General features: G+C 37.4%; 1 protein-coding gene and 1 long non-coding RNA gene across 14 annotated transcripts; both read left to right on the forward strand.

Moving 5' to 3' along the window:
* Positions 1 to 30,324: 30,324 nt before the first annotated feature.
* Positions 30,325 to 35,079, forward strand: LOC107819039 (uncharacterized). 13 transcript variants are annotated; one of them, XR_012695604.1, is made up of 7 exons: positions 30,326 to 30,507; positions 31,410 to 31,507; positions 31,731 to 31,808; positions 32,044 to 32,166; positions 32,801 to 32,863; positions 34,319 to 34,523; positions 34,819 to 35,079. It is a non-coding gene; the product is annotated as an uncharacterized LOC107819039 (long non-coding RNA). The 13 variants fall into 13 exon arrangements; XR_012695602.1 differs by having other exon boundaries at positions 31,410 to 31,491; XR_001655601.2 differs by having other exon boundaries at positions 30,327 to 30,507; positions 32,060 to 32,166.
* A 9,667-nt stretch (positions 35,080 to 44,746) lies between these two features.
* Positions 44,747 to 51,960, forward strand: LOC107819041 (putative protein phosphatase 2C 6). Its single transcript, XM_016645116.2, is given in 6 exon segments — positions 44,747 to 45,625; positions 46,255 to 46,632; positions 50,322 to 50,417; positions 50,419 to 50,440; positions 50,544 to 50,767; positions 50,929 to 51,960. Coding segments are annotated over 6 exon segments (1,560 nt in total). The 5' UTR covers positions 44,747 to 45,337; the 3' UTR covers positions 51,481 to 51,960.
* Positions 51,961 to 72,089: the final 20,129 nt, after the last annotated feature.

Here is a 72,089-nt window from a genome sequence, read left to right on the forward strand (position 1 = left end):
TGAATACCTGTTGAGTTTTCCTTAGGTAGCATATAGATGTTGCCTCGTTAAAAACCTTGCCGGTAAAACCCTTTTTGGGATAAAACCCGGTCGAAGGAAAAGAGTACAACATCTGCTTTGAAACCTTAAGGTCTTCGAGCTGGATTAGCATTTCGATTGTCTCAGCCAGACTCATGCATAAAGGTTAGAGTGAAGTGTAAATTAAAAGGGAGATGGTTATACCTTAGTGGCGATGGCACTTTGAGCCTCGGTAGGCCTTTAGTATTTGCTCTGAGGACACGGTACAGTCCTTTATTTGTTCATTCGGGTATAGCCGAGGATGTGTCTCATGGTTGTTATTTCACTATTTGTTTGTCCTGCGATTTCTTCGGCGTTGAAAGCATTGGTGTCGGTGCCACATCGTGCACTGTGAACATCTCCCTTGCTACATGTTGTTCCCCGTACATGGTTTTTATTCCGTCCTTTGTTGGAAACTTCATCATTTGATGAAGGGTTGATGGTACTGCTCTCATGCAGTGTATCCATGTCCTTCTGAGCAAAGCGTTGTACCTCATGTCTCCTTCAATGATGTGGAATTTGGCATTTTGGATAGTGCCGGCTACATTGACCGGAATGGTGATTTCCCATTTCCTTGTTTTGCTCGCCATGTTGAATCTGTTGCGAACTCCAGAGGCGGGCATGATTTGGTCAAGCAGTCCGAGTTGCTCTACCACTCTCGACCTAATAATGTTGGCCAAGCTACCTGGATCAACAAGTACACGTTTAATTTGAAATATATTTACAAGGAAAGAGATTACCAGTGCGTCGTTGTGAGGCTGAGACAAGGTCTCGATGTCCTCGTCGCTGAATGTGAGAGCATCCTCAGGTATGTAACCCCGAGTTCGCTTTTCTCTAGTGATGGATATTTTTGTTCTTCTGATCATGTGTTTTTGTGGGGTATCGATGCCTCCCAAGATTATGTGGATGACATGTTGTGGCTCATTTGTTTCATTCTTCTTGATCGCCTCTCTTTCCAAGAACTGATTTTTGGCCTGATCGCTGAGGAATTCTCGGAGGGGACCTTTGCTGAGTAGTCGGCTACTTCTTCCCGGAGCTGGTGGCAATCCTCGATTCTGTGGCCGTGTGTGTTATGAAATTCACACACTAAGTTATGATTTCTTTGTGAAGGATCTGATTGTATAGGCCTTGGCCATCTGGTGTCTCTAATTTTACTGATGGCGATGATGTCTAAAATATCGACATTGAAGTTGTATTCTGACAAGCGAGGTGCCTCCATCGGCCCTGTGTTCCTATCGAATCCAGCTCTGCTGACAAGTCCCCGAGGGTTCTGTCCTCGATCCATTCTTTGGTCATTGCGGGGTATGTTGTGCCTCAACGCATTTCTTCTATCTTCAGGGTATGGTTGGTATCTATCTTTATTCGGCTTCGACTCCTTCGCTAGGAGCCTACAAGGATATACCGAGCCCGGGGGGGCTTCTAGTTGGTCGTCTTCGACCCTGATCTTCGATTGGTATCAGTTGTGGACATCCGACCAAGTTACGGTGGGATACTCGACTAAGTTCTGCTTCAGCTGCTTTGAAGCTACCAAGCTTCGTTCATTCAAATCTTGAGTGAAGGCATGCACCGCCCAGTCGTTAGAGACTAGTCATAGTTCCATTCATTCCATTTGAAAGCGAGATACGAACTCTCGCAGCATCTCGTTCTCTCTTTGGTTGATTTTGAAGACGTCGGATTTCCTTGTAGCTACTTTGATGGCACCAGCATGTGCCTTTATGAAAGAATCTGCCATAATGGCAAATGAATCTATCGAGTTTGGGGTCAGGTTGTGATACCACATCATCGCCCCTTTTGAAAACGTTTCTCCAAACTTTTTCAGTAGGACGGATTCGATCTTGTCGTCCTTTAGGTCGTTGCCCTTCACTGCACAAATGTAAGCAGTGACGTGTTCGTTGGGGTCCGAGGTTCCATTGTACTTTGAAAGGTCTGGCATTCTAAACTTCTTTGGAATGGGTTTTGGAGCCGCTTCCTGCGGGAACGGCTTATGTACGAACTTCTTCGAATCCACACCTTTCAGGATCGGGGGTGCGCCCGGAATTTGGTCAACCCTGGAATTGTAGGTTTCAACTTCTTGTCGTTGGCTTCTATCCTTTTCTCGCCTGACTCGATCCTCTTTGTGAGGTCCTTGAGCATCTTTACGATGGCGGGGTCGGTTGCCGGCCCATTGTTACTTGATCTTTCTGGTGCCTGCTCGGTCCGAGGGCTGCTCTCGGGGCCGCTGTACTTGGAGTTTTTTGGTGGCTCTGCAGCTGAGCGATTGCCAGCTGTTGTACCTGCAACATCTCCAAAATAACGTGAAGGCTGACCTCCTATTCCTTCCGAGTTGGGGTTTATTGGACATCTTGTTGATCTCCTTGATGTACGCTCCTATTAGTGTGGGAACTTATATCGACGTGTTGGTCATCACGTGAGACCGCGTCCACGGGAATTGATTCTGGTGCATTCTCAGGATTTCGTGGTGGTACACCAACACTTGGAACATCCACACCATTCTTTCCATGGTCCTCAAGATTGTTGTTTACTGAGTTAGACATTTTACCTGAAATCAAAGATCTTAAACAAGAAAAAGTGTGAAAGGTAACATGTGTTATGTAGGCAAACCAACAAGAAAATAATCACTATTATTTTTAGCCCCACGGTGGGTGCCAAACTGTTTACCGTGAAAATGGTAATAACAATTAAATTTGATTTTGTGGTTCTAAAAGTATGTGATCTATTTTTATGCTAGTTGTTAGGCAATGGATGCTAAGTAAAAGATTAGAAAGTAAGATCATAGCTTAGAGGCGATGTGATAATCGAACCAAACAGCTGGAGATCGGGACCTCGAATGTCATGTATGAGGCCTCGAGGTCGAGTTGGGCGGCCGGCTTAGAGTGACAGAGGAAGGACTAACAGTTATGAGAGCTGCGATGATGGCTCTTTACGATCAATGATAAGCAATAAATGATAAACAATAAATAGAACACAATGAATATAAGCAATAAATGGAAGTAATGAGATCAAGGGAATATGTTAGAGAGCAGAGAGAATGTTCTTGTGTATTTAATATTGAGTATCTCATGTCTACAAAATGACAAGGATCCCCTTTATATATGAGGGGGAATCCCAACATAGTACAAATGCATTTATTACAAAGACATGGTGCTGGTACAACCATTTAATGCCATGATACGGGTTTGAACTAGCCTAATAGACCTTGTCAGCTCTAGTCACATGCCTTGGGAATCTCACACCGATCTACCGACGTCATTGATTTAAATGTCTCAAGGCCGACCGTTGCTTATGCTACCTCGAAGTAGATAGCTGAGAACCCTCGAGGCCAGGGCCCGAGCTAAGCTTCGATCCTTCAGGGGAGGTAGTTCCTTCGAGGCGTCTTGGTGATCGTAAAATCGAACCGCCGATTTTTGCCGTTTACGATTATCGAGAGCTAGGATTTCCATCCTTTCAGATTTTGGTCTGCTCCTATTTCCTCAATAGAGTTTCACTCAAAAACTAAGTCAATATTATAAGATAGATTAGTTCTAAGACGTGTATTTCATTTCAAGAACAACATAAAACAAAACGTATCTGAAAAAAGAAATACAAATTTTTCTAAGACAATCTTCATGCAATAACATCATAAGCATAATATAGTTTACCCGATTTGAACTTGATCCGTCAAAGATGAGATAAGAGACTCAAACGAAATGGGCCCTATGATACTTAAAGATAGGAACAGCTTGGTTGTCAAATAAAAAGAGATTTAACCCCCTCATCAAATTCAGCATAATTTGTATGTACTTTATTCGGTTGTTTGAATAGGGAGAATTAATTTACTTATTAAATTAGACATAACTTGTATTGTTAACAAAGATGTACTGTTACTAATCCCGACCTAATTTATTCTGAACGAATAAACCCCTTAAAATTATCACTGAAATGGATAAACTCCGCAGCTAAATTAGGTGTAAACGTAGCTGTCTGTTCCTCGATTGGGTATCAATCTAATTTATGAATTTGTTGGTGGATAGATTTGTGGTCGGTTAACATTGACATCAGACTGGATGTTTACTCATAAGAAAAAGAGGCACGAGGACTAGTTGTCTTAAAGTGACAATTAATTAATCCATTCCACGAATGGATTTCTGTCGAAAGAAAAATAAAAGAAACCATGGGTTAGTCACAACTTTATCATCAAGCACCACCCAAAGTTGTCGTACATTTATTTGGCACATTTTCGGTTAGTTCTATACTAGTGGAAAATAATGGGTGGGTTAGATTACCTAATTTTTGGTTTTAGTTAGTTTCTTAAATCTTCTTTTAAGAAAATTTACATGTTTACAACATACATGCTTAGAACTTATGTAAAACGTGCTACTCCTAAATCATTTATTTTATAATAAAAAATACTTTAAAGATACTTGAAAATATCACATTCAAAGGACATGTTTTCATATTATAATAATACCCTCTGCGACCTATTTTAAGCGATTCTTTGACCTTTATTTTGTTGTCCACAATATTTGATTTTTTCAAATATAAAAAAGGAATTAACTTCTTTTTACTCTTGGAGTAAAAAGTCTAGGAGTAGTTTGTTATAATTTCAGTGAGAAAATTAAGGTTAACATGGTCAATTTCGTTATTAATTAATGTTAAAAGGTGAATTCCTTAATTTATGTGAGAAGAGCCAAAAAATTCATTTAAAGTGGATCGGATGGAGTATCATTCAAGATGGCGCAGATAAATACTTAAAAAAATATGTAATTAATTTATTGTAACGATCTGACAGGTCGTTTCGAGAGTTGTAGCCTCGTTCCCCCATTTACTGCTCCTTTTGTGTTTTATAGTTGTTATATGACTTACCGGATTAGTCAGTCGGGTCCAGAGAGATTTCGAAGTGAATTGAGATACTCAGACTCCGTTTGGACATAAGAAATTTTTTCCTTTTTTTCAAAAAATTTTCACTTTTTTCCAAATCATCGTTTGTTCATAAAATTTTCATATTTTCACTTGAAGATGCATTTTGAAAAACTCCAAAGGGGACTGCAAGGTTTGAGTTGATGGTATATTTGGTTGAGGTCCCGGGGGCCTCGGGTGAGTTTTGGGTGGTTAACGAATCAAGGTTTGAAGTTGAAGAATTGTTGAAGATTTGCAACTACTAGTGTAATCACACTTGGAGAGTGGGCACCGCAGATGCGAGCTCGCAAAAGCGAGAAGGGAACCGCAGAAGTGGTCAAGAAGGATGTTAGTAGAGGTCGCAAGTGCGGTGGGATTTTCGCACCTTCGATTATGCAGATGCAATGTAAGGGTCGCAGAAGCGAGGAGCAAAAGAAGTTGAGGGGCCAGGGGTTTTCCGCAGGACTGGACGAGTAGGCACAGAAGCGGATATTTTTGCGGAGGTGCGATAGCTAGGGAGTTAAGTGACCTCTGCAGATGCGGAGATTTCACCACAAAAGCGGGACCGCATAAGCGGATTTTGGATCACAGATGTAGTTTGACTGGGAAGAACATATAAATGCAAGGGTTCATGATTTTGACTTCATTTTAATATTTTGAGCTAGGGTTTTGGAGATTTTTGAGAGGATTTTCGAGGGGATTCTTGAGGTAAGTTCCTTGTGCCCGTTTTTATTCAATAGTCTTATTTTTCCATTGTTTTCTCACCTAGATTGTATGGTTTTGAGGTAAAATTTGGGGGTTTGAGGCTAGGGATTTGAAGAGTTTGATTTGGGGATTTGGTGTCAGATTTTGATAAATTTAGTATGGTTAGACTCATGGTTGAATGGGCTTCGGTTTTTGTGAATTTTGTCAGATTTTAAGACATGGGCGTGGGGGGGGAGGGGGGCTTAAAGCAGATTTTAGATTTTTGAGTTATAACTTCCTAATTTCTTATAAAATTGATTCCTTTAGCCCGTATTGATTGTGTGTTGGAGGCAGATTTGCGAGACAAAGGTGTGTTGGAGTAGAGTTTTGCTAGGATTGAAGTAAGTAACATTTCTAAACATGGCTCTGAGGGTTCGAGACCCCAAATTATATGTTATGTGATTGGTGTTGAGGTGACACATATGCCAAGTGACGGGCGTGCAACGTGAGAATTGTGACCTGGTCGATTCTATAGCACTGTATAGTGGTTCCATCTTGTTGATATATGGGTTTCACCATGTGATAAAATAATTGAACCCTCAATCATACTAGAGATCATGTTTAGGTTGTTTGCTGGTACTATTGGGACCCATAGTGGTCGCTTCTTGCTGTTGACTTACTGATTTTATTGATATTTCGTACTCAGTCATATTCATGCATTTCATAATCTGTTGTTATATATTGATACATCATATCATCATGTTCGGGCTAGTTTCATGACATTGTGAGCCCGTGAGAGAGACTGAAGAGATTGATGACCGAGTGAGGATGAGGGCCTAATTATGAGTGACATTTATGGGATCGGGCTGCACACTGTAGCGGTTACACTGATTTATAATAGCGCTTGGGTTGAAAGAGACCCTCCGGAGTCTGCACACACACACAGCGAGCCTCGTTGATTATAGTGATTGATGGATCTTCCTTGGACATTAATTTTATTCGAAGCATTTATATACCTAGGGATGGATCTTCCCCATAGGTTGGATTGTCCCTACACAGTACTGAATGACTGATAATGTGTGGATGTATATATTTTGAGATGGATTTTCCCTGGGCCAGATTGGCCATATACAGTTGAGCATTTGAGAGTGTGAGCACATGAGGCTATCAGCATGGTGCATCACATACAGCATATACATTGGCATGTAGAGGTAGAGGAGTTATATTCTGCATATCATTCAGATTTGGTCTATCTTACTGTATTGAGTTTAACTGTTGAACTTGAAAGCATGTCTATGTTTTGCACTGTTATTCTCTATATTGAAATATGTTGGTAGAGTTCGTCACTAATTTCAGTCCAAAGGTTGGATTTGTTACTTATTGAGTTGGTTGTACTCACGCTACACCTTGCACCTTGTGTGCAGATCCAAGTGCTTCCGATCATGGCGGCTGCTGATTGTGGAGTCAGGATCTTGGGAGACTATCGAGGTAGTTGTATGGCGTTCGCAGGCCTTGACCCTCCTTCATTATCTTTACTTATAATTCAGTTCTTGTCTTTAGACATTGTAGTAGATTATCCCTGTATAGATGCTCATGTACTCGGTGACACCCTGATTTTTAGGAGAGCATTGTATTGACTTGCGAATTTTATTCTGCTTTGAAAAAGGTTTTCCTTAAATATTAATTCTTCCATATTTCTCTAAAAATTTATTGTGATGAAATGGTTGAGTAGTTGTCTTGTCTAGTTCCACGATAGGCGCAACCACGATAGTTTGGTTTGGGTCATGACAAGTTGGTATCAAAGCCTAGGTTACATAGGTCTCACGAATCATGAGCAGGTTTAATAAAGTCTTGCGAATCGGTATAGAGAGGTCTGTATTTATCTTCGAGAGGCTGTTGAACCCTTAGGAAACTTTACATTCTTGAAATCTTGTCGTGCGAATTTGTTGATTCCGGTAATTAAAATCCTGTTAATCTATTCTCTCACAGATGGTGAGGACACATACAACTAGGCAGGATGGACAACCACTAGTACCACCAGCTAGTGCTGTGAGAGGCCGAGGTCGCGGTAGAGGCCGCAATATGGTCAGAGGTGCAGCTCGTACAATAGTTAGGACAGCACCTGCAGATCCACCAATTGACCTAGTTCAGGAGTAGGTTCTAGTCAATGGGGCCAGCTCAGGCACCAACTGTGCCCATCGTGATTCCAGGCCTTCACGAGACCTTAGCTCAAATTCTGACCGTGTGCACCAGTCTTGCTCAGGCAGTCTCAGTTTCGACGGAAACAGCCAATTCTCAGGCCAGAAGGGTTACTCAGACTCCTGCCGCCCACACACCAAAGCAGGTGATGCAAGGACTCCAGACACCTAGGGCACTACCAGCCCAGCCAGTTACAGCTACTTAGGCCCACGTGTTTCCTATTATGACTGATGATGAGCAGTGGAGACTAGAAGGTTTGGGAGACTCCAGTCTCCACATTTCAGCGGGATAGAGTCAGAGGATGCCTAGTGCTTCTTGGACAAGTGTCAGCAAATTCTCTATATAGTAGGTATTTTGGAGGCCAGTGGGGTCTTGTTTACTACTTTTCAATTTTCTGGGGCTGCCTTCAAATGGTGGGAGGCTTATGAGAGGCGCAGGTCGGTCGGTGTAGCACCACTCACCTGGCAGGAGTTCTCTGTTCTCTTTTTGGAGAAGTTCGTGTTGTAGTCTGGCAGAGAGGAGTTGCACAGGTCGTTTGAGAAGTTACGTCAATATGACATGTCTATGACGTAGTATGAGATAAGGTTTTCTGAGTTGGACTGTCATGCAGTTTGTATTGTTCCCACCGATAGGGAGAGGATCAGAAGGTTCATTGATGGCCTTACATATCAGCTACGATTGCTTATGACTAGAGAGAGGGTGTCTGGTGCTACTTTCGATGAGGTTGTTGATATTGCTCGGCAGATAGAGATGGTCCACAGCCAAGAGTGTGGTGAGAGGGAGGCCAAGAGGCCTCGTGGATTGGGTGGCTTTAGTGGTGTTCCTTCTAGGGGATTGTTCTACCACGGCATGGGTCGTCCTAATAGGCATGCTTAGATAGCTCGTCCAGTTCACTGTGGTGCATCATCTGGCTAGGGTATATAGAATGCACAGTAGGGTCACTCATCTCCTAGTGGCCTTCCAGCTTAGAGTTTGTCTCATGCACTATCAGCTCAAGGTTCATCTATGTCGGGTCCTTCTAGTAGTTATCCCGATGCTCGGGGCTCCTTTCAGTCCCCACCACCATTCACATAGAAAGGTTGCTTTAAGTGTGGAGATTTGGGTCACATCAAGAGGCATTATCCCTACCTTTCGGGAGGTCCAGCTCAGCAGAAGAGTCAGCCTATGACTTTAGCACCTGTTATTCCCCACTGCCCAGCCAGCTTAGGATGGAGCTTAGTCAGTTAGGGGTCGCCCTAGAGGGGGAGGCCGATCAGGTGGCGGTCAAGCCCAATTATATGCTCTTCCTGCCAGACGGGATGGTATTGCTTTAGACTATTGTCTCAGTATGTCACCGAGATGCTTTTGTATTATTTGACCCTAGTTCTACCTATTCATGTGTATCATCGTGTTTTGCTCATTATCTAGATATGCTCTGTGAGTCCTTGGTTTCATTTGTTCATGTATCAATATGAGCGATACTATTGTTGTGGACTGTGTATACAGGTCATGTATAATGACTATTGGGGGATTAGAGACTAGAGTTGATCTCTTGTTGCTTAGTATGATCGATTTTAACGTGATTTTGGGTATGGATTGGTTGTCTCCATGTCATGCTATTTTGGATTGTCACTCTAAGACAGTGACGTTGGCAATGCATGGGTTGCCAAAGATTGAGTAGAGAGGTTCTCTAGACTATGTTCCTAGCAGGGTGATTTCGTATTTGAAGGCCCAGCGGATGGTTGGGAAGGGTTGTTTACCTTATTTGGTCTTTGTGAGGGATGTTTGTGCTGATTCCCCTACTATTGATTCTGTTCCAGTGGTGCGAGACTTTCCAGATGTGTTTCCTACAGACCAGTCGGGCATGCTGCCCGACAGGGATATTGACTTTGGTATCGACTTGGTGCAGGGCACTCAACCCATTTCTATTCCTCCGTACCATATGGCACTAACTGAGTTGAAGGAGTTAAAAGAGTAGCTTCTTCTTGATAAGGGGTTATTAGGCCTAGTATATGGCCTTGGGGTGCACTGATTCTGTTTGTGAAGAAGAATGATGGTACCATGCGCATAGGCAATTGAACAAAGTCACAATCAAGAACAAGTATCTTTTGCCGCGTATTGATGATCTTTTTGACCAGCTTTAGGGAGCGAGGGTGTTCTCAAAGATTTATTTGAGGTCTGGGTATCACCAGTTGAAGATTCGGGACTTGGATATTCTAAAGACAGCTTTCAGGACCCGTTATGGTCACTATGACTTCCTTGTGATGTCTTTTGGGCTGACCAACGCCCCAGCAGCGTTCATGCATCTGATAAACAGCTTGTTTCAGCCTTATCTCGACTCGTTTGTTATAATGTTCATTGATGATATCCTGGTGTACTCTCGTAACAAGGAGGAGCATGCCAACATTTGAGGATTGTGTTACAGCGGTTGAGGGAGGAGAAACTTTATGCCAAGTTCTCCAAGTGTGAGTTTTGGCTTAGTTCAGTGGTGTTCTTGGTGCACGTGGTGTCCAGTGAGGGTATTCCGGTGGATACGAAGAAGATAGAGGCGGTTCAGAGTTGGCCCAGACCATCTTCAACTACGAAAATTCAGAGCTTTTCTTGGTTTGGATGGTTATTATCATCACTTCGTGCAGGTTTTCTAATCTATTGCATCGCCCTTGACCAAATTGACCCAAAAGGGTACTCTTTTCAGGTGATCAAATGAGTGTGAGGAGATCTTTCAGAAGCTCAAGACTTCCTTGATCACAGCTTCAGTTCTAGTTTTGCCTTCAACTTTTGGTTCTTATACAGTGTATTGTGATACTTCTCGGATGGTATTGGGTGTGTCTTGATACAGGAGGGTAGAGTGATTGCTTATGCTTCGCGTTAGTTGAAGCCTCATGATAAGAACTACCTGTTCATGATCTAAAGTTAGCTACCATTATTCATGCATTAAAGATTTGGAGATACTACCTCTATGGCGTGTCTTGTGAGGTATTTACGGATCATCGGAGCCTCCAACACTTGTTCAAACAGAAGGCCCTAAACTTGAGGCAGCGTAGATGGTAGGAGCTACTAAAGGAGTATGGTATTACTATTTTGTATCATCTGGGGAAGGACAATGTGGTGGCCAATAGCAATAAACCCCTCCGTCCGAAGACTAGTGGTAGGTGGTCCTGCGGAGCTTTCGGAAAAGGGTAGCCTTGTGTGTAAGCACAGCAATGAACCGCGGTGAACCCTCAGACGACCTATCTAATATTAGGGGGGATCCTCATTAGTGGTGACCCTTTCACTCTTCCACGAACAGATACATGAACCAAATGCTCATACGGGAAAGTTGACTCATGGGTTTACAACCTGGGGGGTTGCTCCAAGAAATCATTTCTTTCTCATCCACTCAAGGGGTGCAGACACACCTGCACGGATTCCTTGTGTAGGAAGGCAGTTAGTATGGGTAGCCTTGCATTCATTCTTGTTGGTGAGAGACCTCTTGCAGTTGATGCTCAGGTCTTGGTCAACCAGTTCGTGAGGTTAGATGTTTCGTAGCCAAGTCGGGCTCTAGCCTGTGTGGTTTCTCGATCTTCCCTATTTGATCACATTAGAGAGCACTAGTATGATGATCATCATTTGCTTGTCCTTAAGGAAAAGGTTCAGCACGATGTGCCAGTGTCCATCATTTCAAATCAGGGCATGCAGTATACATCGCAATTTTCGAGAGACGTGCAGTGAGAGTTGGGCACCCAGGTTTAGTTGAGTATATAATTTCACTTTCAAACAAAAGCACAGTCCGAGCGTACTATTCAGATATTGGAGGATATTCTACGTGAGTGTGTCATTGATTTCGAGGGTTCATGGGATTCGTTTCTACCGCTCGTAGAGTTTTCCTACAACAATAGTTATCAGTCAAGAATTCAGATAGCTTCATATGAGGCTTTGTAAGAGAGACGGTGTCGATCTCTGGTGGGTTAGTTTGAGCCGGGTGAGGCTAGGCTATTGGGTACTGACTTGGTTCAGGATGCTTAGGACAAGGCTAAATTGATTCAGGAGCAGTTTCGTACAGCGCGGTCTAGATAGAAGAGTTATTCCTATAGGAAGGTCCATGATGTTGCATACATGGTTGGGGAGAAGGTTCTGTCGTGCCCCCTTTTTCTTGCAAAATCGGGTTTCAGCATTTCTGAGACAACTCTTTTCCTTTTTGAATGGGGTAAGGGATTTGAAGAGTCGCCACCTAACGGACTAAGGTGCGTTAGGGTACCTAGAACAGTTAACTCATATAACCAATTTATACCACCAGAGATCGGGTAAGGGCTCGAAATTACCTTGAGGAGAAGGTGTTAGGCACCCCTCGAGGTCCACAATGGTGGGTCCTGGTCGAACTTAAATTAAGCGAATTAGTCCTAAAACGGAAGAAAACAAATTGGGACAGATACAGTATTCCACTTACTTTTACACAGGATTATGGGGTGGTCCTAAGTTTTTTAGCCTATAGGATCATTCCATGCAATGCTTTGCAACTCCCTCAAGTCGGGGTTTTACTCATAGCATTAGCGCATGGGCTATCATTTCCTTTACTACCTAATTACTATCTTTTAGTTGTTACTTAAGCATTCTAGTAGCTTCTAACTCATGCTTTACACGTGTGCTACCCGTCCCTTACTTATGGTCCTGGAGGTATTTAGGATCTCTATTTAGGGTGGTTCTAGACTGACCTCTGTTGCTTAAAAAGGAGAAAAGCTAGGCGACAAACAAAATTCAAATAGGACTATCATGTAAGGAGCAAATAAGGGCTCATATTAACCTCCACAAGCAGACAACAAATGCACGCAGTTAAATCAAAAGATTTCATTAATTTAGGATCCTATAAGCAGGATATCTAGATGAGCAGAAACAGAATGCAAGACAGCAGTTTCTTAAAGCGAGCATCTGGACCTATCAATTTGCCTACTAATTTTATTAAATCTTGAATCTGGGCATTTTCAGGCAGTAAGATATCACAATTTTAGGCCCAGAATCATTATTAACCCCTACAGATTTGCCTAAGTAATAACCAAAATTAATCAAACTCAAAGCTGATTAACAAAACTTTATAGACATGATATCTACAACTGTTAATTATAGACCTATAATATGATTTCTAAGTGAATTACTGATTTTAACTCATAAAGACAGGTTTTATCCCTTTTAGATCCTATAGGCATGCTTTCTAATTAATTTAAGCTCCTATAGGCAGGATTTCTAAGTGTTGACTTGATTTAAATCTCTATAAGCATGATTTCTAAATTTACAAACTGATTTCCCCTATAGGCATGATATTTATTAGTTTAAATCCTATAGACATGATTTCTAGGTTTTGAAACTGATTTCTTTTATTCCTATAGGCATGGTATCTGATTTTTTTTATTTTCTGTAGGCATGGCATCTATTAATCATACGTGGGCAGAATTTTAAGCAAATTGCCAGAAAGGTTTGTTAATCAAACAGATAGAATCCTATATACATTATCACTAATGCACATTGAGAATGAAAATATAAGTGGATCCTATGAACATGGATTTTTAATGAAGAATTAACAAAACACATATAGGCAGTGTCTCTAGCATGCCAAAAATGTGAACAAACAGTCAGAAATATCATATAGGCAGGATCTCTACAAGTACAACCTTCACAATAAACCTATAGACAAGATTTCTACCCGAGTTTCAAACAAAGATATAGAAAAAAAAATAGCTTTTACTATAAACCCCAGATCTTGTTTATTACAGAGATTATTATAGCCCAGAATGAATAAATTACATAATAGTATCCATTACACTATAGGGTGTTTTAGCGGGCCCAATATAAACCTAGGAACCAGGCCTTCAAACATAACAACTTTGAAGCATAAAAGAGGATCCATCCATGGCACATAAGATTATGTTCCTAGTGTGTCAAAGTTCCCAAAGGCCTCAGGGACCTCGGGCAATGCTCACACCAGGTCTACACTTAAAGAAATAGTTCATAAAAGAATTGGAAGACCAGCCCCTATGCGTTAGAGTTCAGAGAAGTCTCAAGGACCCTAGGCAGTGCTCACACTGGGGGTGGTAGGAACCTAAATAACTAAGAGTAGAAGTTTGAAAACTAGTACATACAGAATAGCAACAGAACTGCACCAAGGAACGAACAAAATTCATGTTCAACATATAATTCAAAAAAGTTTGCATTTTTTATTAGGCTAAATGCTAATATTAAACAACCATGGCTTAATCACAGAAATAATTAGTAAAACAAACAGGGCACATGAATTATCCACACATTGATCACATGTTTCTAGCAAAGTTTAGAACAGGAACTGAATTAGGAAGAGTTCCATATTATTGAATGATAGCTTAGCTTAATAGCATCACTAAGTGGAACATAATCATGCTAGGAATTGAAAACAGGTTAACCAAACTATGCATAGAGAAAGGAATTACAAAGGTTAGGGCATACCAGTTGAGAAGAAAGAAAGTAAAGATGCAGTAGCAGTTAAGTTTCAAAAGAATTTAGCCTTGGCTTTCAGCCGGACAAATAATAGCCACTTAGTACAGAAATCAGAACAGGAGCAAGAGAGAGAACTTAAATTTAGTAGTGAGAATAGGAGAGTTCGAGTGTTGTTCTAAAAGGGGAAAGGGGAACAGTTTAAATAATGCTCAATAAGCTAGACAAATAAGGTAATGCATCAGTCCTACATAGATAAGGCATGAGAATAACTTTATAATCAATTAGATTCGGCTTCAATCAATTAATATGACATAATAAAATTAGGCTAGTACCACTTAATTTAGGGAAAGCATTATATGGAATCAATCAGTTGTAAAGCTCAAGAAAATTTTGCTTAGTAATTTAAGATTTTGTGGTGTCAAGGTAGGCCAAATATTTTATCTTGCGTGCAAATGAGGATTAAGGTGATTATGGATATCAATTGGATATTTTAATAAGTGTATAAGTCATAGTAGAAGTGAATTGGGGTCTAAGGAGAGGCCTAAGTCTAAGCCAAGTTGAAAATTTCATAAGAGACGAAAGTTGCAAATGAGTGCGCACAAGACCTCAATTTGGACAATCATATCTCCAGTTATATAAGGATTTGTGTGATGCACAACCTATCAAATAAACGATCTTTGAGTCTAGTTTCCAATGCTTCAAACCGTTTATCATTCGGACACTCTTACTAAAGGTTATGACCAAATTACCAAAAGCAGCGCAGAATTTTACACTACCGCGCCGCCCCATTCGCCGTCCCATGCGGCGTGGCTATGTAAATTATCAGAGCACCTCCAGTTTCGTTTCTAAACACATTTTTTATTACCACACCGCCCCATGCGGCGCTTCATGTGGTGCGACTGTGCAAAAATCGGGGTTTTTGTTATAAAACGACCTCATTTCGTCAAATAGATTCAAGGGACCATTTCTTGAGCAAAAATCAGATATTTTTAGAATGAGAGAGTACCCTAGAGTGAGAAGTATCCCTCATCAATTCTTCTACAACTCTTGCTCAAATCTTAAAGGATTAACAAGGAAAACCACACTAGGCCTTCATCTTTGAGGTTAGATTCTATACCCTAACCTTTAATTTCGAATCTAGCTAAAGATGGGTAATTATAAAGAATGTTTGTGGGTATTGGAGTTGTTATCTTGCTTGCATGTGTTGTCAAAGGTTGTAGAAACCTTGTTGAGCTAAAGATGGTAAAGTATGGGTTGTGGGTTGATGAAATCCTCTATAAAAGGATCATAAAGATTTAACGCACATATGGTGTTTGATAAAATGCTCAAATGAGCTAGAATTATGAATATCTTCCTAATTTGTGTTCAATTTTGTTATGTCTCGAAGTAGATTGACATTGCTAGAATTTTCAGAACGTTGTAGTAACTTAAGGAAAAGCTCTTTGAGGTATGTATGGCTAACTTTAACTCTTGTAGAATCCCCTTGTTGTGACGAGCATACAGTATATGTACCTTGTATGAAAATATGTGTATTGATTGTCATAGTTGATTTCCACACCACCGTGTTATATGTGACTGTGAAAAGTGATTTGATGTGCCTACCTTATTATGTTCTAAGCTTGTAAATGCTTGAGGATGACGATATGGGAGTATGTGTTAACGAATGAAAGAACGTTAATGTGTCCAAATGTGGGAATGTGTATAATGGCTAAAACCCTGTGTGGTAAGTAATGAAAGATGGTATTGTGAAATGACGTAAATGAGTTAAACGATTACGACAATACCTTGTACATGAATTACTGCTTGGTGACATCTATGGTGTCTTGGGCCCAAATGTATGAATTGTTGATATGAACTTGTGCTTCCTTGAAATGATGATTCTTGTGATTAATATGCTTTGAATGTTGTTGGTTAAGTCTCGCGATATAATGGTGTAAGTAAATGGCAACAAACCAAGTGTGTGTGTGTGAATGTGTTTATGTGGTAAGAACTGTGTAACAAATGATGGAAAGAAATCGTAATTGATGCAATTGAAACAACTGTGGTAATATCATACGTGACTTGTCGCGGGCAATTATCATTGTGACTTAAATTGTATACGGGTTGTTTCATATGATGGAAATGGTATTGATGTTATGAAAATTCTTTGTGAATTATTATTGTTGTTGTGTGAAATTTGATTGTCCGATGGGATCGGGTTGCGCGCCGCAACACGAAGTTATAAGGTGTGGGTTGTAGTGATAAGGGTAGCCGAGGTAATAAGGGTGGCTGAGGTAATAAGGGTGGAAAAGTGATCGAAATCACTATTGAAATGAAAATATGTGAAAGTTGTGAAACCATTGATGTGATGAAATAATGTTGAAAGGGTAAAAGGAGAGATTGTGGAACTTGTTTGGCTTTGGTTGTTCCTTTCATGTGCATTGGATTGTTGATTCTATTACTGTTTGTTACCTGTGTATTTCTTGATTTTACTTGGGGTAAAGTTTGTTCATACATACCAGTAAAATTCAAATGTACTAACATTCCTTTTACCGGGGGCGCTACATTTGTGTTATGATTGTAGGTGGTTCTATAGTAGGTACTCCAGTCCACCAATAGTAGCACAACTTCACTTTCCGTAAGTTGTATTGATGAGCCCCTTTTTCCTTTCGGGGCCCTGCGTGGCTCATGCCGCTTTTCCTCCCGAAAATTTTATTTTGGTATTTGCGTAAGGTATAGTCGGAGCCTTGTTACCGGCAAGTATTATAACACTCTTTTGTATCCCTAGAGGCTCCGTAGATAGGAAATGTGAGTTATGTACTTATGTATTTTGTATTTGGGCAATGTTACTTGTAAACCACGCTAAGTAACCATGTATATTATATAAATCTTGTAAGAATGTGTTTAAATCATAAATGGCTATTTCACTTGGTTATCGGATAATGAATACGCGGGGTAACACGTGGGATAGGAAAGGCACCTATGTCCACTTGATTGGGGCTACCCGGTCGAGTGCTGGTTGCGCCACTCGGTTTTGGGGCGTGACAAACTTGGTATCAGAGCCTAAGGTTTTAAAGTGTCCTAGGATGTCTCGGAGCTGTGTCTAGTAGAGTCCTTCTTATCAGTGTGTTGTCGACCACATCTATAAGTTGGAGGCTACATGGACATTTAGGAATGTTACCCTTCTTCAACACTCCAGATCGAGCGATAAAGCTTTACTATAAGATTGTCTTATAACTCGTGAGTTGAGATTCAAGGTAAGTTTAGACGCTCTTTCGTCTATTTCAAGTAATGTTGTCATACGGAATGACCAGTGGGCAAAGGCCTAAATGTTAAGGAGATGGCATATGTGTTATGTTGAACGAATGGTACAAATATATGAGGTACGTACATAGTACCAGAAGCATACTTTATTCGAGAAAGTGTTAAAAATGATTGTAACCTCCAAAGAAACATTAAATTGATAAGTGCTATATAAGCTTGAATAGCACATGTGGGTAGTGTGAGAAGTATGTAAATTATCCTAAGGTGTGAAAGAAAACTGGTTATATAAGCACGTGATATATGGGAGACATGACCAGGAGACTGATGATGAGAGTGCAAGTTTGTCCTAGGAGACAAGAAGTTATGAAATGAGAGTCAATTGAACCCATAATGAGAATACCCTTATGCTACGAATGTTATAATAACCCCATAAGTGTATGAAGTTTTGTTACACTCCTAAAGGATATTGGTATAAGGAATTGAAATCCCAAGCCCGTGTGGTTGAATACGAGCAGAGAACTTATGAGGTTAATACCATGGTGACTTAAATCTCCCTAATAGTCTAACATATATATAAGGGATAGAGATATGAGACATATGTCCCTAAAGTTGCCAAAATTCAAGACCTGTGTCAAAATCTGGGACATTCGCCCTAAGTGGGGGAGGAAGGGCCATAGTAAGGCCACTTAAATACAATGAAACAAGAGTAAGACCATGTAAATATGATGTTTGAATACTTTTGTTGAAGACATGCGTAGTCTAGAAAAGTGATAATGGATGATTTGATTATCTGAAAGTATATACTAATGATAAACCGCTAGTACCCCCAAGAAGGTGGAAGGTTAAGGAAGGTAAATTCTTCATACAGGGCAATGTGAATGATAAGGTCAATGATCCTAGAAACTAAGAGTATATTTGTAAAGGAATTTTATACTTGTTAGAAGGTCAGGAATAATGGAAACCTAAGGAAGTACTATAGGTAAAATGTGGAAGGTTGCGAGATTTTAGAATGGGTTAATCATAGATCTGTGATTTAACCGAAGTACCAAGGTGTAAAGAAAGGTAGAACGAATGGGAGAAATAAATGTTATGCTATAATAACCCAAGATGGTATTTGGGCTTGAGGGAGAGACTCTAAAGAATCTTACAAGCAAAGAAGTGTTAAGTGATACGAGGATGAACACACTTTTCCACGGATGTCGTAACAAGAGTTAAGAGGTGAGCGGGATGAAATAACTAAGGGAAAAGACCACGTAACATGTGGAAGAATGCATTTCTATTCACTAGCTAGGAAGAATGAGGTGAGAAAAAATGGGGAAAAAACCTATAAATTGAGATGGTCATGGTTATCATAAAATATCTTTTACCAGAATGGTAGACGCGCTTAGAGAATAAGTGTTAATAAAAGTTATAAAGGATTAACCTTAATGCAACCGACTTGGGTGACACCGAATATCAACTAAAGGATCTAGAGATAGTTCATGTCTACATACAATGGAAAGTGAGACTACTGGAGGTCAAGTTGTGGTATGATAAACTCACAAACCAGGCACAATGATATTACAAGTCACGGGAGGTAGACAAGTGTATGGCACAATAAGGCTATCAATTATGCACTATGAGCAAAACATAATGGGGATAAATGTTCCAATTAGAAAGAAAAGATGGTACCAGCATATTGTCCAGGCCAAAGGGCGATCAAAAAGGGAAAGACAACACAATCTACTAAAGGGAAAATGAAAGGTTCAAAATAGATTGAAAGAGGATGAACACTTGTTACAGACCATACATGTTTAACATGGTAACTCTTAAACCGCAATATCAGGGAACTCTATTGGTAGCTACAATACGGGGAATAAGGTGAATTACTCATCGAGGATAGAATCAGGTGGACTAAGTCTTACACTTAAGAGTAAAATCAAAAGTCGTTGTTGAAGAATTGAGGAGGATCTCAAGTTTCAGAGAATGCCCTTCTCGGGCCAGTGACTCTTCCAAAATTGTATACATATAAAGGGTGATGATATATGTTTTGGGAAGTGTTGAACAATAAAGAGAGATCGTGAGAATATTCACAAGGGAAGTAGAGTGGTTTCTTAAATTCTATAAGTCACGTAAGGAGGAAAGAGGTTGGTTTACCAGGAAAGGTTTGAGCACAATGTTACATTACATTTGATGCAATGTCATTCATGTTGATGATGTGAAGGTGTGTCCGAAATCTAGAAGATATGATTTCTTTGAAATAAAAGGTCCTATAAGAAAACTCATCCAGTAATGTCTTTGTTGAGAATTTGGAAGAGCAAGTTGCAAGTACTCACATAAGATTGTAACCATATCAAGAAAATTATTGAAGAACTCAAATCCTAGGAGGTCATATGTAAGAGAAATGTGATAAAGATGTTCCACTAATGATGCAACATGTTAAGGTGATAGTTTATCCCTCTAGGCAACCCAAGAATCATGGAAAGAACTATCTGGCACATGGTTTAGAACTTGCGGCGGTAGTTTTTGTATAAAAATTTGGCGACATTATATGTATGGGATCCACGTTGATGTATTTATGAACCATAAGAGCCTTCAATATATTTTTAAACAAAAGGAGTTGAATCTGAGACATAAAGGATGGCTTGGGCTACTCAAGGACTATGATATTGAGATTCTCTATCACTCGGGAAAGGCCAATGTTATGGAGTATGCTCTTAGATGGAAATCTATGGGTAGTTAGCTCACTTGGAGATATATCAAAGGCCGTTGGCCAGGGAGGTTCACCAATTGGCTAGTTTAGGAGTTCGTCTTGCGAACTCTAGTGAAGGGAGAGTAATTATGTAGAATAAGTCTGAATCGTCGCTTGTAGCGGAGGTCAAAGAAAATCAATACAACGATCCATTGTTGGTACAGTTAAAGGAGGGAATTTATAAACACAATGTCACATCTTTTCTTTTGGCATTGATGATGGTACCCTACGGTGCCAAGAGCGCCTATGTGTTCTAGATATTGATAGTCTTCGGGAAAGGATTTTGGCAAAAGCTCACACTTCTAGGTATTCCGTATACCCAGGTTCTACTAAAATGTATCATGATCTCAAAGAAGTTTATTGGTAGAATAACATAAAAAGAGATATGGCGGACTTTGTGGCAAAATGTCCGAACTGTCAACAAGTGAAGGCTGAACATCAAAGGCCTAGAGGATTGTTACAAAGCATAGAAATTCTAATGTGGAAATGGTAAATGATCAATATGGATTTTGTGGTAGGATTACCTCACACTATGCACAAGTTTGACTCAATTTGGGTGATTGTGGATAGACTCACGAAATCAGCGCACTTCTTGCCAGTCAATCCATCGATACTGCAGAGCAGTATGCTTAGTTGTACATCAAGGAAGTAGTCAGACTTCACGGCAATCCAGTTTCTATTATCTCGGATTGAGGGGCTCAGTTCATAGCAAACTTTCGGACAAAATTTCAGCAAGGTTTGGGTACTCAAGTAAATCTTAGTACGGCCTTCCATCCATAGACTGACTGTCAGGCAGAGCAGACTATTCAGGCGCATGAAGATATGTTGCAAGCTTGTGTTCTAGCTTTCAAAGGTAGTTGGGATGACCATTTGCTGCTTGTTGAGTTTGCTTACAATAACAGCTTTCACGCTAGTATTTAGATGGCCCAATTTGAGGCATTGTATGGAAGGAGGTGTAGATCTCCGATTGGGTGGTTCAAGGTTGGTAAAGCAGAACTGTTAGGGTCAAATCTTGTGTATCATGCTATGGAAAAAGTTAAAGTCATTCAAGAGAGGATGAAAACTGCTCAGAGTCGTCAGAAATCCTATGCAGACGTGCGTCGAAGAGAATTGGAATTCCAAGTAGATGATTGGGTGTTCTTGAAAGTATCTCCCATGAAGGGAGTCATACGATTCGGGAAGAAAGGGAAGTTAAGTCCAAGGTATGTCGGACTGTATAGAATCATTGAGAGGATCGGTTAGGTGGCATACAAGCTCGAGCTGCCACCCGAGATGTCGTTGGTACATCCGGTCTTCCATGTATCTATGTTGAAGAAGGTAGTGGGAGATCCGTTCGTTATTGTGCCGATTGAAGCTATTGAGGTTAATGAAGAACTATCTTATGAAGAAATTCCAGTTGCCATTCTTGATAGGCAAGTCCAGAAATTGAGAACTAAGAAAATTGCCTCTGTAAAAGTGTTATGGCGGAACCAGCAGGTTGAGGAAGCCACTTGGGAAACCGAGGAAGAAATGAGAAAGAAGTACCCACATTTGTTTGAATAGTTATATAATAGCTTTCATGCATTTGGTTCCTGTAAACTCTTATCTTTTGGATTTAATCTATGTTAAACTATTCCATTTTGACTATGTATGTTGCCTATACGGCCATGGTTGGTGTTGAAAAAGTTATGTTATGTCTATGGAACGTGTATATGCTGTTAGGATATGTATCTGGAGCCCTTTGATAGGTAGATAGTCCTAGTTACAAAGGAAACTCTAGCGAAATTTTCGGAAATTTAAGGAGTTAGCCAAATTCAGGGTTGATGATATATTTCATAATGTAAAAAGGCAGAAGTTACATAAGGATGTCCAATGAATGAAACTTGATCCTCATTCGAGGACGAATGATCTTAAGTGGGGGAGAATGTAAAGCCCCAGAAAATTTTACTTAGTAATTTAAGATTTTGTGGTGTCAAGGTAGGCCAAATATTTTATCTTGCGTGCAAATGAGTATTAAGGTGATTATGGATATCAATTGGATATTTTAATAAGTGTATAAGTCATAGTAGAAGTGAATTGGGGTCTAAGGAGAGGCCTAAGTCTAAGCCAAGTTGAAAATTTCATAAGAAACGAAAGTTGCAAATGAGTGCGCACAAGATCTCACTTTGGACAATCATATCTCCAGTTATATAAGGATTTGTGTAATGCACAACCTATCAAATAAAAGGGCTTTGAGTCTAGTTTCCAACGCTTCAAACCATTCGTCATTCGGTCACTCCTACCAAAGGTTATGACAAAATTACCAAAAGCAACACAGAATTTTACACTACCGCGCCGCCCCATGCGGCGCGGCTGTGTAAATTATCAGAGCACCTCCAGTTTCGTTTCTAAACACAATTTTCATTACCACACCGCCCCATGCAGCGCGACTGTGCAAAAATCGGGGTTTTTGTTATAAAACGACCTCATTTCGTCAAATAGATTCAAAGGACCATTTCTTGAGCAAAAATCAGATATTTTTAGAGTGAGAGAGTGCCCTAGAGTGAGAAAGTATCCCTCATCAATTCTTCTACAACTCTTGCTCAAATCTTAAAGGATTAACAAGGAAAACCACACTAGGCCTTCATCCTTGAGGTTAGATTCTATACTCTAACCTTTAATTTCGAATCTAGCTAAAGATGGGTAATTATAAAGAATGCTTGTAGGTATTGGAGTTGTTATCTTGCTTGCATGTGTTGTCAAAGGTTGTAAAAACCTTGTTGAGCTAAATATGGTAAAGTATGGATTGTGGGTTGATGAAATCCTCTATAAAAGAACCATAAAGATTTAACGCACATATGGTGTTTGATAAAATGCTCAAATGAGCTAGAATTATGAATATCTTCCTAATTTGTGTTCAATTTTGTTATGTCTCGAAGTAGATTGGCATTACTAGAATTTTCGGAACGTTGTAGTAACTTACGGAAAAGCTCTTTGAGGTATGTATGGCTAACTTTAACTCTTGTAGAATCCCCTTGTTGTGACGAGCATACGGTATGTGTGCCTTGTATGAAAATATGTGTATTGATTGTCTTAGTTGATTTCCACACCACCGTGTTATATGTGATTGTAAAAAGTGATTTGATGTGCCTACCTTATTATGTTCTAAGCTTGTAAATGCTTGAGAATGACGATATGGGAGTATGTGTTAACGAATGAAAGAACGTTAATGTATCCGAATGTGGGAATGTGTATAATGGCTAAAACCCTGCATGGTAAGTAATGAAAGATGGTATTGTGAAATGACGTAAATGAGTTGAACAATTACGATAACACCTTGTACATGAATTATTTCTTGGTGACATCTATGGTGTCTTGGGCCCAAATGTATGAATTGTTGATATGAACTTGTGCTTCCTTGAAATGATGATTCTTGTGATTAATATGCTTTGAACGTTGTTGGTTAAGTCTCACGATATAATGGTGTAAGTAAATGGCAACAAACCAAGTATGTGTGTGAATGTGTTCATGTGGTAAGAAATGTGTAACAAATGATGGAAAGAAAGCATAATTGATGCAATTGAAACAACTGTGGTAATATCATACGTGACTTGTCGCGGGCAATTATCGTTGTGACTTAAATTGTATACGGGTTGTTACATATGATGGAAATGGTATTGATGTTATGAAAATTCTTTGTGAATTATTGTTGTTGTCGTGTGAAATTTGATTGTCCGGTAGGATCGAGTTGTGCGCCGCAACATGAAGTTATAAAGTGTGGGTTATGGTGATAAGGGTGGCCGAGGTAATAAGGGTGGAAAAGTGATCGAAATCACTATTGAAATAAAAATATGTGAAAGTTGTGAAACCATTGATGTGATAAAATAATGTTGAAAGGGGAAAAGGAGAGATTGTGGAACTTGTTTGGCTTTGGTTGTTCCTTTCATGTGCATTGGATTGTTGATTCTATTACTGTTTGTTACCTGTGTATTTTTTGATTTTACTTAGGGTAAAGTTTGTTCATACATACCAGTACAATTCAAATGTACTGACGTCCCTTTTGGTGGGGGCGCTACATTCGTGTTATGATTGTAGGTGGTTCTATAGCAGGTACTCCAGTCCACCAACAGTAGCACTCCTTCACTTTCCGTCAGCTGTATTGGTGAGCCCCTTTTTCCTCTCGGGGCCCTGCGTGGCTCATGCCGCTTTTCCTCCCGAAAATCTTATTTTGGTATTTGCGTAAGGTATAGCCGGAGCCTTGTTACCGGCAAGTATTGTAACACTCTTTTGTATCCCTAGAGGCTCCGTAGACAGGAAATGTGAGTTATGTACTAATGTATTTTGTATTTGGCAATGTAACTTGTAAACCACGCTAAGTAACCATGTATATTATGTAAATCTCGTAATAATGTATTTAAATCATAAATGGCTATTTCACTTGGTTATCGAATAATGATAACGCGGGGTAACACGTGGGATAGGAAAGGCACCCAGGTCCGCTTGACTGGGGCTACCCGGTCGAGTGCCGGTCGCGCCCCTCGGTTTTGGGGCGTGACATCAGTAGTCAAGTACTAGATCAAAATAAGGCTAGATCAAAATAAGGTAAAGAAATAATTCCAGGGTCAATTTGAAGTCAAGTATGGGGATAGATAGTGCAGAGCTCGAGTAATCAGACAAGTACTACTCAGAATAAAGTAAGTATCATACAGAATCAATTATCAATCAACAAACAAGGTGAAGAAATAAAGGAACAAAGTAAGAAAAATATTAGTACTATACGAGAAAGGAAAGAGTAAAAGTCTCAAACCCTAGTTTTGGGTAAACCACAAAATATGCAGAGAAACAAGGACAAAATAATTATATACTGTGTACAATGAACACAGACAGGAGATTTATTCAAAAAGTAATAAAAAATCAGACTAGAGAAAGATCTGAAACCCTTATTTTAAGGTAAGTAAATTAGTCAAAAAGAACTAGAAGAATAACATAGATACACGAAAATATTAAAGAGAAAATACTCAAAATTAAGGAACCCTAATAGATCTGAAAAGATCTGGGCCTTAATTCTGGGTGAGTAGAATCTCAATAGCATGCACATAGATAGATTTATGGACTGTTAAAGAAGATATTCATCCATAAATGGAACTAGAACAGATCTTAAAGATCTGAGCCCTAGTTTTTAGGGAAAATAGATTAGATAAGACTTTTAGCAAAGAAAATAGACATGCGGTGAGATTTTAATAAAATAGACCAAAAAGTTAAACAAGTCTTAAAATATTTGAACCCTAATTTTAAGGGTAAACACAAAATCAAAAGAATCTCAGAGATTTGTACCATAAAGAGACAAAGAATAAACATCGATGGAAAGAAGTAAAGGTTTGAACCAGATTTGATTCAAAACAAGAGAGATCCACTTGCCATGTTAGGCAAGTGATTATGTAATACCAGAATTGGTTAACCAGTAGAGAAAAGGGGCTGGATAAGGTAAGTAATCACCAGATGATTCCATATCTGGTTGGAATCAAAGGGGATTTGGAGGGGATTTGGGTGACAACATTTAGGGTTTGACAGAGAGAAGAGAAGAGGTTGAGAGAGTTCAAGGACGGCGGGTTTGGGGTGAATGAGGGTTAGGGTTAGGAGTTTGGTTAATTAAAATAAGGGAAATGGATATGGACCGTTGATCTTAGAGATCAAGGTCACGATTAAAGGGGTTCTGGGTCGGGTAGCTAATTAGGTAAGGGTAATTGGGTTAGGTTATTGGGCTGGAGGTAATGGATAGTGGGCTAGGTCCGAAAAATTAATTAAAAAGGGGCTAATACACAATTAAACTAATAAAATAATTTATAAAAATAATTAACACATGATAAAATGCCACTTATATATGAAAATAATTTAAAAATAATTGTTTAACATTATGAAAATGTAAAAAGTTATTTTCTATATAGATAATATAATTATGCATTTATATGGGCTATTATTGCAAAATGTACAATTTTAGCCTTAAAATGCAAATGTAATTAAAATATTTAAGCACTATATGGGCATAAATGATAAATTTAGACGGTTAAATCATCATAAAAATGATATGAGGGATAACTATTGGATATTTGTATATTAAAAAATATAGAAATAAATTGATATAAAGTCTTAAAAATTGTAAAAATATTATAGAAATATTTGTGCATGTTTGTAAATACATGTGGACTATTTAAAAATATATATTCATATTTAAAATATATGAGGAAAAAATTGGGTATCAACAGGTTCTGCTGAAGGTTTCACCCATATAGGGTGTTATGAGGTTCGGAAAGTTGAGCCCTCGGTTCATTGGGTCGTTTGAGGTACTTCAGAGGATTGAGGAGGTAGCTTGCAAGCTTACCTTGCCACCTAGCTTGTCGAGTGTGCATCTAGTATTTCATGTTTCTATGCTCCGGAAGTATGTCGGCGATCCGTCTCATGTTTTGGATTTAATATAGTGCAGTTGGATAGTGATATGACTTATAATGTGGAGCTAGTGGCCATTTTGAAGCGGCAGGTTCGAAAATTGAGGTCAAAGGATATAGCTTTAGTGAAGGTGCAGTAGAGAGGTCAGCCCGTTGAGGAGGCTACTTGGGAGACCGAGCGGGAGATGGAGAGAAGATATCCACACCTATTTGAGACTCCAGGTATGTTTCTAGACCTGTTCAAGGACGAACGTTTGTTTAAGAGGGGGATGATGTAACGACCAGATCGGTCATTTCGATAGTTGTAGCCCCGCTCCCCATCTACTGTTCTTTTTGTGCTTTATAGCTGTTATATGACTTACAGGGTTAGTCAGTTTGGGTCCGGAGAGATTTCACAGTGAATTGAGATACTTAGTCTCATAATGGAAAGCTTAAGTTGAAATAGTTGACCGGATATTGACTTATGTGTAAACGACCCCTGATTTTAGTTTTGATTGTTCTATTAGCTCCATTGGGTGATTTTGGACTTAGAAACATGTTTGGATTGTGATTTGGAGGTCCGTAGTTGAATTAGGTTTGAAATGGCGAAATTTGGATTTTTGTAAAGTTTGATCGGGAGTGGACTTTTTGATATCGGGGTCGGATTCTAATTACGGAAATTGGAGTAGGTCCATGGTATCATTTGTGACTTGGGTGTAATATTTGGGGTCTATCGGACGTGATTTAATAGGTTTTGGCATCATTTGTAGAAATTAGAATTTCAAAGTTCATTAGGCTAGAATCTATGTGCGATTCATGTTTTTTGATGCTGTTTGAGGTGATTTGAGGATTCGACTAAGTTTGTATGATGTTTTGGGACTTAATGGTATGTTTGGTTGAGGTACTGGGTGGCTCGGGTGAGTTTCAGGTGGTTAACGGATCAAGTTTTGAAGTTGAAGAATTGCTAAAGATTTGCAACTGCTAATGTAATCGCACCTGCGAAGTGGGCACCGCAGCTGCGAGCTCGCTGATGCGAGAAGAGGACCGCAGAAGAGATCAAGAAGGATGTCAGCAGAGGTCGCAGGTGTGATGGGATTCTTGCACCTATGATTGCGTAGATGTGATGTAAGGGTCGCAGAGGCAGAGAGTGAAAGAGTTGAGGGGCTAGGGATTTTCAGTAGGAGCGGACGAGTAGGCGCAGAAGCACTTCCACAGAAGCGTCTCCACAGAAGCGGACATTTGTGCGTAGGTGTGATAGCTGGGGAGTTAAGTGACATCTACAGATGCGGAGATTTCATCGCAAAAGTGGGACCGCAGAAGCGAATTTTGGACCACATATGCAGTTTGACTGGGCAGAACATATAAATGCAAGGGTTCGTGATTTTGGCTTCATTTTAACATTTTGATATCAGGCTTTGGAGATTTTTGAGAGGATTTTCGAGGGGATTCTTGAGGTAAGTTCCTTGTGCCCGTTTTTATTCAATAATTTTCTTTCCCCATTGTTTTCTCACCTAGATTGTATGGTTTTGATGTGAAATTTGGGGGTTTGAGGCTACGTATTTGGAGAGTTTGAATTGGGGATTTGGGTGGTGATTGGTGTCGGAGTTTGATAAATTTTGTATGGTTAGACTCGTGGTTGAATGTGCTTTAACTTTTGTCGGATTTCAAGACGTGGGCCCAGGGGTCGTCTTGGAGTCGATTTCGGATTTTTGAATTATTACTTCGTAATTTCTTGTAGAATTGATTCTTTTAGCCCATATTGATTATATTGTACTGTTTGTGGCTAGATTGGGGCTGTTTGGAGGTCGATTTCCAAGGCAAAGGTGTGTTGGAGTAGAGTTTTGCTCGGATTAAGGTAAGTAACACTGCTAAACTTGGCTCTTAGGGTTCGAAACCTCGAATCATGTGTTATGTGATTAGTGTTGAGGTGACTCACATGCCAAGTGACGGGCGTGCGGGTGTGCACCATGAGAATTGTGACCTAGTCAATTTCATGGCACTGCATAGTGGTTCCATCTTGTTGATATTCGATTTTCATTATGTGATAAAGTAATTGAGCTGTCAATCATGCTAGAGAGCATCTTTAGGCTATATGTTGGTACTGTTAGGACCCATAGTGGTCATTTCTTGCTATTGATTTACTGATTTCATTAATATTTAGTACTCAGTCATATTCACGCATTTCATATCATATCCCTATCTCTGTTGTTATTTATTGATACATCATATCATTATGTTCGGGCTAGTTCTATGACATTGTGAGCCCGTGAGAGTGACTTGAGAGATTAATGACTGAGTGAGGCCGAGGGCCTGATTATGAGTGACATTTATGGGACCAGGCTGCACGCCGCAGCGGTTATACTGATTTATGATAGCGTTTGGGCTGAAGGAGCCCCTCCGGAGTCTGCACACACACCCAGTGAGCGCGGTTGATTATATTGAGGGATGGATCTTCCCTGGACATGGATCTTGTCCGAAACATTTATACACCTGGGGATGGATCTTCCCCACGGGCTGGATTGTCCCTACTCAGTACTAAATGACTGATAATCAGTTGAAATATATATTCCGGGATGGATTTTCTCTGGGCCGGATTGGCTATATACAATACTAAGCGAATAAGCATTTGAGAGTGTGAGCACATGAGGCTGCCAACATGGTACATCACATACATCATGTACATTGGCATATAGAGGCAGAGGAGTTATATTCTTCATATCATTCAAATTTGATATATCTTACTGTATTGAGTTTAACTGTTGAACTTGAAAGCATGCCTATGTTTCTGCACTGTTAATTTCTATATTAAACCGTGTCGGTAGAGTTCGTCACTACTTTTAGTACAAAGGTTGGATTTGTTACTTATTGAGTTGGTTGTACTCACGCTAGACCCTACACCTCGTGTGCAGATCTAGGTGCTTCCGGCCACGGCGACTCCTGAGTGTGCAGTCAGGATCTTGGCAGACTATCGAGGTAGCTATATGGAGTTAGCAGGCCTTGACCCTCCTTCATTATCTTTACTTATAATTCAGTTCTTATTCCTTAGACATTGTAGTAGACTATAAGCCCATACAGATGCCCATGTACTCGGTGACACCTCGATTTTTGGAGAGAGATTTGTATTCAATTGCGAGTTTTATTCTACTTTTAAAAAGATTTTTCTTAAATATTAATTGCTTCCATATTTCTCAAAACATTTATTATGTTGAAATGGTTGAGTAGTTGGCTTGCCCAATTCCGCGATAGGCACCACCACGACGGTTCGATTTGGGTCGTGACATCTATACTATATTAAAAGCATGAAGGCCTTTAGTGAAATGTCGTTCACCTTCTTTTACCCTTATAGAATAGAGTTCATACTAAACACAATAGTCATTTGATTATTCTTCTAGCTAATATTTAGGAGTTTGAAATAAATAAGATTTATTACTTATTATACCGTTCCTTAATTGAATTAAATAAGAGGTCCTTATTAGGACTTTCAAATTATTAAAGTTTTATCATATATGAATTTAAAGTTAAAGTATAATTAAATAACACCAAATATGTATATGCTCTACCTTATATATGAATTTATAACTATACAATAAGTGAAGGTGCCCATGGACGACGAAGGGTAGTTCAGTAATACCATCATTTCTTAGGGGCATTTTGTCATTTCAAAGTTGCAGCTCTTCTATTTTCTCTCTTGGTGACACGTGTCTCAATATTTAACTGTCTGATACAACTGGCTTCCACACTCTTTCATATCACCGACTCTACATGTCTCAACTCAAGACCCTCTTCTTCCATGCGTCCGTTTCACCTCCAACTTCTCTCTATCGTAACGATAGAGTCTAAAAGCAATAGATTTGAGTGAAGCTTTGGGTCTTTATCGTCGTCGGCAACAAACGGTGGGCGTTCATGTATTGAAGCTTGGTACGGCCATCTTTGCTCATTCTTTTTCTATTCTTATCTCATTCTAATTTTACTATTTTCTTTTTTCATTCTCAATCTAGATCCACATATCATTCTCCATCAAATTGATACCAAATGCAGCCAAAAATCTTTCTTTTGCCTTCTGCTTCCATGACTCTTGCAAGCATTATGGATTCTATAAAAAAATCCTATTGTTGTTCTATTTTCTTGGGGTCGATTTTGGAATAATGCTAATTTTATGTGATATTAGTAGATTAGCTCTCAGTTGGTTGAAATTTTTTTATTCTATTTCAGCTTCGATCAAAATATTCGGGTTTTTGTTTTTGGTTGTTTCTGGGTGAATGAATGCTAATTTGTCTCCTTAAAAGTTTTTGTATTTTGCATGTTTTAGATTGTCACAGATTAGCTCTCAATTGGATTTGTCATGAAGTTTAATGTTATTTCAACTACGTATTTTTTTTGTTTATGTTACTTTTTATTCATTTAATTTGGAGGAATACTATATGCTAATTTTTGTTTAAAAATATTTTTCTTTCTTTTGGATCTTTTGAGTTAGCGTAGATCAGCTGAGATCATTTTGTATGCATTTGTTGTTTCGTGACTATGTTTTGTTAGTTTCATTTAGAAATTAACTTAATCCTATAAGCGTAAACCAATAATATAAATAGCAGAACTTCCTAAAGTTTTAATAAAATACCCTCTTTCAAATGTATATTTCAATGTCTTCTTTGTAAGTGGCTTCTTACATGTGCATGTTTTTCTTAGTTGAAAATTGATGTTGCATTAACTTAACATTTGAAAATTAGCTTAAGGAAATAAAGTACCTTTCTTTTACCTTTTTGAAATAGAAATAATTTATAATGTGCAATAGCAGCTATTTATCCACCCTGCTTCTTGTGCAGCTTGTATACTCATTGTCTTTTTAGTTGTAGAATAAGCTTGATCCTAATTAAAGTTGACAAGTGAAGAAGCATCTGAAAGAAAGTAAGATACTTATTGAGTAAGTTTTGGATTTAATATATTTATATTTTATTTACCGAGATACCAGAAAAGCATTTATTAAAGTTCAACGAAGTAACTCATGAAATAATTCAAAGAATATCCTGTCATTCTTGCAAGAAATATTGGGGGTTCAACTATAATGGTAAGCTAAAATAAACAATAATCCATCTTATACAAAGTTACAGTGTAATTTTGTAATCTCTTGTACTTAATTAATGTAGATACATCATTGACTACAAGGTTCAAAACGTCAATACAGATTGACCCACCTTATCCACAATGTAGCAACTACATGTAAGGTATAACACTACTCCCTGCTCCTACATATATTGTGTTTGTTTCTTTCTTATTATTAATCTTCAAAAGTTTAGTGTTTTCTACCATGGACAAGATCATGGAAGACGGAGAAATGCTTGTCTCTTTCACCATGAGTAGTGCATCAAAATTCGAATCTCTCATCCTTGTTCCCGTGGATGAAGACATAATACTAAATTTTTACCAGAATCTTCTGTTCTTATCAACATAGTGTTTTAGTCATACACTGTTACAGGTTTGATCTTGATTTTCAAGATGCCTCCGGCTCAATAATTGAGATAATTGTGAGAGAATAAGGAGAAAAATACTACTCTATCCCATACTGTAGAGGAAATTTACAAGGTAACCTCAATCAAAATACAAATTCAATCTGTAAAAATATTCTGCGATTATTTGAACTAAACAATTTATACATGTCTATTACATGATTGATCTTACAAAAAGCTTAGTATTTTTTTCCAAGAAGAGTCTTTGCCAAAAAGTTGCTTACTCAAACTGTTCGTAATCCAAGCTAAAAAATTATTAGCATGCATTTCTTCCACAATGTCTGGAGAATTGAATATTTTATCATGTGTTGAAAAAGAAAACATTCTTCATTCTCTCCTAGCATAGACGTTTACTGACATTTGTGAAGGCAGCAAGAAAGAAAGACTCTTTTGATACACCAAAGAATAAATATGCGTTACCAACTGAAATCGTTAAAGATGAAACAAAAACTGGAGCAAACAACTCCATTGAGAATGAAATGAAGGTCAACAACAAATTGCGCTTTGTTATTCTTTCTGTAAATATATATTTCAATTTTTTTTTTCAAAAACTTTGTTAGTATTATGGAAACCACTTTCTTTGTTATGCTTGAGGGGAAAAACTTGACATAAATATGTAGGTTCTTCTATGTTAGATGAAACCACTTTCTTTTCCGTCTTTCAACATTCTGTGATCTAATTTAATATCCTGTTTGTGAAAATATTTGCAGGTAAAGCAAGCCCTACTGCAGCTCACCCTCGGCTTTTTGTTAGCCGCTCGTGTCTTTTTTCAAGTTTAGTACACAATCACTATTTCGTCCTGTTGTTAGGAAGATTATGAATAGTAAAATATGCAATCTTATCTTAGAAATAGGATTTTAAGACGGTAAATACTGAAGAGGTTGGACATAACTACTTGATATCACATAAAACTATACATTTTGAAAAGAATTTTATCAGTAGTGAGATATTTTTAAAGCTTAACATTGATTGTATTGCATTAGAAGCATTGGGCTTGCATTGGTGCCTCAAGTTAATCTTTGCAATTAGGGGTGTTCATAAAAATCCGAAAACCCGAATCAAACCGAAAACCAAACCAAACCGACCAAAAAAACCGATACTTTTTGGTTTGGTTTGGTTTTGGTTTTGAAATTTAAAACCGATCAAATTTGGTTTGGTTTTGATTTTAATTAAAAAAACCGAACCAAACCGAATATAGGAGTAGCCATTTTAAATTTATTATTACACCTATATATATGTATATTTTTATACAAAGTTTTAAAATTTTTATAGTAAATATTAATCGTTTGCACTTTTAGTACAGTTCTTTACCTTTACATTCTAGTTTAATTGGTAGTTTTCTTTTGTTAAGTGTAAGAATCTATTTCATGTTAAAAATAATATATTTTTAATTGAGTCCTTAAATTATTCATCACTATTTGATTCAATTATCATCAATATATCTTGGTAAATAATAGATTTCTCAAAGGGCAATTGATTTGATAGTGTTGCGTTGAAAATGTGATCGCCGAAATGTGCGTTTGGTAGTGTATTTCTTATATTTAAGAAAAAACCGATAAATAACCGATCCAAACCGAACCTTGAACACCCCTATTTGCAATAGAATTTGCAGCTAACTTTGATTTCTCTTTTTCAGTTTGTATTGGAAAGATGTGTTAGTTACAAATGTTTCTGAAATTCAATATAGCCTCTTAATTATTTCAAGATTTTATCCCTCCTCTCTGTGAACAATAAATGTAGTTTTTTAGTACATCATTTTCATAGTTAGAGTAGAGAAGTCATTGCCAAGTAATTCATTTTCTTTGTCAATCTTTATAGCTGATGAAAAACTTCTGATAGTTCACTGTTCCTTTGTCTCAAAAGTCAGAAATATTGAATTAATTACACATTAAAATTGTTATTTTATAATATCTCAAGTATGTATATTATTTTCGTTTAATTTTTTTGAAGAATTAGAATTATGTGTATTACTTGGGCTGTACATTATAGTTTATCTAATAGAAACATTCTGCGTTTGCTGCTTTAGTATTGCTTAAGCTCTCTCTGCAGGTTCTAATCCTTTTTTTCAATACTATTGCAAAAGAATATTTATAATAACAAAGATTTGTGGAATAATCAATTTTCAAGAAGGATATAGAGTATGGAAAAGTTTACTATGTTGCAAGTACATATTTCATGATTTTTACTGATGTTGTACAAACATTTTGCTCCTCAATGGATGTTTGTAGTATGAAGCAACAACTGTTCACGAGCTGCTGGCACTGCGACATGGTCCCGGAAAAAAACTGCTTCCTTTTGGATAATTTCACTTGCGTCCCTGCCACCGTATATAGAATCACTTGTCGTGTACATGTCTGCACTGCTTTACTCATCTTCAGTGCTGATTGATAAACATCAGAAGCTATTCGAGAAAAAGAATCACAAATAATCAAGGTAGTCTTCCATATTTTCCTTTTCGAGAAAAAGAATCACAAATTATCAAGGTAGTCTTCCATATTTTCCTTTTTGATCCTGTGTTTGACTGTTTTCTCAAAAAACATTCTATTTGTTTGTTTCACTCCAAAAGGGTAGAATCTTGCTTATGTTTCTTAATCTGGGACTCTTTTTATAATTTTATGTGATTCATATTTGACTTTTCCCTGCTGGAAATTATATTGATATCAACGGAGGTAATATTACTATTAGAAAATCCAACACCTACTTATGTCTCTATCGTTGATGCCCGCAGATTGTTAATGTAAATCCTAGGGAGCCCGATAATGCGGCATAGCTTCAGGCAAGGACACATGGTGGAACATCTTTTGTCCAAGGATGGATCCAAATAGACCAACCCTAATGTCGTTGTTCGTCATCCAGTTTCCTCCATCTGTTAGTTCAGTTGTTTTAGCAGTTTAAGAAGAGGTAATTTTTTTGTTAGACTTGATAATTTAGCTACCCTTAATGTTATAAGGAATATTTTGTAATGACTATTAATTTTTTGTTATGATAATATCTGAATCCCTTATCACCAAAAAAAAGTATGCAGTAACAACGCTTCCTTTGTCAGCAACCTTGCTAAACGTCTCAGCATTAAATTTTCTTGGTAATCTTTAAGCTGGACAAATAACTTAACAATATCGGGCATATGCCCGGGCACAGCACGGGCACCACTCATCTAGTTTTATATAATTGAACATTTTTTAGCCCAAAAGAAATTGTATAATCATGCTAAATTTTAAGTGAACAATTATGATGTAAACGAAAAAAGTAAAGAAAAAATTAAAGGAAGAGGAAGTAGCTTGCTTTGCCCTTTATTCAAATCAGCATTTAACATATAAATGTTATGAGTATTCTATGTGAGATTGGTCCATTGATTATTAATTTTACTGTTTGATCAATAATTTACTTAGATATAAATATTAATATAGATTTTAAAATATTATTAGAAAATATAATTACGAAAATATTTAATCATAACAAGAGAAAGAGATCGAGAAAACTGAAAAGTGACTGACAAAAGTCATTTACTAAAGCTACGACAAACATGAAGTGCAAAAGTTCGATTTTTTATGATTTGACAAAAGAATTTTTCGTGGATAAAAATATAGTTATAATTAAATATTTATTTTATGCTATGAGCTAATATTAATAATTTAAATCCTCAAAAAATAAATTATTTCTATTAGTGATTGAAAAAGATAATTAAGTATATTAATTGACCTTTTTTCGGGTTAACTAACTAGAAAACTAATCCAATTTTATTCTTTTCCAAATTCATTATATAGGTAAAATTATTTTTCAAGTTTACACAAATCTTAGAGATGTAATTACCTGATCGATCGATTTGAGAGTATTAGCCCCGATCCCCTATTTATTGCTCCCTTTATTTTGTTTTGTATTTACTTGACTTGCCAGGGTGCTTGGTGTCGGGTTCGGGTTCGGGTGAGTTTCGGAGTGGAATGGGACATATAGTCCTTAGAGTTGAAGTTTAAGTTGTAAGAGTTGACCGTGGGTTGAGTTGTGTGAAGACGACTCCAGAATAGAGTTTTGTCGGTTCCAATAGCTCCGTAGGGTAATTTTGGTCTTAGGAGCATGTACGGATGTTGATTTGGAGATCCATAGGTCATTTCGGCGTTAATCGACGAAAGTTAGAAAGTTGAAAGATTTCTTGAAACTTCGACTGGAAGTGGACTTTTGATATCGGGGTCAGATTTTGATTCTGGAAGTTGGAGTAGGTTCTTAATGTCAAATGTGACGTGTGTAATATTTGAGGTCAATCGGACTTGATTTGATAGGCTTGGGCATCGGATGTGGAAGTCAGAATTTTATAAGTTCGTTAAGCTTGAATTGGGGTACGATTCATGGTTTTAGCATTGTTTGATGTGATTTGAAGGCTCGACTAAGTTCGTATGATGTTTTAGGACTTATTGGTATTATTGGTAGAGGTCTCGGGGGGCTCGAGTGTGATTCGGATCGAACGTAGATTTTTTTCAAAAAATTTCTCGAATCCGAAACAAATTGGGACTTGTGAAATATGCTAAAGCTGGGTTGTTTCGCACCTGCAAAGGGATTGGCCGTAAGTGCGCGTTCGCAAAAGCGAGATCTTGGTCGCAGAAGTTAGTTTGGTCATGCCCAGCAGTGGTCGCAAGAGCGGGAAATATTCTGCAGAAGCGCATTCGCTTCTGCGATGGTATGGGCGCAGAAGTGTCAGTAGTCGCAGGTAAATTAAACAAGCCTACCAGTTATGAGTTACATGATTTCTATATATGAGTATTCTGAAACTTGATCTTGAGTCTTGACTGGTTCTTCATGCAGACTCTGATCTGAACCTTGATGCTCGCTAGCTATAGGTGCTAGTTCATTGTTCTATAACTTATTCTAATCAAACGGGAAATGTAATGCCCATGACTTCAGTCATGTATTGAGCATTCCACATCTTTTCATCCACTTCTGTATTTTGGATTCACTTCTTTTTCTTTTCTTCTCTTTATTCTGGATTGAAACATCTTCTTTTGATTATCTCAAACCCCGTGCCTCGTGGTAAAACCTACTCAAATACCAAAACAAACGAACGAACAAAATTTTAATGTCCCAGGTTTTAATAAGAAAATTTTGTGAGTTATTTATAACAAAACTCTATACTACTTCATTATTGAGAGCAATAAAATAAGCAGAAGAGACTCCGGTTCCCATGATATATATATATATATATATATATATATATATATATATATATATATATATATATATATATATATAGGGGGATGGCGTTCCTTTATTGTCAAAAAGATGTCTCAACTAATGATTGGTGTACACTATAGTTTTTTGTATTCTATTCCCGCAAAAGCGGTCTCGTAGATGGGGGCGTTATCCACAGAAGCGGAAGCCTTGGACTTAGTGTTTTTCCGCACCTGCGATGGTTTTTCCATATGTACGACGTCGCAGAAGTGATTTCTTGTCCGCAAATGTGGAAAACGTTGGGCAGACTGTTTGAAATCGAGAGTTTGTCATTTTCTTCATATTTTGAGATATAAAACTCGGATTGAGGCGAGATTTTGATGGATTTTCAGAGAAAATATTTGGGTAAGGATTCTTGACTTGTTTTTTATTATATTCTACTAATCTATCTTCGATTTCTTCATTTAATAAAGGATTTGGGTTGAGAAATTTGGAGGAAAAGGTAGAGAATTCTTAGACCGAATTCTTGAGTTTTGAAAGGTGAATTGGGATCGGATTTGAATAATTTTTGTATGGTTGGAATCTATATCGAAGGGTGTTCGGATTTTTTTAATTTTGGTCGGGTTCTGAGACATGGGCTCGAGTCGACTTTTTGGAGCGAATTTTTCAAAATTTTGTTATTTAGATTAGTTTCCTATAGTTATATTTATAGTATGTAATTATTTTTGGCTAGATTTGAGTTGTTCGGAGTCGGAAAGTCGAGGGAAAGGCCTTCTCATTGATTGATTGAGCAAAGTTTGAGGTAAGTGACTTGTGTAACCTTGTGTGGGAAAAATTTCCATTAGAATTTGGTATTGTTGTGACAATTTGTGATATGTGAGGGCCGTGTACACGAGGTTACGAGTGCGTACACGGGCTAAATGTTGAAATTTCGGTTTATCTAAGTAGTTATATTTTTATGCCTTTACTGAGTAACTTTAGCATGTATAGTCATCATGTTTAGCCTAATTTCATTTGTCTACTTGTCTTATCTCTTATTTGTAACTTGTACTACATGCTTAGTTGAATTACCTATTTTCTTGATTCCATATTCCTTATTTAACTGTGGGATTCTTTACGTGAAATTGCTATCTTTGAAATATCATTGTTTTAGTTGTTATGTTTTGATTTCCGTGATTATTGTTGAGATGATTGTTTGGTTGTTGCACGAGGTTTCTGCCGTGCAGTTGTTATTGTTGCACGAGGTTTTTGTCGTGCGATTGTTATTTTTTGCACAAGGTTTCTGTCATGCCGTTGTGATTATTGACACACATGCGGTGGTATAAGGCTGGGTGTTGAAACACATGCAGTGAGATAAGGTGGGCTTGAAACGCTTGGCTAGAAGAGGAACTACTAGAAGTCATCGGTGTGATAATGTGGGCTAAAACGCGAGATGCTATTTTGGGAAAATGATTTTCAAAAACTAAATATGAAGGCTCTCGCGGTGATATAAGAAAGGATTGTGAGATATTTACTTTTGGAACTACGAGGCGGTACCTCGGGTGTGCCCTGTTGATTTCCTTTATTTGCTGTATTGGTTGTTGTTGTCTTTCCTTAACTCGTAAGATCTTTGCTTTCCTTTCATGTTGTATTTGTCTTTCTTTGATTTTGTGTTATTACCTATGTAAATTCTAATTGTTCCACTTCTCTGTCATTTCATTATATTTTTATATCTTCTGTCTTGTTTATTATTATTTTTAATATGGCCCTGACCTGACCTCGTCACTATTCTACCAAGGTTAGGCTTGGTACTTAGTGGGTACCATTGTGGTGTACTCATACTACGCTTCTGCACAATTTTGTGTGCAGATCCAGGTATTTCCTATCAAACCAGGTATCAGTGAGCTAGTCCGTACGTGAAGACTTCAAGATACATCTGCCAGCGTTCGCAGACCTCGGAGTCCCTCTATCTTTATTATGTTGTTTCCGTATCCGTATTAGACTATGAAGTATATGGATGTTTAGTATTTCTCTTTAGAGCTTGTCATTTATATCTACTGGATTTTGGGAGTTGTTTATACTTGTGTTGTAGATTTTATTTATTACAGTTGTTGATGGTTGAGTTTTAGCTTCATATCAGTTATTTCGCATACTTGTTAGGCTTACCTAATCTTAGAGACTAGATGCCGTCACGACATCCTACGGAGGGAAATTAGTATTATGACAAGTATATAAATTATTTTTCAGAAAAAGACTATCGGCGATAAAAGAAATCAGAATATAAAATAAGATTAATTATATTATTAAGAATTAAATTGGTTAAATGCAAATTTAAAAATCATATTATAAGATATATATAATTGCATACAACTAATTTAACTAAATTCATCATATGTGCATATTCAGAAGATATTTAATACAATTACTATGAGTTTTTTTTCATTTAAATGAATATTTCTTTTTTATTTTAACATTAATGTATATATTTTTAATTGATATTGTTAGTCCTCATAGTTTCGTATGTGAGAGTACGTCATAAGTCAATTGATATAAGCTCTGAAATGAGATCATCTTTGAAAGTACATAAAGTAAGTTAATCATGTTAACTTGGACGTTACAAATATTTAAGATCATGTACTGCAAGTACCAAGAGGGTTGGAAGGCTTAGAAGCTAAACCAATTGAAGAAAATAAGTTTCGTCGAAAGTCGACAAGTTGGGAATGTTATAACATGTACTTTTGGGATGAGACTAGGGTGCTCAAAATGATAAGGAAGTTATGTTATGAGTTATTTTTGTCTTATGATAGTTTTGTGTTATGTTTTTAAGTCGAGCAAGTTTTGGAACAAAAGTTGGCAAATGTCATCATAAGTTACATTCATAAATGTGCTGAAAATGAGGCAAAATGTAGATGCGATTTTCTCCCAATTTACTTTGAATTATGGGGTGATTTACCTGCCAAATTAAAGATCTATTAGTTTAGTTTCTACGCATTAAACCTTTCATCGATACAATATCAGAGTAGAGAGATATTCGCATTTTTTCGAGACTGCGCAGGCTGGTAGGTGACAAGTAGGTGCATCACTTACTTGCCAAAATGAGAGGCCTCAATTAAGCCGGCCAAGAGAGAATTTTTAGGGGATAATTAACTCATTTATTTCATTCATATTTCAAACCATTAAAACTAGAGTGAACCCCTGCAACTCCTCTCCAAAAATTCCACACAAACCCTAAATTATTTCGGGTGTTACGATGTGATTCTAGTGTCGAAAACCTCGGACAACTTGCTAGTTTCTCTTTCTCTCTTGTAGCTGCGTTGGGGGACTGATTTTTTATGAAGAAGGACTGGGTTTCGTGGGTTTTACTCAGTCCAAGGTAAATTTATACTTCTTCTCCATTATCTATGCTTGTACGAGTTGTAACTCGATCGTAAAGACTAGACCTAGCGAGTTTTGAAATAGTGGTATGTTGTTTGTTACTGCGTCACTGTTTGCTGGTTGTAAACTTATTTTTAAGTTGAATCCATGGCTGGTTTATTGAATAAGAGTCTTAATTATGTATTGTTGGTTGTGTTGCTAAATTTGAAATAAAAGACAAGTCGAAACGTGTTTTAGTAAACTGAAAAATCAATCTTGAGTTGCTGAACTTGTGGGACTGTTTTGTGGGATGTTTCGTGTTGCTTTTGGGTTGCCTCTTTGCTACTATTTTTATGGAGTTTGGAAGGAGGAAGGGTGTGTAGAAATACCACATAATGTCAAGGTGGTTGACTGGTCGTTCGTCGTTACATTTTTTAGGTTGTTTGATACTACTTTGCTTGTCGTTTTATGTATGAAGTGGTTAGAGTGTGTTGGCAGTTTTATGGTATATTATGATGGAGATAAGGTTGGAACATGATGCATCCATGTTGTTATTGTTGTTTTCTTGTTGTTATTGGTATATGGTATTGGAGGAGGGCCTTGTTACAGGGAAGATGCTGCCCAAATTTACGTAAACGAGCTACTAGCTTAAGTTATAGACTTAGCCTTTACTCAGCACTGATTTTGAATCTCCTTATGTTATGGTAGACTGGGTTGAGTTGTTTGAAGAGTTTCATGGAAGCTATTAAGGACTCAACGAGGTTAAGGTATGTTAAGGCTAAACCTTTCTTTCATTTTGACGTGATCCAGTAACTACATGTGTTTGATAATAAGACATAAAGAGAAGTTCATATTCCTGAATTTATGTACATTTTCCTAGTCTCGTAAGTTATAGCATTCTCCATTATCGGGACTTCATATTCAGTTTAATTTTGTCTTCTTTCAGCCAAGAGAGCAGAGAGTCTATATCAATATTTCACCACTATCGAGCTATAATCGATGGGCAGGTCCTCATTGGAGTTATAATCGATGGGCGAGCATCTATTGGGCAACCTTTGATCAGATAGTGAGTTATATATCGAGCCTACTATGGCCAAGCACCTATGAGCGAGCCTACTACAGCAGAGCAGTTACACATACTGAGCCTTATAAGGTCGGACATCTATTTTACTTACTATATTGAGAGAGTTGAGTCAGTATCAGCAGGTAAGCATATCTTCAGATTAGACTCCCAGTTACTTTCAATTATTATATTATCAGTTCAATTTCAGCTTTCAGTTATTTTGTTGCCTTACATACTCGGTACAGTATTTCGTACTGACGTCCCGTTGTTGGGGATGCTGCATTTCATGCCTGCAAGTCCTCATTGACAGTTGGACAGACCCTCCTAGCAGATAGAGTCAAACATCAGCTTGGTTGGTAAGCTCCATTCCTCGGAGTTACCAGGTCTAGACCTTGGAGTCCATTTTGTATATACATGTTTGATGGGTAGGTCGAGGCCCTGTCCCCGACCATGGTACAGTAAAATTATCTCTAGAGGCTTGTAGACGAATCCTGTATAGTTTGTATATCAGTAGATGTTCATGGCGGCCTCGTCAGCCTCCAAAGTTATATATATATATATATATATATATATATATATATATATATATATATATATATATATATATATATATATATATATATATATATATATATATATATGAGCTTTTGGGTATGTTTACCCCTCAGATAAGAGAGACGATATTTTCATATGATTCAGAATATGGCCTCATCGGCCCAAGTTGAGGGTTACCCTCCAGAATTTACAGTTATAGAGTGGTACGCTCGGGCCGAGTATAGCACCGGGGTACCGACCATGCCTTGTCATATTCGAGGCGTGACAATGCCACAGTCATCACAGGGCCGTGCCGATACTAAAACTAGTAAGAAATAAGATGTACAACACCCTCCAAGAACTAATCTACTCCAATTTCGGCGAATAGGTTTTATTCGACGTGTGTTATGGATTGTAGTAAAATGTTCGACGAATTAAGCGATTTGCCTGCAAAGTAAAAACTAGATGTATTCCACCATAATCAAAGAAAAGACATACTAATACCGATAAAAGAGAAGAGAAAGTCAAGAGGGGCACAAGAGAATTGGGTAGCATCGGATTCTCTTCCACCAACAACTCCGCCCTTTACCTATACTTCACCTACTTTGTACATTATTCCATCTACATTGTAAAAACAAATCAAAGGTATTAGCAATACATTTGTGTTAGATAGCAAATTGTTTAAATACTTGTTGAAATTTTTTTATAAGTCAAAATGGAATCCCATGAATCATATCCATTTCGCGAATAATAAAACAAAATATTGTTTGCTAAACAACCACCAAATCTTCTAGTCCAAACATGTGTTTGGAAATAAAACTCTCAAAATACAAAACAATTCTCTCAAAACAATTCCTACTCATCAAAATCAAATCCTAGTATTTAAATACCAAGACATAATTTTGGAAACTATATTCCAGCTAGTGGCGAAGTCAAGAATTTTCTTAATAGTATTCAAAATATAAATAAGTAAAAAAAAATTTGAACAAAGTGTGTTCAATATATGTTATGTACCTCTAAAACCTAATATAATATTAATATACGTAATATAATTTTCTGACAAAGATTAGTCAATTGACCACCCTAACCAAAGTGTGGTTTCGCCCCTAATTCCAGCCTACTTCCTACTAGTCTACAAGTGGTATTTAAAATATAAATAACTCATGAAGGTACCATATTATAATATATCCTTCGTTAGTTTCGGGGCTTCTAAAGATTTGGGAACGGCACACGTGTTAGAAACGCTTCATCTTCATTTTCCAAGAGGATCAAGAGACTATATTGTATTATAAAAATGAAATTTGTGCAAGGTGATGGTTGAACCTCCAAATATAAGGTAGATCGTAGATGCCTCTAATGGAGTAATTAATTGGAGGATGTCCCACTATATATGTTGGCTTCAATATTGGTCCCCTCATCCCCCAAAGTTTCACTTTCCCTTTACTATCTTTAGCTAGTTGATTGAGATTGCATTAAAAATCTTACCACTCATTTGTTTCTATCATGCTATACAATTAATTGACATGTCAAATAAGTGGATAGACTACAAAATTATGGTTATCATTTAAATATATCCCTACATAAAAAGGAAGAATCAACCCAAATATAAATTAAAAGTAAAACTCTAGCTACAAAACAAATATAGAAATTAACGTTATACTCGAAGATGTCTGAAAGTCAACTGATACATAGTGCATGCTTCCTGTATGTGAAACTACTACTAGTATTATAGTTAAACTCCGCTTTAGTTTTATCTTAAACACACACACACAAATAATAATAATAATAATTAAAGTAACGGATATAGATTACAATTTTTTTAGGAGGAATGAAAAAAGAGAAAAAAAGGCGATAACATAATCTTGAAAGTGTTTGGATTGGCTTTTAATCAGAGCCGATGGTGTGAGATATTACTGTGTAAGTTATAAATATATTGGCTTTTAAGTAGGTCAAATCAACTTTTAAGCACTTCTTAATTTTTTTTAGTATTTGGCAAAGTCAACAAATGCTTAAAATAAGTTAAAAATTGCTTAAAACAAGCCAAAAACAATAAGTCAGGTAACCCCAACTTATTGCTTTTTGGCTTAAAAACTATTTCTACTGAAAAGTCGTCTTTTTTTTATGTCAATCCAAACGGACTCTTTGTGTCCTTTTTTTTCAACTTTTCCATGATCAACGACTTTCTAAAGTGTAGTTCGAGAATTACACATGGTTGATTCATGATTTAAATTTTATGAGTTTGAAATGCTATTAAACCTACTAACTGTTTGTGTTATTGGGTTCATAGTTTAATATTTTATATATTTAATAGAATTCTTAATACAACAATAATAAATATACCCAATATAATCCCATAAGTGAGATATAAAATTCTTAATACAAAATTTAAGTTGAAGCTACTAGATTAGGCCTAACCATTATACATCCGCAACCAAAAATGTTGTATGGCTAATAAGGTGGGAGGGGCTAAAATGTAAGTTTTTAAAAGTAAAGGAGGTAAAAGCATCACGTGAAAAGAAGGTTCCCGCAATTTGTCAAAGCAAGTGGGAGGGTTTGGTAATTTGACCTTATTGGACAGAAGGGAAATGGCGTGGCCGCGTGGGACTTGGGGATAGCCGACGGACAACAGTCAAATTGCAGTGTGCATTCAATTCAATTCAAACACAGTGTACCCGTCACCGCACACGACCTACATTATTTAATTAATTGCACTAATTCATAGTACTACAAAATGGAATTATAACAAATAGTAACTCATAAACTCCACATCTACTCATCCTCCCTCACCTGATTATTACTACAATCTATTATAATCTTATCTGGATTCTTCAGTTACTTTCTGCAATTTTTTTCTCATCACAAGGGTTTTGAGGTTCAATTTTCACCAAAACATGATTAAAAGCTCCCTTGGATCCATCTGTGCTTCAGTATCTTCTAAGTAATCGGGGTTTTTAGCACTCAATTCTTCTGGATTAGTTTATTCGTTAGTAATTTTTCATTTTTATTTGTGAATCGGAGCTACGAACAACTGAATCTCAGTGAATTACGGCAGCAAGCAACTTTATAATTGTTTCAGCAGTAAAGTACTGAACCTCAGGAGGATCGTCTAAGGTGTTTGATCAATTGCTCCAGAGAGAGAATCACAAATATTTGAACGGGAATGGGGATTTGCTATTCATCAAGTAAAAGCAAGAGCGGTGATGGGTTATGGGACAGTAACAGTGAAAGCGGAAGAGCTGATTCCAAGTTGAGAAAGAACAGCTACAGTGGCGATTTCAGCACATTTTTAAGCAAGTTAAGCGGCGGTATTGGTGGAGGAGGAGGTGAGGACCGGGCGCTGCATCATATTCCTGGACGGCTTTTAGCAAATGGCGCAACCTCTGTTGCTTGCTTACATACTCAACAAGGAAAAAAAGGAACCAATCAGGATGCGATGATCGTTTGGGAGGTCCTCACTTCTCTCTCTCTTCCTTTGCATTTTTGTGTGTGTGAGTTTTTCCCTGTTTTGTCTTTGCATTGATTCATTGAATGTGTCAATGTCGTAAGTAACCAAATCCTTAATCATTTTGTGCATATGAGAGGTTAGAAATCTTAAAAAAATGAAGCTTTTAATTATCCACATATAGCCGGTTCCATGGCCGGATAAATGGGGAGGGTTGTGGTAGGTTGACGGCCAGTGCAAGTTTAATTATGGTGAATCGTCTCATATTGAATGCATCAAATGAATGTTTATTATGAAGAGTCATATCTATGATCCTCTCATCCATCAATTATGGTAGCTGTCCGAGCAAAACGACTTATCTATTGTTTTTTATGAAGAAAACGGCTTATCTGTTGTAGATCTAATACAAAATGGAATTCTAGCAGAGCTTTTCCCTAAGTTTTATGCTGATTTAGCTGTTGTCTGCGAGACTTCTTTCGTCTAATTTTATTTTTTGCATAAAATTTTTGATTGTTGAGAAAGTGTAGTTAGTGTATATTGCATTTTGATTAAATCCAAACTTGTCAAATGAAGAATTAATTTGTTCTAATCTATTTGGGTCAGTTTATGACTTGGTTGGAATGTTTCTACAATAGAATTTTTGTTCGAGAAGTGATACAACCTTTTGTGGAGTATTTGATGGACATGGTCCGTATGGCCATATGGTGGCAAGGAAAGTTCGAGATACCCTTCCACTTCTCCTGCGTTCAGAGTGGGAGGTTAAGTCCAGTGGCGATCAATGTAATGCTTCTGAGAATGGAAATGCTAATGGAGGTTCACATCTTGATGACGTCTTGGATGATGATTTGACTGAAGCTGTGGAAGCCGAGAGCAATGAAAAGTTCCCAGAAATACATCTTCCCCTTAAGAGGTCACTATTAAAAGCTTTCAGATCAATGGATAAGGAACTCAAGCTGCATCCGTCAATTGACTGTTTCTGTAGTGGGTCAACTGCTGTTTCCTTGGTGATGCAGGTAATACTTATACTATTGGTTTTCTGTTAGCTATAACTTCTTCTCGAATTGAAGCATTTAAAAATACTGAGACTGTGTTGCAGGCTGGGAAAAAATGGGTCTATGTTTTATTACTTATCCAAAAAAAACTTTACCATTATTATCAACGTCTAAGTGTGTGCTTATTTGCTTGTTGTGCCGAAAGAAGAAAATATAGTTATTTCTGGTAGGATCTTTTGTATTCTGTAGTAAGCCAGAGTTTGCTATGTGGGGTGTTTCAAGTCAAAATATTTTGATTTCTACGTACACTCTATGCAGCCTGTTTAAGTATGCAGATAAGGACTATTGGCATAGTAACTAGCAAATATACTCTAGAATAATGCTCCCACCTTAATCAGCACTCTTACTTTTGTTCTCCTACATGCTTTTAGTCTTGGGTCGTTTTGTCACTTTGTGGGCCACCTGTGGTACCTTCTGGTTCATTGTTAGCACTACTTCGGAGAGTAACTCATCAATTTGCATGGCCACTTTGTTGTGCATTATGTGGTTCTGCTGGAATGGATGAAGTTAAGAAAGTGTGGGCTAACGAGGCTATATGGCCGTCCACCAAAATGAAAATTTTATCAGCATTTGAAGAAAAAGTTGTTGAAATTTTCAGTGATGATAATGTCCTCTGTTAGTCTCTCATCTGTAACATTTGCACCTTAGACCCTCAAAACAGCAGCTTACTGTACAGCTTCCAACAATCACAACTTGGACGGTGCCATTCTTCATTGTCGTCAATCCTCTTCCTGCCAACCCCCAAACCCAAAAAAGGACCTCGGCAGACGAGCTCCAAACAACAGATAGTTCCATAAATGCACTCATATGAAGTACTGTCGTGAAACATAAGTACTCCAACTTTCTGTTCACAAGGTACTACCTTCCTGTAACATCCACCTTCTCCTTATTCCCAACAGGCAGTGAAGATCCTCCAGAATCAATATTCAACCTACCCTTGGCCGCCTCCTTTAAGCTGTTAAGTGTAAGGTTAGAACTGTAAGTGTATTTGTTGGAACATCTTATTGCCCTTTATTGGTAGATGGAAGAACTTCACTTGCTGAAATTATGAGCTTAAAACAGGAAAATTCCATGCTGTATATTACATTAAATGAACACACATGCATTTTCCCTATGGTACTAGTATTTTGTGGTGCTCAAATCAAAATATTTGCTTGGGTTACTGTGCTTTTATTTTTAATGTTCCTTATTTGATGTTTTGTTCAGTTCAGGCCTAAAATAGGTTGGCAAAACCACCTAACCCTCTTTTTCAATAATTTCTTCTTACCTTCTTTTTGCCCTGTCTCCTGGTCTTTAGCATCTCCATCATCCTTCATTGGCCTTTCTGTTTCCTCTTTTCATACTTCTATTCTCCCCCTCTTCGTTCTTTAGCTACTAAAACTAATGCAAAAGGCTCCTAAAACCATAAAGCATCACCTTCACTTCTTTTGTTACCTCACATGGAAATTGTTATACCCATAATATAGACAATGTCCAATTATTTCTTATATAAAAAGAGCAATTGATGATTATTCATCCATAGCTCTCAGAGGGGTATCTTAACTGTGAGTAGGAGCAGAGACAAGAAGAGACAATACAATTAGGGGTAAAGAGGTAAGGATGGTGACATGGATAAGCAGACACGTGAAAATGATGAATAGAGGTGCCATTGATGCGTAGTGAATCATAGGTACTTTTTTCCAGTTAAACACTCGTAAAATTTTGATATGGATAGGCATGTTTGTTTTGTTTGCAATTGATATGATTAGTGGTATAATTTTAAGTTGTTAAGCGATTTTTATAAAAAAGGTTGATTTTCCTAACATTTCAAAGTAATCAGGTACTTATAAAAGGTGGATATGCAGTAATTATAGCAGCAAATTAGTGAGCTTTTTTGAATTCCCAGTCATTGCCTATTAACTATTCATTGTTCTTGTTTTTGAAGGATTTTCACCTTTTGATGTCCTTGACTGTACTACAACATGAGTTAATCAAACATGAAAATATGATACAGTTGTTTATTTACTGTTTCTATCTATCCATTCAAATATCAGCAATAAACTTTTGTTACATACCTAGGTAGACGGTGTCCTTGACAAAGTGTTCTTTACTTACTGCTCTGTCTTTCATAGTTTACCCATTAACCTTGCAGCGAAATCCCTGTTGCACACCTCTCTTTCACGGAAAACCTTTTGCACACTCAATCTTTCAAAAGTATGTCTAAGACACACCATGTTTGTGCTTGACCAATTTTTCAGATAACGTGAAATTCACGCCCTAACAGGGTCGCGACACGTGTCATTGACTTTAAAAAGGAAAAAAAATATTAGAAATTAAAATTAAAATCCATCCTCTTCATCTTTCCATTTTCTATCTTAAGCACCATTGTTGCTACCACCATGGTTGTTTGTGAGAAAGTTTCCAACAATACCAAAATTCAACTACACTATCTAAACAACTAGCCAAAAATAATCGAGCAACAAATTGAGTTCAATAACCCAATAATCAACAAGACCCAACTGAATTTTTAAGCTTTTTTCGATACCCCAACAATGGTGGATTCTAAGTTTTTTCACCAAACCTTCAATACTAATGTTAAGGCTTTTAAATCTATCACAAATAAATAATTTTCACAATATTTGGACAATAAACCAATAAAATCCGCTCAATTTTAGATCTAAAATCGATATTTTCTTTCAAAAATTCTTTTTTATTTTATTTGCACCGGGTGTCCGAGTCTCTAAGAGCCCCGACTAATCCCGGGAGTGCACCAAAAATTCTTTTTGGTGGAAGAAAATGAGGGGAGGGTGGTGAGGAAGAAGACCAGAGTGAGGGGAGGGGTTCCTGTGAGGAGGGGAGACAAAAAATAGGATTTTCACGTGCTCTTTTTGTGTGTAAACACGCAAGTACTATCTGGTCAAAAGTAGTGTATCTTAGACACACTTTTGAAAGGTTGAGTGTGTAAAAAGTTTCCCGTGAAAGAAAGGTGTGTAACAGATATTTCGTTGCAAGTTTGATGGGTAAACTATGTATTTTGCCATATTTGTCTTCTTCCTATAGTTAAACTGAACGTAGCAAGATATCTTCTTACTCTAAATTCTCATCATACTGTTGTACAGTCTAAAAGTGGCAGGCACCTATCAGATGAATTGACCACACAATAAATTGTGACCTGGCTTTCCTTATTTGTCGGTCATCCAAAGTACATTAGCTATTGCCGAAATCATGTTTTGGGACCAATAATTTGAAAATCCATACTGCTGTTATTTGTTCATGGTCAGTTAGAGTTGTTTAAAAACATTATCGTGAACTTCGAAATACAGTTGCATACCTCACATGCTGTTGGAATTAGACAAGTTTCTCTTTCCTTTTATGTCTTCTTCAATGGTTTAATTCCTGATACATTGAGAAATTTGCATTTGTGAGGCTTTCTCGATCAACGTCTCTGTTGTTAGGTCATGCCAACTCTTTTGACCAGTCATGTGGATTTTGATTGATAAATACTGCTTTCTTGACTTGTGTATGATGGTGAAACATACTAGTTTCAGAAAATTATTAAGCTTGGGTGGGAGGGTTGCACATGATTCTGCCATATATTTGGTTACTAGCTCTTTCTAACTTCTTAAGCATCTCAAAAGAATTTTAACTGATCTTTCTGTGATTTCTTTCAGGGCCAGGATATAATAGTTGGCAATGTTGGTGACTCAAGAGCAGTATTGGCAACGAGAGATAAAGAGAACTATTTGACGGCTGTACAGTTGACAGTTAGATTTGAAGCCTAATCTTCCAAGTATCTCTCTCTCTATATATATAACACACACACATATACAAACTATCTACGTTCTTAAATTTTGTTTTTCAATTGTTTGATTTAGAAGTTTTTTGTCTTGTAGGAGAAGCTGCTAGGATACAGAAATGCAAAGGCAGAGTTTTTGCGTTGCAAGATGAGCCAGAGGTTGCACGTGTATGGTTGCCAAACAGTGATTCTCCTGGTTTGGCAATGGCCAGAGCATTTGGTGATTTTTGTCTCAAGGATTTTGGTTTAATCTCTGTCCCTGATGTGTATTACCACCACATTACCGATAGGGATGAGTTTGTTGTTCTAGCAACCGATGGGGTACACTTTTCACCTAACATTATTTCCTTTCAAAAAAGAATATCCTATCTCATCTTGCGGGAAAACACACTGAACTTCACGTTATGACTTTCCTTTTTCAGTTTCCATTTGTTAGCACTTCAACTTTGTCTCACGATGATAATTTATTGTGCGATGTATAGGTATGGGATGTCCTTTCTAATAAGGAAGCTGTGGATATTGCGGCCTCAGCCCCAAATCGCGCTACAGCTGCCCGAGCTCTTGTTGACTGCGCGACAAGAGCTTGGAGACTGAAGTACCCAACATCAAAGAATGATGACTGTGCTGTAGTATGCCTTTTCCTGGACGGCGTACCTGCACCTAATGCCATAGTGACAGAGAAGCAATATGATTTGACAAAGGCTCCTGAAGTGGAAATGAAGACAATTATTACAGATGGCAACTTTGAAAGTGCAGATGTCGATACTGTTTCAGTTTCTCATTTTGCTGTTCTTGAACATTCAGGTACTACAAAAGATTCCAGTGAGATAGTTCCTGTTGATGAGTCAGTGGAAGAACAGCTTGCTGATAAGGGTCTTGGCCAGTCTAAGAGAAGCCTAGCTGAGTGCCTTTCAACTGCACAAGATGAGGAATGGTCGGCCCTTGAGGGAGTTACAAGGGTTAATAGCCTTCTTAGTCTTCCTAGATTCTTGTCTGGTGACAAAAGGTCAGCCAGTTGGAGAAAATGGTTGTAAGACATCAAGTCATGGCGAATATAAGTGATTTATATTAGTGTCTCCGATGCTGTTCTTCTCAAGGATTCTGTAAATCAAAGCCTGATAGGAGCAGTAGTGTATGTAGCTTGCAGCTAAATAGCCAAATGGGCTAGAAAATTGCCCAGAATGTAAAACAGCTTTCGCGCTTGATAACTATTCAAATTGGCAATGCTTTTTGGTAGGATATTTATTAATGATGATCACATCTGAATATGACGCTATTTAAGAGGGCTCAGAAAGAAATGACGTTATCATGTGCTGTGTAATATTTTGCTTTCACTATTTGATCTCTGTACTTGATCTGGTTGCCTTCTTGTCCAAGGTGGGGTCTCAGGTGCATTTGGATTTTGCCAAACAGTGAAGATTTGTGTTTTAGCATTGATGTAGTCTCTTTCTACTTGTAATAAACTTGAATATTGGTATGGTTCAAATCAAGGAAAGGTAGTTTTATTGAGCTAAGTTTCATTGCTCACCATCATATATATTTAGTCTGTATCTCTCTGTACCCAGTGGAATTCCTTTTGGTGTGGGCCAAAATTGCTTTTGTCTAAAGTATTTAACTCACCAAGCCCGAATGTCAATTCGGCTGGACATGATGTTGAGTATGGGCGCCCCTATTTAACCTATACACATTTTTTTTAAAAGTTTTAACTTGTACCCACTTTTAAACAATTTCAGCTTCCTTTCTCCTCCTTCATTTTCTTCTTCTTCTTCTTCTTTCTTCTGCTGCTGTTGGTGCTGCTATGAAACTTCAGTTCATGGGATGATTGTCATAAATATGTTTATCAGATTATTTAAAAACAAATTATAAATAATTACATAAGTTAGTAGACAATAATTTGTGAATATTTCCACGTACGTAAGTTAGTAGACAATGATAATTCTGTTCTTTTCACGTTTATTGTTTTCAAAATTTATGATTTAGATATTGTTGACAATCTGATTATTTATCTAGTATGTTAGAAATCTTTTCAAAAACTTCAGCTTATATAGTGCTGAAGTTTTTACAAATGAACTAAATAACTTCGCATCTGCTGAAGTTTTTGAAAAAGCTTTATGACAAAACTAATGAATCCAGGACAAAAACTTCAGCTTTTAGTGCTGAAGTTTTTACAAATGAACTAAATAACTTCAGCGTCTTCTGCTGAAGTTTTTAAAAAAGCTTATCCAAGACAAAATCTTCAACTTATTTAGCGCTGAAGTTTTTATAAATGAACTAAATAACTTCAGCATCTTCTGCTGAAGTTTTTGAAAAAGCTTAATGACAAAACTAATGAATCCATGACAAAAAAACTTCAGCTTATTTAGTGTAATTACAAACAAAAACTTCAGCAAATAGAGAACAAAACTTCAGCTGCTATGCTTAAATTCAACAATTACAAACAAAAACTTCAGCAAATAGAAAACGAAACTTCAGCTACTATGCTTAAGTTCAACAATTACAAACAAAAACTTCAGCAAATAGAAAACAAAACTTCAGCTACTATGCTTAAGTTCAATAATTACAAACAAAAACTGGGGCATTTGCATCTATACCCGCTTTTTGTGTCATATTTTAACTTGTGCCCACTTTGCAAAAAAAAATTGCAAGCGTACCCGCTTTTTCGCATAACTTCAGCACACGAGGTTGAAGTAGCAAAGACAATCATGCAAAATTTCAGCATTCTAGTAGCTGGCCCTGAAGTTCACCTCTAAAGCTGAAGTTTTTGTTTTGTAACTGGCGAACTTTAGCTCTAGAGCTGAAGTTTTTGTGTTGTAACACTTCAACTCTAGAGCTGAAGTTTTTGTGTTGTAACTGGGAAACTTCAGCTCTAGAGCTGAAGTTTTTGTGTTGTATATTTTATATAAATTTTAAAATTGTGTATTGTATACTAATTTATAATATATACAATCTGTAATATATCAAACAAAATATTAAATAATCCTCGCATACCGATTCATGTATTAGTCATTATAATGGATTATTGTTCATCCAGTTCAATAGAGAAGATAACGTCGAAGCAGAAAAGCTTCAGATTTATAGGAAGACAGTAGAAGAATTAATATTTAAAAAGGCAAAGGAAAATCAAATATGGCATACGGGATGGTCGTCCTCTTGCTTGACAACTCAGTCAATTGCTTGTTTGCATATTTCAGCTATTTATTTCAGAAGAAGAAGAAAACGAAGGAGGAGAAGGAGGAGAAATGGGCTAAAGTTATTTAAGAAGTGGGTACAAGTTAAAAGTTTTAAAAAAATGGGTATAGGTTAAATGGGGGCAACCAAATAGGCGTCCCGTGCAATTTTTATCCAAAAACTTTAGCACACTTGCTACTTCAGGCCCGTCTACTAGAATGCTGAAGTTTTGCGTGATTGTCAATGGGTACACTTGCAATTTATTTTGTAAAGTGGGCACAAGTTAAAACGTGACCCAAAAAGCGGGTATAGATGCAAATGCCCCTGATGTTATCGTAATTGATTGTTTAAAGGCCAAATACATATAGAGCCCATTCAACTTGACACCATTTTCATTTTGGCACTCTATCTATACCTTGTTCCATTTTGGCCCTCCAACTCTATTTTATATGTTTCATTTTGGCCCTCCAACTCTATTTCTTATGCTCCACTTTAACACAAAAGCTGAAACCAGTGCAAAAAATATAGCGCGTGTGTATACACAAATCTGAGGTGTAATAAATATCCAATTAAATATCGTCACCTGGGTTTTTTTATCCATGTCAAACGGATCAATACTAACATATTTGAACCCGACCATATTTTTTGTGGGTTTATCAGCAGATGAAAGGTTTGAAATTAGAGAATGAAGATGGGGCAACAATGGATGAAAAAATACGGTCGGGTTCGGGTATTTTAGTATTGATCCATTTGACATGAATGAAAAAATCAGGTGAAAACATTTAATTGGATATTTATTACACTTCAGATTTTTGTATACACACGCGCTATATTTTTTGCACTGGTTTCAGCTTTTGTGTTAAAGTGAACATAAGAAATAGAGTTGGAGGACCAAAATAAAACATATAAAATAGAGTTGAAGGGCCAAAATGGATAAGGTAGAGATAGAGTGCCAAAATGAAAAATGATGCCAAATTGAATAGGTCCAATATGTATTTGGCCTTGTTTAAACGTAAGAGAACCTTTGAAGTATGAACTAATGACGTTTGTTTGTGGGCCTATGAATTACCAACATTGTTTTGTTACTGTTAGCGAGACTTGCCTAGTTTGAGAAGCTCTGTTCTTTTTATATCGGAAATCTCCTTTCTCAAATCAACTGTTGATTTAGAAATTTAAGTTTCCAAATAGTAAACCCCTGTGCAAAGAACATTTTCTATTCGACGGATATGCGCATAAATGGAGTGATATTAACAGTAAGGATTGAGATTGAGATTCGTATAGCTAATACCAACTTTCTTGAGATTGAGTCTCAACTGTTGTTGTATATAGATATGAGTGCTTCCTGAATTTTATCAATTTCTCAGCTGAAAAACTAAGAGGAAGGAAGAAAAAGAATAGAACATAAAAGTCACGCAAGAGCACATCTACACAAATAACACAAGTACTAAGAAAATCTAATTGTAAAAAGAGGAGTATTTAAGAGTCCCAAGAACACCAGAAAGATTCTCAATATGGCAAAAAGGGTGGACTTTTAAGTGTGTCAAATCACCCCAATTACATGTGAGGAAAGTAAAATCCAAGAATTGGCAGCTTTTTAATTCTTGCACTCCAACTAATAAAGGCAAACAAAACCCAAAAATAATTATATCTTGTCTTGTTGAGGATATATAGGAATATATATGGTGGGAGTAAGGGAAACAGTGGTAGTAGTACAATTTATTAAACAGCTAGAAACAGATAGAGTGAATTTTCTATCTTGTAGTGTTGTTCTTTTGGACTTTGGAATGGTATTTCACTGTCAAATCGCTTCTACAGTAAAATTATTTTTGGCCGTTAGCTGCGGTTTGTATGAAGCTCAATTATGGAAGAAAAGCTAAGATAAAATATGTACTCCAGAATAGAAGAAAAATTATTACAAATACAGCAGATCGCCCATCATATTGTTAGAAAATTCGATATTTGTCAACGATTCAGAATTATCAAAGGGGTTTATATAGTACTTCTAAACTACTCGATCCATTACTTTATTATCTTGAATTGAATGCTTAAATTTTTTCATATTAGAACCAATTTTTGGTGAATATTCCGTTTTCGCAACTGCTTTCTCTTTTCATATTATGGAGTTGCTCTGTAATTTTCTCTATCTTTCAAAGTCAGCACATCGAGTCATTAATATTGCTCTAGACCTACTTATAAACATGTAGAAAAGCCACCAAATATCATATCTAGTAATATTAAATGAAAGTTTTATACAATAAACATGGGTTATGTCCCCATTTACCCCCTTTCCCCTGTTGTAATGGAAAATTTTTAAAAAGAAAAACTTACGAACTAGTATATTGGGGAAAATCAAGTTAATATATCGAATTAATTATGTGCTCATATGTCATGACACGTGGATCAGTAAAGGAATTACAGTTGGTGAAGAATAGTCGAAGAGACATGAGCTTTAACAGGCACGGGCAAAGATCCAAGAAAACCAGAAGGAATGGGTGCTCGAACCTCTTGATAATTTGAAGAAGCATCGGAAGAATGAACCTAAATAGCAAAAGAGTATAGATACGTATTATTGAGAGCATTAATTACGGAAAACGTTATAGACTCTGTGTTAGGACCGTAAAAATCAGGTGTCATACGGAAGCTAGCAAAGCAAACCTTGAGCAACGATAAATCATACAACAAAGGAGAAATATACCAAAAGAGACACAAATATTTAACGTGGTTCGGTCAACTGACCTACGTCCACCGCGGAGATGAGCAATCCACTATATAAAAAGAGAGTACAAAATATCGAGAGAACAACCTCACGAAGAGGAAAATACAAGTGACTCACTAACACTTGTCCCGTAAAGTTCTCCCCCTAAACACGACTCTAAAGCCCCCTATGGCTACATTGTGGATGCTACTGAATGAGAAGGACGGATCTTCAATTTATAGAACTCCAAACCTTTTCCTACAAGAAAAAGGACTAGCCAAATATAGGAGAATTATAATTTCCTTCTACAAAAAGGAAAACCCAATTAAGGTAATTATATTGCCCTTTCCTTCAACAAATAGGAAAACCAAATATGGTAAGAAAATTATGACAAACACCTAACAATCTGTACCGAAACAGTTGCGATTGTCAATTATAACGTTTCATTGAATGTCATTAATTGTCCATAATAACTACATTATGGTAGGAGAGAAACGTATTACTTAGAAATAACTATAAAAGGTGAGGAATGAACATTTGTAAGGACACGGAATACCATTGGAATATACGGATTTACTTTGCTTTCTATTCAGCTATTATTTACATCAATTATTCCTATTTCTATTTAATTATCAATAACCCAAGTTCTTCTAAAAACAAATTTTGACCGAAATTTTTATTTTTGGTTAACTAGGTTACATGCTATATTTGTTCCCTAATCCTCATCGGATGCCAAGGGCGGTTCTAAGATAAGGCAACTGAAGCACTTGCCATAGCCCCCAAATATTTAAGACCCCAAAATTTAAAAATATTATTATATTATTATATAATATATACTCCATAATTTATATTATATAATTATTAATAAAAGATTTCATATTTTAATAATTTTAACATTTGGTAGACGTAAGATTGAGTGAGTTAACTGGATAAATTTTTCTCACTAAATTAAATAATATATTTACCTTCTCATCAATTTTATTTTTCTTCCTTTGTGTATAGTCTTTTTTCATGGTTCTCACGATTTTACTTTTTAATTTCAACTCAAATTCTCTAAATTAACTATTCCTTTTTGTCACATTTGATTGATCCATACACCAGAAAGCAAATTCTTTTGTATCTCTTCTTTTTAACTAAGAAATTCCTGAGACAAATATCGCAAGGTTCAAAACACGATAGATAATGGGCTCACCTTTTACCATTTTCACTTAAGGAAAGAATTCAATACCATATGACGTGCGCCTAGCTTATACATCATGAGTTGCCCTAACCACGAGATCAAAGTCATGTAGTTTTTTTTTCGTGTCTCAATATTATATAGATTTTATAAAAGAAGTTTCAGGATCTTTTTAATATATTTTGATTTTAGGCCAAAATATATGGATATTAATCTCGATTTTTCTCGAATTTTTTAGTTTTTAGATTTTTCGGGTTTTTCTATTTTTTCTTCATAAAGTCTTCATAACATGAAACATAGAAATTGTGCTTCAAATATTTCTTTAATCCTAATAAGACATAACTATATAAAGTATTTTTCAAGAAAATAATATAATATATGAGATGAGTCATGGAATTATATTAAAATATTCAACAATAAAGATAATAAAATCACATAAAATAAATATTATTAATAAGCCATAATGAAAATGAACATAATCTAAAATTACTAAGTTAATAAGCCATATCTACTAAGTTCATAAGTTCCTAATCCAAAGTGTTCCTATTGTTATTTGTTGGGAGGTATGGAGGAACAGGTGTGCCTGTTGATATGGCAACCAAAAGAAATTCTATATATCTAGAATGAAGAACCAAATCTACTGGATTATTAGTGCTGCATTGAACAAGGCCTTCCCGAAGTGTCAACTGACTATGCCCTGGGTTGAACTGTGTGAGGTGGTGGAGAAATTGAAGCCTACTGTAATTTGGAAACAGGTGGTTTGGTTGAAACCTCCCACTGGGGAAGTAAAACTTAACACCGTTGGAAGCTTCATAAACGAAAATGGGAAAGCGGGGATTGGAGGTATAGTGAGAGATGGGAATGGGGATCTCATTTTTGCATTCTCTATACCTGTAAGATGCAACAACAATAATTATGCAGAAGCTCTAGCAGTGAACTATGGAGGAAAATGGTGCGTGCAACATGGATACAATGTCCTATCTTTGGAAATTGACTCTTTAATGGTTGCCAACATGCTCAAAGACAAAGTCACCAACGACATGAAGCTCAGATCTCTTATAGAAGATACATCACAGATTTTTAACCAAGCTACAATCAAAATTGCTCACTGCTACAGAGAAGCGAACCGGGTAGCAGATGGATTGGCTAAGTTAGCAACTACACTGGAAGAAGGATCCTTCTATCACACATTTCAGCAACTTCCAGAAATGATAAAGGGACCATTTCGACTTGATAAATGTCAAATGCCGAGTATAAGACTGAGATACGACAAAGCTAATTTCTTTATCAGTTAATCTTCCTTTGTATTTAGAAGATGGAGGCATGTTGTCTAGAGATGCCTCACGTGTATGTAGTGTTGTATTCAGAGGTTAATGGCCAAGTCCACCTCTGTTTTTTGCTGTCATATGTACAACACACCAGGACAATCCTGTATTTTTGGCTAAAAAAAAAACTTTGTTTTTCTTCTACCCAAAAAAAAAAAAAAACTAAGTTGTTAAAATAAGTAAGACTAATAAGTACTACTATTATTTACATGACGAAACACTAAAAAAAATAAGTTATACATTTTATCTAGACTGTGAAAAAACAAAAAAAATAGATATCCAATATTATTCTCATTTCTAGTACAATTAAATTGAATATCTTTTGTTAGCATTATTATTGATTTGATTTTGGTTTGGGATTTCTTTGAGTTACTAACATTTATGGACTATAAAATTTATTGGAGCATTCAAGAATTATAAGTCCAAGCTTGAAATAATACGTTAAAAGATAAAATTATGAAAAAATTTAAAAAATATTTATAAACTACGCTACAATAAATATCTGTATGTATTAAATATATTACTTTTATACATGCAATGTCGGGTTGGTTTGATTTCGGTTTGACTTTTTTTTAGTTAAAACCAAACCAAACCAATTATGGTTGGATTTTCTTTCCCAACATCGAAACAAATCAAACCGAATCATAGTCGGAGTTTTTTTTAATCTTGATTTGGCTTGGATTATCGATTTGGTATGATTTGTCGGTTTCTTTTGTATACCCCTAATATAAAGAGTTCATATTGGTAATCCGTTCGTCCCACAATAAATGATGGGTAAAATTGTCGGATATTTTACCTTTTGATGTATTTAATAGGCATGGCTTCGTCAAAATATTGAAATAAAATTTATGCATTTGTAAAAAATATAAATTATAGAATAAAACACAATATTTATAGGTAAACATTTAAAAATTCCGGAAAAAAGATAATTCATCGACTCTCGCTAGGTAACAAAAAGTTTGATACAACTATAAACCCATTATAAATGTACGTAGAAGGTGTATTTAATAGTCCATGGCAAAGAGGGGGTCCTAAAAATAGTAAGTTGAGAAAGAAAAAGGCATGAATAAATGGCTTGTTGTGCAAGATAGCAGAGAGGACGGCACCGACGTTACACGATACCTCTCTGATTTATCAAATCAGATTCAGACGATGCCCTAATTGGAACAAAAAAAAAGTGGACGACGTTATATACACAGTTTTGAATAAAGAGGAGCTAGGTTCTTTAATTGTTTACTCTCTTTGCAACATTATATTCCCCTTTGTTTTCTTGTCATTTGTAGGCATCAAACTTAGACATCATGTCTTGCCCTTTTACACGCTATGTGTTTCATCTTTTGCTACTCTTAGGGCGTGTACCTATATCAATAAATACATAAATTTTAAAAATTACAGACATATTATTAGATAATTTATTTTATAAAATAAAATATAAGAATTTTTTTAAAATAATAAATATTATTCCCATTAGTTAACTTAACAAATGAAGGAATTTTATTTAGAGCCTTATTGTGATTTACCCGTATTTATGTCGAAACTTATAAAAATTATTGTTTTTATGTGACCGAATACTGAAAATAAAATATAATTTTTTTTATCACAATTTCTTTAAAGATTTGACAAATAACACAAATTAAAAATAAATAAAAAAAGTTGGCATATATCTTCTTAAAATTTGATAGTGACAATGTTAAGTTTAAAGAATGACTAATATTGAACTAATGTTTTACAAGAAAACACTTAGTACGTTTTTATTTGTTGGACTGAATGCAAGAAAGAAACAAATGACAATTTATTTATAATCTGGTTGTCTTCTACAATTTTATCTTATTGCTAATTTATACTTTTACCGATTTGAATCTTAGTTTTATACTATAATTGATTTTGCTATATTTTATAATTTCTTTCACCATCGATACTCTTCTTATAAAAATAAATTAAGTATTTTGTCAATTTATCAATTTACTTTTCTTTTATGATAAATTTGTAAAATAATTGAATTGGATTTGCTAATTAGTTAATTCAATAAATTAATTATTTGTTCTCAACATTAAAAGAAATAAGTTAGTTTTTATTAATTTAAATTCTAAACATTAGCTTATTCTAATTTTTAAAAATATTTGACAATAATTATATTTTTTTCCAATAAGAATTTGATTTTCATATAGTAAGAAAAATCATATGTTTTGACTCTTTACGTTTTGAGAGTTCGCAATTGCTAACTCACATTTTGCATAGTAAAGATTCTCGTAGGAACAGTTCAATACAACTCTAATATTAATGGCCTTTAAATAAGGAAATCGATATAAGGTAAAAGTGTTATTAGATTTTAAAGTCCCTTCCTACCTAGTTTAATTACGAAAAATATAATAATAAAATTTTAGGTGTTCTTAAAATTCTTAAATTAGAAAAATATTTAAATGACTATTTTTTCTAGTATAAAATCTTTTTTAACGGGTAAAATAAGCGAATAACATTCGCTAAGTGCCTTTATGCTTTTAATATAGTATAAATAGATAAAGAGATAGATAGATATAAATTTTAATGCTCTAACGATGATATGTATAGTTGCCCTAATATTTTGGGACGGTTCTAGTTAAATCTATCAAAATATTAACGTTCCATTTCAATAACAAGATTTTCCTTGCAAGCCGATTCCCCAGCTCCTGAATAGGTGCTGCAAATCTTAATGTATAGAACCACGGAGAGAGAAGAAACCAAAATTCAAAATAATAATTTGTTAAAAAATTTATTTTACCTGTTTTTCGCTTTTGGTTACCAGATTAGCCGATAAGTCTAATAGAAATAGACTAAAAAGGTGTAAAAATTGTGTATAATTTGGATTTGATCAAAGATGAAATTTTATTATATTTAACTATTTAAGTTCATGCATAATTTAAATTATTTATAACAAAACAAAAAGGTTAAAGACTTGAAAAATAAATATGCGTGATGGGGATTTGGACAAATATAGAAGTTTATTATAGTCAACTATCTAAGCTTGAGACCAAAAATGATTAAATTATTTCTATCAAAATAAAAAGGGCAAAGGCTTGAAAAAAAAGTGCCTAACGGTTCCTAGCATGGTTAAAAAAACAAACTTGGAAACTTAGAAGGATTTAAGAAGAGTCCTCATATTTAGAATTTTGTATATAGTTAAAATAAGAAAGTATTTAATAAACAAATTTTTAGTTGATTTCAAAGTCCAAAATATTAGGGAAATAATTAAATGACTATTTTGTCTAGTATGAACTTTATCTTTAGAGGATAAAAAAGGCGAACGATATTTTGTTAAGGGCTTTCGTGCTTTTAATATAGTATAGATATAGATATAGATTAGTGAGATTGAAGTATAGATGAATCTCCCAAAGGGCAAAGGATGCTCTTAGGGGTGTTCATAAAAACCCAAAAAATCGAACCAAACCGAAAACCAAACCAAACCGACCAAAAAAACTGATATTTGGTTTGGTTTTGGTTTTGAATTTTAAAAATCGATAAAATTTGGTTTGATTTTGGTTTTAATCAAAAAATAACTGAAAAAATCGAACCAAACCGACTATAGGACTAGCTATTTCAAATATATTATTACACCTATATATGTGTATATTTTTATACAAAGTTTCAAAAATTTTATGGTGAATGTTAATCGTTTGCACTTATAGTACAATTTTTTACCTTAATATTCTAGTTTGATTGGTAGTTTTCTTTTGTTAGGTGTAAGAATCCATTTCATGTTAAAAAATATATAGTTTTAATTGAGTCCTTAAATTATTCATCACTATTTGATTCAATTATCATCAATATATTTTTGTAAATAATAGATTTCTCAAAAGGCAATTGATCTGATAGTGTTACGTTGGAAATGTGGTCGCCGGAACATGTGTTTGTTAGTGCATGTCTTATATTTAAGAAAAAATCGATAAATAACCGAAAAAATCGAAAAACCAACAAAACCCAACATAAACCGAATCGAAAAAAACCCAACTTAATTGGTTTGGTTCTAATATTTGAAAAATCGACTTACTTGGTTTGATTTCTTTTTAGGTAAAAACCGATCCAAATCGAACCATAAACACCCCTATATGCTCTTCTAGTCGTTCTGGTCAACTCATCACTTCCACTTTTTTTTTTTCTTTTTGTTTTTTACGGAATGTTAAGGTATTTATATTAGAACTTTGATTAATTCGAATTCGAGTCACGTATGGGCCATTAAAGGTATATATGTTCCAAAAGCTATAACGGTACATGTTTGACCAAAAAGTGTGAAAACCTTTTGTCGAATTAATTATTTATAATAGAGAAGGTAAATCTTAACCAAATATAATTAATTCCAGATCCAAATATACAGAGTTGGAAATAAAAGAAGAATAAGAACGCCTAATATTTCTTAATGTAATAATCGTACAACAAACATGAGAGATGAGCTTACATCTAGGACAGATATGCGTCATAGCCGTGGGAGCAAGGAAGGGGAAGAGAAGGAACTGTTGATGATGGAGAGACCCCTCTTGTTGATTCTATCGTGGTAGCTCTCTCAAAAATTCCCCCCTCTCTCCCCCCTTGGGTTCAACTCCCTCTCTCTATATAAACAACTTTTCCTTTTATCCAAAGGGCAAAAGATGCTCTTCTAGTCGTTCTGGTCAACTAATCTCTTCGGCTTTTTTTTTTACGGAATGTTATGGTATTTATTAGAGCTTTGATTAATTCGAATTCGAGTCACGTACGGGCCATTAAAGGTATATCTGTTCCAAAAGCTATAATGGTACACAATGATCAATATTTAAGAACCCAAATAGAAGTAATGTAGCATTAAATAGTGATGAATAGCAGTAAATAACATTTATGTAAATAGAACGGATGAGTCACCTGAGAAAGGATGAAATCAAAGGATGTTCTTTCTAACAATGATGAATGATGGATAAGTCTTTGAATATCCAAGTTATTCTCGGATCCAGTGGAAAAGTTCGGACAAGAATCTTAATAAAAAGGTTTGTTTTGTAAGCTTGCAATAAGACCATATTCTCTCTATAAGTCAAAGTATATTTTACAAATGAATATCCCATATCATTGTGTCTCTTTCTATTTATAGGGAATGTGTTCCTAGAAAACTTAACAATAAAGTTCAAAGAATATCCACTAGAATATTCTCTTTAATGCCCTATTTTGAGACTAGCCATTATAACTCTGTCAATAGTATTCGACTTCGGCCTCAACCTTGACGCCTCCTCGACTTCAGTCCTTGTATTTTGTCTTCGACCACTACCTTCATCGTTCCTTAAGCCACTTCGACAAGTGGCAGCCTGTGAGTGTTTCGTTAATGACATGTGACTTATATATTCTAGGGATAGATTTTGACCCATATAGTTAGTCCATCCGCTCATCGAGGTCGTCCCCTCGGATGAGGTCGATGAGTAGACAGTGGCGTTTGTGATACAATTTAATCGAGCTGGCCATGCAGGTCATGCTGGTGGAGACAAGGAAACATGGCCTTTCGAGGCCCGCACATTTTGAATTCTTTGAATTTTCTGGGAAGTCCGTTGGAGCCATGTGGTCCAAGGGAAAATGTGATGTCATGACGTCATGCATCATAATGATGCCATTTCCCAATGTGTCGCATTGATTCAAGTGTGACCCTTGATTGGCTCTGTCGTTTCGATTCTGGTGTCCTCAAATCTTATAAATAGAGGATGGTTTGTTGATTTTGAAACTTTTTCCAAACTCCTTCTTGTTCTTAAGCAAGAGCTTCCCCTTCATCTTCTTCGCAGAATCTTTGCAATTCTCTGTTGTTTTCTAAGGTCATTTCCTTTCGCTTCGCCATCTTTTTTCTCTGCAACGATGTCCTTGCAATCATCAGTTATTCATATGGAAGATCACTTTGTTCCTTTAGACATGGTTTTTCCCGATCAGGGTGAAGAATGCAAAACTTCCGCCAAGGAGGCAAGCTTACCCACCGTAGAGGAGATTGTGTCCCGATTCCAGATGCTAAATCGGACTTCCATAAGGCGCCGAAAGTGGTGACGGAGTAGTTCAAATTTGCGATGATGGCAGAGCGATTAGCCGAGCTCAAGGTTAGACTCGACCTACCTGGTCACATAGACTTGATCCCAGCAGGTGATGACGAGGTTCGGGTTCACCGTCCCGGCTTTTGCGCTCTTTACGCATGCCCATTCTTGATTGGGTACTCGTTTCCTTTACCACCGCTAATAGAAGACTTATGCTGGTATTACAACATGTGCCTGGTGCAACTCACCCTTTTATATTTTTAAGGTGGCCATGATGTTGACGAAATTCATCGAATTAGCCGGCGTCGACGAAATCTCTTCGCACCTCATTTTTACCGACGGACCTTGTTGAATCTTCGCCACCACGGGAGAAAATTCCTGGTGGTGAGAATAGATGACAAAGCTAGTCGGCACTTCTAGCTCGACTACTTCTATGTCAAGACCGAAGATGTAGTGTTCACCGCCGCAGACTTCCCCGAGCTTGGAACCCTACTCGTGAGTACTCATATTAGATTACATAGTTCATGTTTCTAGTGTTCTCCTTGTTGTCGGTCGATTAATTGGTTTTCTCCTTTTTGCAGCTACTATTCGGCCTCTTCAGATGATAACTGATTGCTGCCTACTCCGCACTACTAAAAAGTAGGAAGAGAGGGTCGCAATAGCTTTTACCCGATTTGTGGGCCGGGATCGATTTTCACAGGGAGCTAGGAATGGAGACGAGTATCTATTTAGATTGGGATTGTGTAATTGTTCCAAATATCACTTCCAATCATTTTTGTTTTTTCTTTAACAAACTACTATTATCAACTACTAATTATAAATGCAACTAGATTATGCTAAACGAGAATTGCTAAAAGTTGTATCTGTGGATAAAAAGGCACTAGGGTAGTGGCATCCTCCTAGGTGGTCAATTGACGGGTAATTGATTATAAGGCATGATTGACATGATTGGGGAAATATGCTATAACCGCTGCACGATTTTACCCACTCTCACACCTCTCGGTAGAGAGAGTGATTTTGCCCAATTGACTTTCTCAAGACCAAATGGGTAGGTAAATTTGCCAAGCAACTAGGGTTCAAGTCGGGTAATTACTCTCTCGAGGTTTAACCCTTTAATTGGGACTATCAATTCTTTTGAGACCATCCAAATTCCTTGTTGGATCAATTCTGGAGACTTAGGCTCTCTTTCTCAAGAAGAGCCAAGTCAACTTAGCACAAACCAGTGTTTGCAACCACCAATTCATAAATTAAACCATAAAATTGACCAGAATAACAAGCACCCATAGTCAATCTAGCCCTAAATCACAATACCCATCAATTACCCACACTAGGGTTGAGCCACAACCCTAGCTAATGGGTTTAGCTACTCATGCTTGAAGATAAAGACATATTAATTAATGCTAAGGTAAATACAAAGATTCAATGATAAAAACTAAGTAAAAATGCCGAAAATGGCTACAAATGGTCTTCTCACGAGCGTAGATCAGTTCAGAAAATAGCTGATACCCTAAAAATGGAAAAAGGTTCTATTTATGCTAAGCTGGAAAAACTGGACAAAAACGCCCCTGTGGGGTCAGTGCGGACCGAACAAAATGGTGTGCGGCCGCACTAGGCTCTTGACTCTGAAATTTCAACTCTCTGAACCTAGGCTCCGCGGACCGTGCAGAATGGACCGCGACCGCGGAGGCTTCCAATGCGGTCCGCGCAGAATGGACTGCAGACCGCACAGGCTTGAACCTTGGCACTTGACATCTCTCTGAAGTTTGCTTCCGCGGACCGCATAAAATGGTAGTGCGGCCGCGGTGTCTTCAGTGCGGACCGCACAATATGTACTGCGGCCGCTCTGCTTTGATGCCTTAAAATCCAGCTCTCTGAATCTCCCTAGTGCGGACCGCACAAAGTGTAGTGTGGCCGCACTAGGCCTGTTTGTCCTGAGTTGTCTTGTCTTTGGTACTTGTGCCGGTTTCACTCCTTTTGAGCCGATCTTTGACATCTCGTCGCTTTGTTGATCAAACCTACAATCAAGCATAACTTATAAGCCTTTTGGGACTATTTTGTAAGAATTTATAATCAAAGCGTAAGCAAGAAGGAGCATGAAACACGTCAAAATCCCTAATTATCAACTCCCCCAAACTTAAGCTTTTACTTGTCCTCAAGCAAACAAAATAAGACCCACCCTTTAAGGGAAAATCCAAGAATTTTCAGATATCCTAAAGTAACCTCAACTAGCATCAATTGGGACTAACAAATTCCCTCAATACAAATGAACAACATTTAACCTTTGAAAAACCATGGATCAAGTGTGACACAAGAGCATTAAGAGTTGACTCATTACATCAATGAACTCTATCAACTCTTTGGTCATTGTGGAACCCAAACTCACACATCCTCAACTCTCCCTAAGCAAATCTCACCTTTTAGAATATTGGCACACAAACCGAGGTTAATGGAAATTCACTCATCTCTCTCAAGAAAAGGTCACAAGTCCGGCTCTAAGTATTATATGCTTGCCCCTTATGTAAGTATCCACTAATGTAAGCTTCATTCAATTCAAGATCATATAGGGCTTTTGTGGAGTCATTGTGAAGGCTTTTGGTTCAGGGTAGGAAATATTTTGATCTAAGTGGGTTCCATCTTTTGCTTTTCTTGAATCCCCTTTTTATTTTTTTTCACATTGAGCATTCTTTTTGTCATTTGCTTTTCTTTCTTTTTCATTGCCTTTCCTTTTCTTCATTTTTGTGCCTTTTACCACTTTGTTGCCACCCTAGTCTCTCCCCCCAAACTTATACTTTTGCCATCTGCTCAAGGAAAGATCGGGTGCCAAGAGAGGGTATCTTTTAGAACTGGTATAGGCTTGTCTCATGGTTCTTGAAAGAAAAAGGTCTAAGGCTCGAAAGGGTTAACTAGGGATCATATCATTGGTGAGCTATGGAATTTTTCAAGCTATTATTTGGATCAAGGAGGGCCTATAATCACGTCTCAAGTCAAATTTCACTTAAGATTTCGCCTCAACAAACATTCAGGGCAAGTTCTAGACCAATGGCTCGGGACTTGGACTCGCAATTCGATTTCTCACCACACAAGCTAAAGGATAGCTAAAGACATAGAGTCGAGGGCCCACAACGACATTAGATATGATTTGAGCACACAATGGTCCCGAAAAATCACTTGATGATTATCGGCCACACAAGAGTCTCAAGGTCACAACTTTCACCATCCTAAACACAACATTTTGTCTTTGACCATAGGATCAAAGACAAATGTGCTAGGCCCAAGTGAAGCTTTGCTTGAGGTATCCTTAACTATAAACTACAAAAAACAAAAACAAAAACGGACTCAAACCCTTAAGAAGGTTGTCACGCCATCCATCATTTGGAAGAGCCACCCAGTTCACACAACACTCCACCTTTGGAAAGAATCGTGGCATTAAGAAAACCAAAGGCTTATTGAAAACGTCCAAAACAAAGCAAAAAGCTACGAACATAAATAAGAAGCTAAAAATGGAAAACTTTTGCAAAAATAGAACGAATATATACAATAGGGGATTTGAATATACAACGGGGATAAATATATACAATGATGTAACTTTATATACAAACCCAAAGAAAGATGAAAAATGTGATAAAAGTAACTAAATATCAAATTATATACAGACCAAATGTGAAAATCAAGAAAGCATAAAATGAATCGCTATATACAGTCATCCAAAAATGTAGGGCGCACCCCCTCAAATAAAAGCTGGCATTGTCCCCAATGACAACTAATCCAAATAAGCATAAAAAATAATAGAAAAAGGATATGAAGACTCCCTAAGCTGTGTCTATCTGCATATGCTCATGGGTGGTCCCTGGGTCCTTTGTGTGCTCGGGAACCTCAGACTGGTTCTCGGTTGTCTGCTCTGCTGCTACTGGGACTTGGGCCTAGACCTTGACAGGCTGTGGAACTGGTACATCCTATGGCTGACTGGAGGAAGCCTCCGGTGGGTCCGCCAACTGGATGATGGCATCATCTGCTCTAGGGATCTTCCTCCTCTTCGGAGGCCTCTGGGTCTGCTCCGGCTGCGGATGAGCTGCTGAGACTAGGTCATCGAGCAACAGGTCCAAAGGCAGTTGGTCTGCCTTTAGTCTATCTACATCTGCCCGCAGCTCCTTCACGGACTCCTTAGAGGCCCGTGTCTCCCAAAGCTTCTCATGCTCTCGAGCAAGCTCCTTGAGAGCCTTGCTGTGTGAATCGACTGCCTTGGTCAATGTCTCCTGAGTAGTGAGGATTTTCTTCTGGTTCTCAAGTATCTCTTTCAAAGCATCCTCTATCGACTGGGGCACCTGTGGGGCTAGAGGAGCCGACTGAGCCTCTACTGTGGTTATCAATGTGGACAACTTGGATGAGGCAGTATGCATCCAGTTGTTTATACTCAGAAGGGACTGGCTCATCCGGTGGGCAGTGATGGGATGGTCCCGGGTAGATGGGATCTCCGGGCCTGCTGATGTGGAAGGTCCGGGAGTCATCTCAGTATGAGTGGAGGCAGGCTCAGCGGGGTCTGTACCACAACTGGCTCTTCAGATTGTCCAGTTGGGGAAAAAGTAGGGGCTTTGTAGTTCTTGTCCTTGGGGTTGTCATTCCCCTTCAAGCTGTACCAGGAGAACGAGGCTGTCGCCTTGACCTTGATGTTGTATGGCCTCTTGTCCACCTGCAAGTCCCGAAGTACATAGTAAGGGTGTTGGGGAAGGGATAGTTCCGGTCGCTCTCGGCACCCACTATAGAAATGATCCGGGACATCACATTCCCCACGTTGATGGGGTACCCCACCATAATGGAAGCAACCAAAACAGCCCGGTGGAGAGGAAGCGTCTGGTCATGGGTAGTAGGGTCTAACCGGCTGCACACAAATGTCTCCCATCCCCTCGCTTCAAAGTTTAGGGTCCTCCGTAGTATTTTGACCCCAACAGTCAACCACTCCGGAACGGTACCTGGGATTGCCAAGTACTGAGCTAACCATGGACGGACCTCTCGCCCATCTCCAGCTTTGCCATATAAAGAGACTCATCTTCCTCATTGAAACCCAGGTATTCGTTGAGCGACTTCCCATCAAACAACACCTTGAGGTTCCGAACCTTTGTCACTTTGGAACCCTTTACGATGTGGGTTACATTGCAGTAGAACTCTTTGACTAAGTGTTCATTGGCATCCACACTGTCATCTAAAAAGCGCTCCCAACCCACTCTCGTTCTAAATTGTCTATGCACGTCAGGGTTGTGGGGTAAAAGATCTCTGTCAATGAAACTCCGTTCCGGTATCAATTTTCTCACTAGCCACCACTCCCTAAATTTGTGGTACGCCACCTGGCTCACGAACCTATCATCCCAAACTTCGGGTTTTCTAGTTCGGCCAATGCCCCCAACCTGAGGATCACCACCCTCAACTACCTTCTCTTCCCCTTGCACTTCCTCCTCACCTACGTATGCACCCTCCCCAGATAATGAAGTTGTGGGGGAGGTGGAGTATTCACCACTACCGGCTATTGAGCCCTCAGACGACTTAGTAGAAACATGCCCTGGTGCTTGGGCAGTGGGTGATGGTGGAGGAGTGTTATCTGTCAATCTGAAACTTGAGTAGAAATGTGTTGGTGCTGAATCTGAAGAGATATCTTGGGAGGGCAGATACTCACTCCCCAACTGATCACAGGCTCTATCAGCTGCCTTAATTGCATTTCTCATCTTCTTTATGTTTTGACGAGCTTGGGGAGTGAGTTTAACCAATCTCTGCTTCCCTCCCCGGGAGGAATCGCCTCTTCCCGGTTGTTTGGATCCTTTTCCTCTTTGTTTAACCATTATCTGCAAACACAGTCATCTCATATTGTTAGTATCAATATAAGCAGTGAGCAAAATTTCTGCAGAAAGAATTGCAGACAGAATTGAAAAGTAGCAGCCAAGTTGCAGAAACAGCCCAATGCGGACCGCACAAAATGGAGTGCGGCCGCAGAAGGACCATCGCAGACCGCACAATAACGACCGCGGTCTGCACAGGGATGGGGTTAAAACTACCCTTCCTCTGAATTTGACAAGTGTGGCCCGCACAAAATGGTACCGCGACCGCACTAGGCCAGTGCGGACCGTACAAAATGTAGTGCACCCGCACTGGGCAAGGGTCACCTTGACACAAGATCATCAGTGCAATCAGCACAATGTGGTACTACGGATCGCACTAGGGCATCGTGGATCGCATAAAAATGACCGCGGTCCGCACAACGTGCCCAGAAGTGGCACTGAGTTAGGGTACTCGGATTTGCCTTAAAGTCCAATTTTCCACTAAATTATTGTCCCTAAATGATTTACCCAGTCCATAAAACTACTAAGTCAACACAAATCAACCTTTAAGCTAATCTAATCCTAGAGTTGAACTAATTACGAAAGGAAGAAGAAGAAGTATAAGCTAAGAAAAGGAAAATGAAAATAGAACAAAATTACGAAATTAATCATGGAAGAAATAAATGTAATGTTACCAGATTATGAGGTGGAATGAAGTTAATCAATGCTAAGCAAGTTTTCACGATCAATATCAGGAAGTGAACAGTAATAATATGCTCTGAGATTTAATTTTTATGAAAAAAGTAAAAAGGGGGTCCCCAGGGTCTATTTATAGAAAAGCCCCTGGGGCCCAACCTCACCTACCAGTGCGGACCGCGGTCCGCTCTGGGCTGTTATGATCAATCTTGGCCCAGTATCCCACTGCGGTCCGCACAAAACAGACCGCGGCCGTAGTGGTCCACTGCGGACCCCACAAAGTATAGTGCGGCCATAGTGGCCAACTTTAGATAGGTATCACTTTGGCCTTCACCAGTGCGGACCGCACAGAATGTAGTGCGGCCGCACTGGCAACTTCAAAGACTGAACATTTTCTTACTATGTCTTGCACTGCCTCAACACAATCCCTGCAACATCTTACAACTAGTCAGCCCAAAAATCAATCCTATACTACAAAGAAAATCAAAGAAAACAAGAAGAAAAACACATGGGTTAACGTCGCGGCACGACGCATATTACCACCATATCACTTGAGATGAAGGAGCTCCACCACGTGGCTGTCATCAAACTTTCCAAGATAATGCTTGACCCAGTGCCCATTAACTCGGAAGACTTCGCCATTTTTGTTTTTTCAAATCAAGAGCACCAGAAGGGATCACAAACACAACTTCAAACGGTCCACTCCATTTGGATTTGAGCTTTTCCGGAAACAGACGTAATCATGAGTTGAACAAGAGAACCAAATCACCTACGTG

The sequence above is a fragment of the Nicotiana tabacum genome, chromosome 10 (genome assembly GCF_000715075.1).
Source record: "Nicotiana tabacum cultivar K326 chromosome 10, ASM71507v2, whole genome shotgun sequence".
Classification (NCBI taxonomy): Eukaryota; Viridiplantae; Streptophyta; class Magnoliopsida; order Solanales; family Solanaceae; genus Nicotiana; species Nicotiana tabacum.